The sequence below is a fragment of the Coloeus monedula genome, assembly GCF_965178545.1.
Source record: "Coloeus monedula genome assembly, chromosome: 1".
Lineage (NCBI taxonomy): Eukaryota > Metazoa > Chordata > Aves > Passeriformes > Corvidae > Coloeus > Coloeus monedula.
The window spans coordinates 33,769,528-33,841,616 of NC_138781.1; the positions used below are offsets into that span (position 1 = coordinate 33,769,528).

Sequence of the window (72,089 nt, forward strand, 5' to 3'; positions counted from 1 at the left end):
ATCATCCATGAATAAATGGAGAGCAGAACATAAAATAAGAAACATCATGAAGATGACTTAGATTAGGAAAATTTTGTCCATGCTAGCAAAAACTGGGTACATCAACCAAATTAGGTTATGGACACAGAAGCCCACCCCTGTGAGGAAATCCATCAAGGAGGTTTTGGACAGATCTTCCACTTCAGAACCACAAAATGTGAATATTATGATGATTGGCATCCGGTCTTCCTGATGCAAGCTTTCCTACAAAAATAGGAAGGAAGAAAAGTTCTGTAGGAGCATCATTCACATGTTCGTTGTGCTGCTCATCACAGTCTTCTTAGTAAGGTCTGATGTCTTCCATTTTCCATTCTTTCCTTGGAATATATCTGCACACCATAGCCTTATGAAAGGTGGCTATTCAGTATGACACTGAAGTGGGACAGAAAAAAAAAAAGTCTGGAAAATGAATTAAGGATTGAAATCCTACAAATAAGCAGTTTGGAAGTTTGAAAAGACCCCCAAAAGAAAAAAATTGTTCCCTGGTATAATTGTTTTTCACATTTTTCCCATCAAGAACACTTGCCTTTATAGCCCCTCTTTGCTAAATTTAACTATATCTAATTATGATTTTTTCTTTGTTGGCAAAACTGTGTGGCTTACAGGTAGCACTATTTCACATTTATGCAGAGAAAACCAAGATTTATAAATCTCACTGATATTAATTTTTTAATGCTAGAATATAAGAAAAAATTGATTTCTGAAAAGGAGTTTACACTGGCAATCCTGCAGAGAGCTATTTAATTATGTTAGTCTCATTCTTTCACTTCAGCCTTTTCCCATGCTGGCCATCCTTTCTGAATCCCTTCTTGGACAGGGTGGTTGTTCAGAGCCGCTGTTCAGCACAACACCTGACAGCAATAGCAAAAAAAAGGTGATGTTCAGCCTTTAGGTGCTTTCACCATCCTATCACAAAATTTGCCACTACAGGACAAGCGCCACTTGGAGCCCTGTCTACACCCACGTGGGGTCTCCACTGAACCACCATCGCCAGATGTTTTGTGGAAAAGGCTGATGCAGACACCTCATGTAACATCCCCGTAATTCTCTGTACAATGTTACTATGGTCCAGTAGTTGTTCATGTTGATCTCTACCTGTCTTTGTAGTGTTTTGCTAAGGGCTCTTATCAGATAAAAGTTTCAAGACAAATTAATAATTATTTTCTTTGAGAATTTTTATCCTAGAATTTGCATCATATTTTGATGTATTATGGGAAAAGTTAGCCCACAGATTACAGAAAAAGGCAAAGAAAAGAAAATATTATAGCCTTTTCAGTATTTAGAAATGAAGTAAATATGCATAATGGTATTAAAATTACTTCCCTTTTTCAAAATAGGAGAAGTTGCTCAGATCCTCTGGTGATTCTTACCAGTACTGAGATAAGTAAAGATAATTCGAGCTCTTCAGAAGCAGAAACCCTTACCACTTCTTATTGCAACAGAAAATTAACTCTTTTCCTTACACTCTCATCAGTGGATATTTTCCAAGGCGCTTTCACTTATTGCTCTCAAACAAATTTCGGCACAAAAGAAAAGCCTCAACAGCAAGAGACAAGCACTGTCACAGATAAATTATTTCCTTTAGCTTGCCAAGCTCTTTTTCAGAAGACAGATTCCAAAACCCAGGAATCCAAGGTTCCAGAGTTGTGGCATAAAGTTACCACACTATTACGAAGAAAATATCCAAGTGATGGCACACAACATTAATCCCGTATTTCAAATCCCTCTTGGAACTTAAACATCTAGTCAGTAAGGAAACAAAGAACTTAGATTTCCTGAGAAACCAAGTAAAGCTGAAAATAAACCTTCAGGAGATATTTTATTCACCTTTTAAAAACTAGCTGATGGATTTTATCAATCACAGAATAACAGAATCCTTTAGGTTGGAGAAGACTTCCAAGATCATCAAATTCAAGCTTTGACCTATCAACACCTTGTCAACTAAACCACACCATTAACTCCCGTGTCATTTCTTGTACAACTCTAGGATAATTTTAATTTCTTTGCCCCCTTCTTAACTAAAAGGCTTCTAAAAGACTCCCAGTAAAACCTGTGCTTTTTCAGTCTGAGCAGGATGCGTGCATAGGGCGCAATCTCATCAAGCACATCGGGCGCCTGCAAATGAGGTGTTTCATGTTGCAAACACCAAAGAGCCCAACTCAGTCAAGGTGACGCGAACACGGGACGCTGATCTGATCAGGATGCAGATTTGATCAGGACGCAGGTCACAGGACACCTCCATCCCCGCTCCGCTCCATGGGCGCGGCCCTACGCTCAGCCTCCTCCCGCTCCCAAGCGGCTGAGGCTGACAAACCCTCTGCTCGGGGAAAGCCATTCTGCGCACCGCTGGGTCTCCAGGGCCCGGGCGGGGCGGGGAGCGCGGCCCCGCCCGCCGCCGGTGACGCGCCGGCTTCAGCCGGGTGCTGGCGGCGGCGGGAGCGGCAGCAGCGGCGGGGGTGAGCCGTGGGGCAGCGGCATTGGGAGCGGGATTGGGAGCGGGATTGGGAACGGGGGGTCAGACCCTCCGGACAACCGGGGACCACCGGGGCGGCCGCGGCGGGCCGGCGGGGCGGGCTGCCGGGGCTGTGTCCGTGTGTGGCGCTGGGAGCGCCGGGCGAGGGGTGCGGGCCGCCCTCCCCGGGCTGCGGGGCACCGAGGGGCGCTGCCCGCGCTCGGTGGCATCGGCCGCGCTTCAGGAGCGGCTCGGGAGCCCTGGCCCAGCAGCCAGCCCTGTCGCCGGGCTCCTCCCGGCCCTTTGGAGTGTGTTTTTCCCCCTGATCTTTGGTAGAGGGCTCCGCCGCGGTGACTGCTCTTAGCAATGATTAACGACGGCAGGGAGAAAATTCGGTTTAAGCAACTAGTAATCTTGTTTTGGCCTACTCCTTTTTGTTTTGCTATAGCAAATCCATCGCCTTTGGCAACTGTGATCTGAAGATCACAGGGATGTACAAAAGCTCTGTCTGTATATATACACATGTTATTGTTGTGTATATACATTATATAGCATACAATATACAAATATATAATGGATATCATAGCATGTTTTTGTATTAAATGCATCGTATTCGATGGACTATTCTGTTAGTCAGGAGACTGCCTTCTGTTATTTTTAAATTCTGTGTTATCTAAGTTAAGCAGCATGAGAAATGTTTAGGTACGTATGAAGACAGCCTATGAAAACACAGTATGCAATTAAAACTAACTGATTTATAAACCAAAGGAAGTTCCAGTGACTGAGGGTTGCTGGGTTTGCCTTGGGTCATGTTCTGGAGTTGGGCACAGAGGCATGGGGGCAGCTGCCAGTGCTTTACCTTGAGGCGCCTGTGTTTGCTGCTCATCTCACACTTGCTGGGATCACCCCCCTAGAGACACAGTTGCCATCAGATCAGGACAACTGGCTGGGTGTTCTCACAGTCCTTCAAGGATATGGCAATTCTAAGTAAATATTGCCTAATTCTGCTAGCAGTGTCCAAGGGATAAAGGCAGATGGAAATGTGGAGCCAAGCTCTTGAGGATCAGGGTCTGGCCCACTCGGGTGTGTTTGAGGCTCCCACCTGGCACGTGCCCACATCACATATTTCCCAAGGGAAACTGCAACTGGAGTTTTCATTGCCCATCCTGCTTCTCACATTGACAGAAATGGCTCAAGTGAGGGGAAAGGTTTTCCTATTTGTGCTAGGGACAACTGAAACTGAAAGTAATGCAAGACAGGGCTTGCCTGAATGACACAATACTGGACTTCCTTTAGAAAAGTGGAAATACCAACGTTTTCTTTGTGTAGAAAATGCAAATAATAATTATGCCTGACTCAGCCTAGGGTATTATTTATGATGCTTGCCTTGAAATCCAGAAATCTCTTGCTTATAATGTATATTTTGTGTTGAATCTAATGAGTGTTTACCTTTTAATGAATTTAAAGATCTTGCATTGGTATACCATGGTTGTATTCACAGAAATACTTTACCTTTATTATAGATGATGATGATGAAAATTTTCAATTTTATTAGGAAAATAGTTACATTTAATTATTTTTTATAAAAGGAGGAAAATATTTCAAAAATGTTACTACTAAGGTTTTGTGCTCCTGTAGCATTGCAAAACAGCTGTGGTTTCCCACATTAACTCCTGAAGAACAGCTGTTCTGGAGGTTAGCCAGCCCTAGTGTAGCTGCTTGAGCTAATTCTGTGATCTCTGCATGCCCACAGTGATGAGATGCTTTTAGCATAGGTGCAGCATACAGGTCGCACGAGTGGTGCTCTGCTGTGCCGAGGCTCCGAGTGTCCTGAGACTTCCCTTCCCAAGCACTCTGCCATACTGAGCAAAAACTACTGAGGATTTGGGTCAAACTGAGCAATTCTCAGGCATAAGAGCAAGCGGAGCGTTGAATCAAACCATCAGTTGGCAGACATGAAGTGACCTCTTGGTGGACTATAACCATCGAGGCAGGACTGGTGATGTGACTGATGCAAGGTGTTTTCAGTGCTACCACTGAACAGATGAGGAACAGAACATCATAAGGGTGAAGGCCCTGTTCACAGAAATTTTAGAGCCCTTACTGCCGCTGTTGCTGCACATGGATCTCTTACAGAATAGCTTTTTCCACCCAAAGGCCATGGCAGACATCAGTTTGAACATACCTAGCTAAGCAACTGTAGAGCACCTTTTCTTGATGCCTCCCTCCCTCCTTCCCCTGGCAGCTTATGGCCCCTGCCACAGGGCAGCGTTGCCTTTGGCCTGCTGGGCTGAGCCTGCTGGTCAAGCACGGGCTTCACTGTGGTGTTCCCCTCTGCCCACCCTTCTGCTGGGGAATGAGAGATACTGTCGAGGGTACCAATGCAGAAGTTGGGGCCTTTCTGACCATAAAGGGCTGAATCAGTCTTGTGGCCTCATTTTAGTCAATTTTTGCTCAGTATGTTTCCTAATTGTCATAGTTTCAGGCAACTGCAACCGTCTCTGCTTGTATGATGCAATTTTGTAACTTCTCCATGTGAAAGAAGGAAGCGCTCCTCTGGCAGGTTGATTTAGAAAGCAAATGCAAACAAAAAAACCAAAAGAGCAAAACCCACACTGTGATAAACCACAGAGCAAAAAAGTTGTGAACATTTACTCAGCAGCATGGACTGCTGGGGGTGTTTCTTGCTTTCTGAGAGTAGGTAGGTGGTATAAGACAGGTGACAACTTTGGTGTATCCTATCTCTGCAATGTGTAACACAGATCTTATTTCCATGCATGTACTGTGTACTATGCATAAGGTTTTGGCTTTTGTAAACAGAGAAGTAAAAGAGAACTCAGTAATTTAGGATATTGTGTTTTTTCTTTCTTATTAAACATTTTGCATATTTTTATAATCAAAAAAAAAAAAAGAAACCCTCAGCAACTTTTTTGTTCTTCTGATAAAAATACAAAAAGAAAAGCACAGCTATGTGTCCTACAGGAATTTCCTGACTTCTTGGCAAGATAAGTCTTGGAACAGAGAAGCAAATCATGCATCATGCCTACCGGGAGCTACATGCTCAAGTTTGCTGCATAGTGTTTGGCCCTGGATCTTTGTATCATTGCTTGCTAAATCTCTACACAGATCTTAAGAATAGAAACACCTTTAGTAAGCATTCTTCTTCCCCAGATTGGAGGGAAAAGAACAAACCCAGAAGAATTCTTGATTAGTCTGTTTACAAAACATTCATGTTTTGTATATAGACACTGAAGGACAGGAAGGCAAAAAGAAAAAGCTTGTCATCCCACTTCACTGGTGGCTGCAGGAGTGATCCCTCCACCTACAGAAAGCGGACTGCCATCACGATTTCCTTGTTGGCAGAAGCTCCAACTGAATCACACACTTGGTCAACAGCTCTCTGTACTCCTAAAATCAAGCATCTGTGGGAGGGAAAGAAGAAGCAGAGAGACTGCAAAGACAGCTTAGAGCTGAAACCACTTGCAGCGGCCCTGGCACAGACAAACCCTTGTGGTGGGAGGTGTTGCAGAAGGAGCAGGGTCTCCTGAGCAATCCCTCTGCGCTGCACGCAGGACCAAAGTGCTGCCTGTGCAGCATCCAGCAGTTTGGGCACGGGTCAATTGCCTGATGTGTGTGACTGGTGCCTTTCAAGGTGACTGTCTAGAGGGATCCCAGACACTTGTATGAGGCTGGCACATGACCTACAGTTGATCCACCCTCTTCTTGAGCAGTAGCTGAAGAGTAAGTAGGACACTTTGTGAGCACTCGTGAAGACACTGAACATCTAAGTTTAGCTGTCTGAATCCTACTTGTCCAGATTCCTGTAGACCAGGCAGAACAGTGGGAGTTCTAATGGAACATAATCCAATGATGAAATCACAAATGGTTCTGCAGTTTCCATAGTGTTCCTCCAGGGATCCTCTTTCAACTTGGAGAAATTCAAACCTGTATTTTTCTTCTCAAGGTCTAATTAGTGAAATTTCTTCACAGAACCCTTAAATGTCCTCAGGGCTCCTGGTTTCAGTTTCCTTTCTGGTTTTGTTGGGCCTGTTGTCCACAGAGAAATGAGCCCACACTGTCTGCCAGCTTTGTGCTGTCCATGACTTGCTCCCTGGTGTACTTACTCCTTCAGTACTTAGGTGACAGACATAAAAAACATACATACTACATTGTTGGTTGTTTTCTTTTGTTTTGCTGAAAGTCTGCAGTTAAACAGGGTATGTCCCTGGATTGATGGTGTGCAGGTGTTGCTCAAGGTGTTCACAGCACACCAGCACTGCACGTTGTCCCACTGGCACCTCAGCATGACTTATGTCAAAGTGTCTCCCAGTATGGCAGGTGAATTCATCAATAGACATGAACCTTGCAAAAACCATTACAAAAAACATCACCCTGTCGGCCTGGCCCGAAAGGAAGTCCTTGATTGGATTGAAGGGAGTTTCTCTTTGCTCCAGCACCTTCATGTTACTGGTTGTAGATTGTCACAGAGCTGAGGGGCATGATGCACACCAGTGAGGTCCATTTGTTTGAGAACAAGTAAACCAGCAATGATTTCATAATGGATCTTCTCTCTGGTAACTCTTGTGCACAAAATGAGGAAGCAATTTATCCCCCATGCCTGCTTTTTTGTGGTATGAAGGAATTCCTGTTTCCTGATATTGAAAGGATTTGTGGCTTAAGAAAATTACTATTTCCTTTCCTTTTCTTCTCCAGCAGAAATGTCTAGAAAGATGCACTCACTTACAGCTAAAACTACATTTCAAAGCCAAATGTTCTACTCCTGTAGTAAAGCATCTATTTTACTGTAGAATTGACAATGAGTAATTTACCATGACCTCTGTTTGTGTGCTGCCAACGCATCCTTCAAGTTCCTGCTCCTCCTTTCCTTCAGGGAGGCCCTAACTGCTCACCTACCTTGCTTCTTGTGTACAGCAACAGTCACCAGGTTATAAGTTTTGCCTTCTAATAGTCTCATTGTTTTAATTGTGTAATGGTGATGTGTGGTTTTAAATTAGTCATAACTTTAACTTCTGTTTTAATGAGATCTTCAGTTGTATTCCCAGAGGGGAAGGCTTTGTTTTCCCAGGAGTAATGTGCTTTTCCCAGAAGAAATGAATTTCTACTAATGACATATGAAAAGGTGAGGTGGCAGTGGAGGTGTTGGGGAGTGGTTATGGGGAGAAGAGACATATCTGCAAGTCTCAGGCACTGAAGAACATCTTGATAATGCCAGAGCCTATGACGTGCCAGGCACTCATGTATAAATAGTCACACTGGCACGTAGTGTCATTGCAATCGTGCTTTGAGAACAGCTGAGTCTAACAGCCTTGTCTCTCTTGCACAGCCCAAAGACACCCTCACATGTCTGAAGACATGTGAAATAATGAGACTGGTGTTTAATGGCTGAGACACGAGTTGTTGTGCTCCCCAAGGAATTATGACTACATGGCATTTGTTAGATCAGTCTGGCCACTGGTTGCAGGTATGACTGCTTAGAGTTGGGGAGACAGGAGGGGACATCACTCATTCCAGAAGAGAGAGAGCCCTTTGTCTCCCCCTCTCTGGGTGGATGAAGATGAATCACAGAATATGCCAAGTTGGAAGATCTGTTTGACCTGTGGGCTGGGAAAAAGATGGTGTGTAATACAGTGCTAAACCTTAGAGTAGAAATCCAAGATCCTCTCCCAGCTGAGGTCTTTTTTTTGTGAGCTTTCCGCAGCTGAATCGCTGGGGTTTAATGCAAACCCTGGTAGGTTGGTGTTAATAGTGTTAATGACATTTATTCTCCTTCCTGTTCTCCTGCTAGAACAGTAACACAGACCCTGTCAAGGACAGTACTGTCCTTACAGAGTTCTTTCCGAGTACGTAAAGCACTTTCCTGTATGTAATGTGGTGCAGGATTTGAAACTCACCTATAAAGGGGAATGCATCCTCAGTAGTGGTTGTTTACATCTCTGGTGGCACTAGTGACCTAATTGTGTCAGTTCTGCAGAAAAGTTACAGGCAGTGAGGAGTAGGCTGGATACCTGCAGCGGGGCTTTCCTCTGTGGGCTTTCCAGCTACAGGGGTCTGTGGTAAATGGTACCTTCAGTTCCTGCTTCATCTGGGCTGTTGGTTTCATTGAGGCGCCGTGATTGCAGTTTCCTTCAGCGATCCGCACAGAGCCCTGGGATTGTAATTGTCCCTGCAACATCGCTGTGTTTCTACAAGCCAGTAGAGCCGGAGAGGATCTCTTGGTGGTTATCAGATCCCACCAGCCATGTGAATGACATTTATTATGGATTTAACCGTAGGACCACAAAGTAGCCCTTCAAATACACCCATACATAATGTGTAGGTTTCAACTGCTTTAGTTAAAGTGATCATATAAATTGACACTTTTTCTGTTTAAAGACTGATTTGTGCTTTTTTTTGTCCTGAAGTAAATACATTTAAGTGTACTTGGAATAAGCGTTACTTAACACAAACCAGTTTCATCTTGATGCACTGTTTTCCCATGGGCTTGCCATACAGATCTGTGCATTCTGCTCATTTATGCAGCATCTGCTCTGTGAGTGTGAAATCTTTCTCCTACTGAAGGCAGAAGTTGTTGTTCAGACCACTTAGTGGTCTGCTTGAATTCATTGTTGGAAAAATATCACATGGGTTTGGGCACTGTGAAAGCAAGCTGTGAGCCATACTTGTCCTGCAAGCATTAAATTTTCTACCTTTGCTTCTCTTATGTTGATCTTGAACCAGTGTTTGTTCCAGGCTGACCAGCAACTTCTTTGACTTGGCTGTGATGGCAGAGCAGTCAAGCCCAAGTGCTGCTTTTCTTCTCTCCCTCCCATTTTTGTGTATTTGTTATGCCTCCTGCTGTTCTCTCACGACTTTGGAAAGAAGTTTGCCACGTCACAGATGAGCCTCCTGTGCCAAGAGTTGGACAAAAGCTGATATCAGTCTTTTAAAGTTATGGTGCAGCAGTGGGATGAAAGCAACCAAAATCACATCTTAATGTTCAGTAGGCACAAAACAAATGAGAAGTAGAAAATCCAGGGATATGGATGAATCACTGATTTTCAGCTTGTTTTTCTTACTGGTCAGTCTCATGAAAAGTTTCTCCTGCCAAATGCTGTTTGTTTCTCAGAATTGCTTGCTTTAGTAATAATTAACACTATTTTGAAGCTATTTATTTCCAAAATACTGTTGTCATGCCACTGGCACAGGGTAGCATCTAGAAAGATAACAAAGCCTATTGAACAAGCAAACTGCCCAGTCAAATTCACTGTTAATACGTTCTTAAATGGTTAATTTGATGGTTGATAGACCCAGCCCACCAACTAGTGCAATGTATGGATGCAGCTACACAGACATGACAGCAGTAGGATTTTGTGTCAGTGATGGGCCATCTGATACGTTGTTCAGAGGAAGAGAGCCCTAAGAGTGAATTGCCATAGTGTGAAAGACTGGACATCTGATCCAGCTGCACTGTTGTAATGATCCTTCATGGGCTTGGTCTGCATAAAAGACACAAGAGACACAACAGTTTGCAGAGAGTTGATCAAAATGCTTTGTGGGCACACTGTATTGACTGCAATATTTCCTGTCTTACCCACTGTTTTGAGCTGCAGTTATACAGACTACTTAGGATCCATCTATTTCAAGATGTTACTACTTAACTGTTCATTTTATTTTTGACCGTATCTGTGCTGGGTCTTTCCCAGCCATCTCCCCAGACACATGTCATCAGACTGAGACTTCTAATTTTGTGGCTGTGGCCAAAACTCTCAGTTTTGCTTTACTTTCCTCTCTGGGCCCAAGTCCAAACACTGACACTTCCTGGATTGGAGCAGGTAGCACATCACAAAAATAGATGTTTTGATGGCATAAGGAAATCTGCAGCAGGAAAAAAGCCAAGCTAAAACATGCAGTGCAATTCAAGCAGCAGACAAAAATTGTATCATAAATTAAAAGAGTTTGAAATGAGCAAAAAATGAGTAGTTTCTGGCACGTGAGATTCAAAATGTTCCAGTGGGTGAGTCAGGAAGGGAAGGGTTCCGGTGATGGCAGCCTCTGCATCTGAGAGACAGAGACACAAATGTAGTGATAAGACTGCATGGTATTTGCTGACTTTTGCTCTGCTTACTCAGCAGCAGAGATACGGCTTTCACCAGCCCTTCTTTTCCTGTGATAAGTAAAAGTTAGTTATTACAGAGATACCTTGAGAAAGATACTATTTTTAAGGCAACTTAAAGACTTAATTCCTAACAGAAACATGCATTTTTCAAAGAAAGACATACATTGTCTGAACCTTCCTTCAGAAGCAGCATTTAATATTTTTCTTAGGAATTTAATCTGTGTTCCAAAGTGCTGAGACTTTAGTCTCTCTTTTCAACCCCCATCTTGTTGGTTTCTAGAAGTTACAGCTGTCTGATGTGTTGTTTGTAACTGGCATCATGTGGAAAATACCTCGGGGTGGCTTATCTGTCTGTGTTGGTGTACCTAGTAAGATCTGTGTATGGTTTATGAGTGCACAACGTGTACATCTTCACTCATCACTTCTGCAGCTGAGCGGAACTGTCACTTGCAAAGTACACAGGTGCTATTCAGCAAGTAGTTTAGCCTGGAAATTTCTTGCTGCTTTCCCTTCTCAAAGGTACTTTTAGTGCAGTGGTCTGCCTGTTGTGTGTAAGTATCAGTAAGAAGCCTAGTGCCTGTCCAGTATTTTCCATGTTGAGTACAGCTGAAAAGATGGTTGAATTTGCTGGCCTGCTAAGGTTGCTGTTTCTTCTGAAACTGATTTCTGCTAGCTCAAGGGATCTCAGAAGCTCTCTGCAGCAAGCATGCTTCCTGAAACTTTACTCTGAAGGTCACCAGTGCTTCCCTTCGAAGACTGTCTTATCTCTTTGTCAGCCTTCTGAAAATGTCCTAACAAAACCTGTGATTATTTATGCCACAAAATCATTTTGTGTAGTTTAATCTACTTCTTATGCACCATGAGATTTGGAAAGAGTAGCAAAGGCAGTCTCACATGGCAGTCTCACATGGCAGTTTCCAGGCTGCCTGGAAAACACAGGAGCTGGAGCTGCAGGAACGTTTTGAGTGGTCCCCCGGTTGTCTGCAGAAGTGGTGGCAAGCACTAGCCCTGAGTTACCATGACCAACTCTGCCATGTACTATTCCTTCAGTGACATGACCCACAATTACTGTTCTGTAGTCGTTGCCTAAAAGCCCAAGATGCCAACGTTAGCCTTACCAGTAGTTTCTAATATGAGAAAACCAAAGTAATAGTCGCTCTGAGATCAGCAACCCCCTGAAACTGCAGAATATTCATGAAGTCCTTTGGTTGTGCATATGTCTGCAATTTGAGCCTGAAAAGCAAAAAACAAAACAGACCAACAAAACCACCCGTCCCCCCCGAAAACAAACCAGCCCAACAAAAAAAAAAAGAAAAATGAGAGAATGGGGAAACATATGATGCTCTCTCCTACTCTGAACAGATTTCCTAGTACTTCTTCCTTGTTTACCTTTAGGCTTTTAGAGGTTTCAGAGAGACTTGGTAGGTAAATCATACTGCTGTCCAGCTATATGGTATTAACTTGAAGCAATTCAAAGTGTGGTATAATACCACTGTAATTGGAAATCTGTGACCCACACCTGACACTGTAATCCTTGTGATGTATTTGTTTTGGAGGGTAGAGGGAAATTAACATTTTTCATTAACTCTTTGATTCTCAAGTTCCTCTGAAATGAGTGAAAATTTCTTGTATAGTGTCTTTTTTTTCTTCTGGTAAAACATGTCTTGATATCCAGGAAGATTGCAGGACAAGGGAATGGCTGACTGGGGAGAAATGCTAGTGTAATGGTTGAGGAGAAGCTGTCTTATACCTGGTGGCCATAAACAAGTGTTTAGAAACCAAATGGAATGAAATGCCATAGGAAGGAGTAGTTAACTAAGCATCTTGGCAGCAATGCCTGGGAATTTCAAGTGCAGCCACAAAGGCATGATGTTTGGCAGTGCCTTTCGAGATTGCATTGTGGTTGAAGGGAAGGTGTGTGAGTTCTGTCAGTGGTTTGGGAAGCTCTTGTTCTTTTAAAAGCAGTTTAGACAGTGTGTTTGTTTTTTGCTCAGCAATGAAGTGATTCTGCTCCTACTGTAATACAACGCTGATGAAAGAGGTACCTTGAGTGTGGGAAGTGTGAAGGATTTGCTCAAGGGGTACTTAATTTTGTTGACTTCACTAAGCAGTCTGCGGCCCCCTGACTGTTGTGTAGAGTTTAGATGAAAATGCTGATGTCTTTCATACTCTTTATGCATCTGACCAACAGATCCTTACAGAAATTTGCTGAGGGAGGGTGAGGCAAATAACCATCGGGATAGAAGAAAGGAGGAAAGATGCTCTGTCACCTGCATAGTCTGGAGTTTCAGTCCTCACTATCTGGTTCATGAACAGTGAGGAACAGAAGTGAACTCATCACCCTCATCAGTGCAGTTGGGTTGACCCCAGGTGTTAAGGTGGAACAGGTGAAGTAGAAGGCATTTGCTTATGCTGAGTTTGAGTTATTCCAGATTGACTGAAAGTCCCTGCTTGAGGAACAGCATTTGAATAAGATTTTTCCCATCAACAAGAGCAGTAGTTCTGTGATAGCCATGTACCCGATTGCTGTAAGTGCCAAGCTGCGTTAGGATGCGGTCAGTTTGGCAGCACAGAATGGTACACTTTATATAGGTGGCATACACTCATACATACATAGTTTTCTTTTTTTTTTTCCTTCAAAACTGGGGAATAAGCCCTCAAAATGTTGCCTATTTCTTGTATTCTGAGGTTGCAGAGTAAGTCACACCTATGTCACTGCTGGACTAGAAGACCTTTCCATGGATACATACAGTATATTTGATATTACGATTTCAGGCACTTTTGTTCCATAAACAAATTAACATCGCTTTCTCTCACTTGTTATCCTTTCATTTGAAACCTCTAGTAGTATTTCATCCATGCTTCTGACTAGCTATGAGTTAGTACTAAGTGGGAATTTAGCTCTGTTATTTCCTACTCCCTTGGAACAGCAGTGGCACAGGCATCTCAGGAGATGCTCTTTCTACATCAGTGACTTTCCCTGCCAGTGACTGACCTTTAAGAACTAGTCCGGAACCTGAGGCTTCTGCAAATACAGCAAATGCTTCCCAAAAGAAATTTGCATTATCCTATCCCAAATCTTAGTAATAGTTATGTTTTAGCATGGAATTGAGTTTTTTGTAGGTTTGGGGGTTTTTTGAACACTCCAGATCTTCTCTTATTCTTCCTGTTCCTCCCCCTTCTTTACAAATTCACGTGGATCACTTGCCTTTCAGGATTGTAGCATGGCCAGGTGTACATGGGCACGTTCTTTGATAGTGAACTCCATGTATGGATGCAGCTGAACTTTCTACAGGCTGTAAATGAAAATTACTGTGACTTTTTTTTGAGTCTTAAGGTGAGCAAAACAAAAATGCAGGAAAGTCTTGTAAGCATTTAGCGATTCAATTTTTATCTCTCTCGGTCATATTGAAGCCTTGAATGAAAGTTTCATTTGATACTGATGATGGGAACAACCTTGAAAGCACAGCTGAGGACTTTGCTTGTGACTGGATAGTACTTTCAATCATCACCAAGGTCTAAAAATAAATCACACCTCCCCATTAAAGCCTGAAGGTGGTCATTTAGTTATACGATTAGAAATAACCAAAGGTGGTTGGATGGATGGATGCTTGGATGCATGCATGCATGAGCTGACTACCAGCATTTATCCTTGAGAACAAACACTGGGCACATGGAATGCGTGAGCATTCCCAAAGCAGATAAGGATATTGCATAGGCCACTGCCCAGTATGAGTGAAATCGTAACATTTCAGTGCAGCTAAATACAGCTACTAGTGAGGCAGCCAGGAGGGTTTGCATTTGTTCATGCTGGTCTTAGAGCAAGTGGTTTTTGTCTGTGCTACTGCTTGAGTTTTCATCTTTCAGTTGGGGAACGCTGGGGAGAAATTACTTCCTCCTTTAGCAGCAATCTATCTACATGATAAAAGGGTATTTCCCTAGTAATGTTAGATTATCAGTTTTAATTTAGATTTTAAAATACAAAGTAATCTCTAAAACATGAAATATAATACTTGATATTGTTTATCTGTTGCTCTTAAGAAGAGCACTGCAGTTTATCTGTTTTCCCTAAGAAAAGCACTGCAGTACTTGTGTTTTTTTCCCCCCTCTTCTTCCTGATTCTTTTTTAGGCACAGGAAGTATGGCAATTCATCCTACGTAATCTTTTTGCTTTTGAGTGGTTGTCATTGGCAGTTGTGGAGCTGTTCCCTGGCAGTTTTGTTGGTTATACAATTAAGAACCATCAAAAATATGTACTGCAAGGAGCAGTTGATATAGTAAGGATATGAAACTAAAATAAAAAAGAGGTCTTCAGATTGATAATGGATCAGAAGCAGAACAAAAACGTACTCAAAGCAATGTGGGGGGGTTTTCCCAGTCACAACAGAAAGTGTTTTATCAAAACTACAGATCTACCCGTGGCTTTTTTTGATTCTGTTTCCCAGCACTCATTCATTTCTATCAGAGGACATTTTGTTTAGAGTAAAAGAGACCAAAAGCCTTCTGTTTGTCTTCTGATTGATGGCTGCTCCATCGCTGGTATTTTGGGTAGGTTTTTTTTCAAGATAAAAAGATAACCTCTTAAGCTGAAGTTTCACTGGCTTCACTGTGTGTTCTGCTTCACTGGCTTCATTATGTGTTACAGAAGTCCCCAAATATATATCTTGCTACCAGACAGAGTATTGCATTCAGTATATTTGCAAGTGGCTGCAGCATGACTGGGCAATCTCACGGAAATCAGTGAAAAAAGGCAGCTTTGAGGGGTTTGCATTTCCATTATTGATTTTTTTTTTCCAAATTACTTCATGAAAAACTGATGTATTTTAAATATTTTAGGAAGCTTTTTGGTGTTGAAATATTAATTTTTTGTCATTAAATATTTAAAATTGTGGTGGCTGTTTGGAGTTTAAGCTATTCTTGCTAACCTGCACCAGTATATAACTCGGTCATTAGAAGAACAGATGACAAAATGAAACGTGCTATTTCAGCCTTGTCATTTGCTAGCAGTGTTAGAAATGAGATATTTTGGGCTTGCATAATTTCTCACTTAAATCAGCTTAGAGACAGGAGAGAAACACACTGCAGAATTTGATGAAATAAAGATACATAACTAGGAAAAAAATTTGAATTGCCATCTTGAAAAAAACACAGCAAATTCAATAAGGTCTGAAAGGGGGAAAAATAACATCAAACTATATATAGGTTTACAACTATATTTAATGGGGAGAGACAGCAGAAAGAATCTTCTTCAAATAGCCTGAACCCAACACGGTGTTTTTGTCTGTACTCAGCACTTGTGAGGCTGCACCTCAAGTCCTATGTCCAGTTCTGGGCCCCTCACTTGGAGAAGGACATTGAAGTGCTGGAGCGAGTCCAGAGAAGGGCAATGGAGCTGGGGAAGGGTCTGGAGAGTGAATCCTATGAGGAGAGGCTAAGGGAGCTGTGGTTGTTCAGTCTGGAGAAAAGGAGGCTCAGGGGAGACCTTATTGCTCTCTACAAGTGCCTGAAAGGAGGCTGTAGTGATCAGCCTGTTCTCCCAGGCAACCAGTGACAGGACAAGAGGACTTGGCCTCAAGCTGCACCAGGGGAGGGAGGTTCAGGTTGGACCTCAGGAAGAATTTCTTCACAGAAAGGCTTTTTAAGCATTAGAATGCACTGCCCAGGGAGGTGGTGGAGTCACTTCACCATCCATGGAGAAGTTCAGGAAACAGCTATACGTTAGTGCCATGGTCTAGTGGACAAGGTGGTAGTGAGTCAAAGGTTGGGACTGATGATCTTGGAGGCAACCTAAATGATTATGCAATTCCATGAAAGGTCATGTAATGTGTGCTTGTGCTCTCCTGTGAGGTAAAAGCCGTTTATCTTCCCAAAAGGAAAGTTCCTAATACACTTTTGCACTAACAGCAGTTAGAACCAGTGAGGCAAATTCTCTACCCCCACCTTGCAGAGGTGCTTGACACTGCTGAGCCTGTGCAGCAAGAAATGTCCGAGTGCTCTTCTATAACTTCAGCTCAGAACATACATGCCACTTAAGCATAAATAAATGGAGATAAAAAAAGAAGAAAATTTGAGTGTGTTTTTGATATTCCTGTTTTATCAATACCATTCTAGCTATAGAAAAGAAGTGACAGCCTTATCTTTATGGAGATGGGAGCTATACAATGGCACCCTTTAGGATGAAGTCTTATGTATGGGCATTTTTATTTGGAAAAAGAGTATCCTATTTTGATATAACTGAGCCTATAGAAATTTGACAACAAAGTGTTTGTTCCAAAATAATTTCCTGGTCACAGAAATGTGTGTGTGCTTATCTTTGTGCCCTGTTTTATTTAAATGGGTGGAGTTTGTAATTTGAAGAGGCATCAGGCAGGGTTGGGGTGTTCAGCACTCCTTGGCTGGGCTTGACCTAAATATGTAGTTGTATAATAACAAGAGCAGCTTCAAGCTCTGTATCACTAAACAGGAGGTGGTGTGTGTCTAAGCTGGCAAGTAAATAAAGCTGTCCTGCTCTTCCCATGTGGGTACCTGTCCTGAGCAAACTGTCCAGTTTATTGGACTGCAGACGCAGTTAAAAATTTATTGAGATTTTCAGTGAAAGAGTAGAGTTAAAATGTAAGTTAATGACAGGATGTTTTGATTTGGTCTAATTATACCCTTCCCTACACGGAGGTTTGAAAACCACGGGCACTGTGAAATTTAGCCTGAGTTTTAGCTAGCCTGAAGGATCCAAGCAGTTTGTGTCTCCGGTTCTCTGAGTTTCAGGGAAATGGTTGAGATGGGTATTTGATTCTTTTGACTCCGATGTTTTAAGAGTCTCTGGACCTCAGCTGCAGTCACGGAGACCTGTGCTTGAGCATCTGGGAGTGAGGCATAGGCAGCACTGCCTCGGCTGTGTTTGTGCACTGGGAATGCTGGCAGAGTGGAGCTGTTGGGAGGTGGGTAGGAGGATGAACCCTGAGATGGCTCTTGGAGCAGAGGAGAAAAGCACTGACTTCCAGAGATGGACAGGCATCACCGGACTGTCAAGTATGACAAATATATAGAGCAGGGGACTAGCCCAGTGCTTCTAAAAAGGGATTATTTTTAAAATTAATACATTCTGAGATACAGTTAATGCAAGGATGTTTTCTGCTGTATATGGCACTAACCCTGGCTTTTTCCACTATCTACTAATAAATAACAAAAGTGATAATGACCTTTAAATAACTACTAAATGCCAATCTGATGTCTATTCTGGTTTTTTTTTCAGGTTGATTTTTGTACTACAAACCAGTGAAGATGACGCCAAAACATGAAAAACAGGTAAGTTGTATCTAAGCTTTAACAGAAAAGTATTCAAGTGTGGCAGTTGTGGATTGAATTTCATTAAGGTTCACATGGATCAGGGAAGATTGGTTATATTCTTCATACTTTTAGTTGCCAGGATACAGAATATTCTGGAATGATGCAGTGCCAGTTCCTTCTTTTAAAGTCTGATAGAAGAATCAAATACTCATTCAGACTAAGTGACTGTGCATAAGGGGCTCAGACATTGAGATGGGAGAGAAGGATTTGGATGGAGTCTTCTTTTTATCGGTCTTTAGATATTTTTATAGAACATAATGGTTGGAGCTGGGTCTGAACTCTGATTACCAGCTGCATGGACCACAAGAATCCCACTTGCATGTTCTCTTCTGCTCAGTCCAATGAACATTAAAAGTTTCAACAAATTATTTTGTTCAGCTGTTAGTCTCTTATCAGCCTTACAACTCAGCATACATGGAGTGAAGATGCCAACACCCACAGCATGAAAAGCCCCATGTCTTTTGTGGCTGATCCTTTGACTAACAGGCAACCTGATGGGATACACTATTTTTCTTGGAAGCTTTGTGGAAAATTACGCTTCAGGGGTTATTGACTAATCAGATGTGTAACAGGAGCACAAGCTTATCACCTGATACAGTCCTGAGCACAGACATTTGAATTAAAATGCAGCTGAAATGATTAATACAAATAATCAACCAATGTGAGATTGTTTTTATTCCTCCTTCTTGTGGCAGATTTTCCCCTCACATTAAAAATAGATATTTCCATGTCAGATTTCCTATTTTCCTAGTAGGAGACTTCTGAGAAGGACACATTTTTTGTAGTCAGATTCTGTATAGTCAGGCTTCTGCCTTATCCTTGTCTCTGAGGAATCCATTGCATTTTGCAGAAATATATCCAATGAGAAAAGAGAGAAGGAGAAGAAAAAAGAAAGAGAAAAATGAAAAGAGAAAGATTTCTAGTGTTTGCTTCAGCTGCCTTTATGGGTTATTTTTCCTTTTGAGGCAGATCCAAATGGAACATTTTGTTTTTCTGTGATTGTGTCTGTGTGATCTCAGTGCTGTCCTTTTACTCTGCTGTCAACACTCATGTTCTTTGCATAGATCTGTAACCATGAGGGAGTAGGTGTAATCCAGGTTTGGGTGTCACTTTGGCCATTTTGTCATTTATGTGTGACCCTATCTACTTGGACTGCTCCTGGCCTTGAGGACAGGGTAGCAAAATACCACCAGTGCCATGCTTAAACTGGCTGGTCTAGCCAGGAATTATAAGGCACATCCAGCCAGAGAAACTGTTCTGCAATTCCTGGTTTTTAAGTAGTTATGATGACTTTGGGGCAGATTTGAAGATTCTGAATATTCATGAAGATGTTCAGGCCAGCACGGCTGCTGGGATCGGTATCAAACTATAGCATTAGCAGTTTGGACAGAAAATATCTTGCCTTTGAATTTAGCAGTTTCCAGAGAGAAGGAATAAATGGAGATGCCACATCTTTCAGTAGCTTTCTCTCAAGTATATATTGTTTCCAGTGCAAGAGACCTCCATGCCCAAGCCTGGACACTTTTAAGTGTCAACAGCAAATTTTGGTTTTGAGAGAATTGTTGCACTGAAGTGTTACAGGACACGCATTCTTGAATGCATTGATATAAATGCATGTATTGTGCCCCTCAATTAAAAAAAAAAACCCAACAATACAAGAAAAAAACCAAAACCAAACAAAACTGAAAATACATGTAATGTGGCATAATAGCTAGATCTGCAATTCTGGAAAAACCAAGCAACACTGGGCAGGAGAGGAAGACACCTTGTACACGATTGCAGCTGGCAAAAGTAAAAAGTCCCTGAAACCTTGGCACTCTTTGTACTGAGTTTCCCATGTTGTACAGCTGGACTGCAATACAGTTTCGTGACAAATGATTAAGTTATTCTTCAATTGGTCTGTGGGAGGGAGAGGTCAGCGTCACCTCCCCCAAGTGGACAGTGCATTACTTGAGAATAGACACGTCTATTGAGAGTATCCTCATTTTTATAGATGTGATAATGGATGATGGGGAGGGAGTAGAATACATACAGAGGAGAGAGGCAGTTATTGCTCAGTACTGCTGTAACCTCCTGATTGTTTGTGACTAGGGAATGCAGGATGGACTGAGCATACAGCAGCAATCTCGCAGAGGAATATTCTGCCACCTAACTCTGCTTGAACCATAACAAAGCCTGTATGTGAATATTGGCCTTTACAAGCCTACTTCTCTAGGGTTGCAAAAGCATAAGGCACCTTTTCTGGCAGCAGATCATCATTTATACTGGGCGGTTAGGTCTGCTTTGATTAAATCAATGCCGTTTTCCCAGTGGGTTCTCGTATTCTGGAGAAGTCTTAAAGGTCAAAAGAGAAGGAACAGCCTACATGTGCAATGCCACTGTTTCAGAGCAGCAAAATCTGTAACGGGAATGGGGGTTAACACTTCCTGGATTCAAGAGATGGATAGGGGAAGTAACCCAAAATCTTGAGAAACGCTGTACATTTTTATTTTTCATTTATAGTTGCTTACTGTTTATCTTGCTTCATTCTAAATTCAGTTTTGTCATTTTTTCGGTAAATAAGGAGGGAAAAATAAGGAACAGCCAGTCTTCTGTTGAAATCCTGGTGTTTCAAATCAAAGCTGACAGTGACCGTGTGTGAGGGCTGAAGGTTTTGCTGAGGTGCTCTGCTGTTCTGCAGATAGTTTTTCCTCTTGGCTCAGTTCTTTACTGCTTAGACACTGCCTGCATATACAGCAGGTCTCCCTTCTTCGATAGGTAGAGTCTGAAGGGTTTTAACTTCCTCCATATTGAAGCTCAGTGACTAGTTAATTGCAAGTTAAAAGTGTACAGAAGTTTTCCAATGTGAATCTTGTGGTCTGGAATGATTTGCAAGGTAAGCCATAGCTAACTGGCAGCAAATAGAATAGCAACTTTTGGTCACAATTCTTTCGTATAATAGAGGTTCGAAAGAAGTATTTTACTTCGAAGACTACTTTGATTCTGTAGGAAGGAGAGGGTTATAGAAGGTTATTTGGAAATGGGGTAATTTGGGGAATCTGGACAAAAGGAAGGTCAACAAGAAGCTGATACAGCAGTAGATGAGGGGAAGGAGACTGAGGTCAGGTTATAAGCAGGCTGCCTGAGGTTGTGACTCCTGTGCTACAGCAGTTGAAGGGAAGAGGAGTGCAGTGTCCTGTTTAAAGCATCTTGGCATCATTTCTTTTCTTCCACTTGCAGGACTGATGCATTTAGTGCTCAGCAAAGAAAATATGTTGAGAAGTGATTGCAGCTTTAGAGAAGATTGGGACACAGGGAAAGAGGAATTTGGGGAAGACAAAAACTTTGAACATTAAAAGATGGTACAGTGGATCTGAAAGTATGCCCTATCTATCTATCTGTCTGTGGTAAATATTATAGACAGGAAGGCAGGTGGAGAAAAACAACCAAAAAAATGGTTGCCCTCTCCTGTGTTCAGCACATTGCTGATGATCTTCTCTGGAGCAGAAATAACTTCCTCATATGTCCCACTAGTGTTTTTGTAAAAGTAAAGGCATGACCCTCAGCTGGTAGAAATGATTAAAGCTCTTGTTCATTTGTTCCTCTTGTGTCATGCTGGCTGGGGTTAAAGAGCTGCAGGGGAGAATTGGCCCTCCAGTGCTCCTCAGTGAGGAAGGAAGCATGAGACGTAGCAGGAGCCTTTCAAATGTGCTTTCTTTGGCAAGGTGTTCATGATACTCACTAGAAGGGTAACCACCAATTATACAGAAAGCACCCCTGGGACCAGGAGCCGGGCTAAGGTGACATAAAACCAAAGGCTGTGTCCAGCCATCAGACCAGAGGCTCTCCATCTCTGAAGCAGTAACACCTGAAAATCAGAGAGGAAAATTATTTAATCCAGACCTTGAATGCCTCCCTGCTACGTACAGAGTGCAATGGCTGTTCAGGAAAAAGTGTATCTTGGCCTATCAAGGTTGTTGTTGCTCTCCTGTCAGTCCACTGAAGGTTTGCAGTGGTGATACATGGAAGTGTGTGTCAGGGGAGAAGATTTGGCTGAAGAGTAAGGCTTTTATTTCTGATGTCTTTGGTTTGGGCATGGGAAGACAGATTTTGAGAACTTTCTGGTTCAAGATTTCTTGATTTATGCAAATATGTACTTAAAAAAGCATGTTTTTTACCAGAGACACTGTCATTCCTCCCACAGTCGATTCCTGTACCTGGAGATCTTGTGCAGTGCCTTCCTCTCAGGAGGAATATATCTACAGCTTAAAGTGATACGCTTTTCTTTTAGTCTTTGCCAAGTGGTTGGCTTAGCTTTTGGGGTGAATAGTTTATTTAAGAAACTGGAGTAGGGAAGCCTGTGTATTTGCTCCAGAAGTAGCAGGTATTTAAGCACACTTTTGACCTTTTTATTTTAAAGGAATATTTTCCGTCCTAGTATGAATATACAAATTTGTCAGGATTTTCGCGTGTGGTTTGGTTTTGTTTTTTCTCTACAACAAAATTTTGATCATTAGCTGAGGGTATTCAGAAACATTTCATTCTTCAGTCTCTTCCAATTCCCATTAGTGATGCCCAGTTACATTACAGTAACATCTGCAGGCCCTCTCTCTCGCTCTCTTTTGGGATCCCTCTAAATTATTATATAAATGTAGAAATTACAAGGAAGTAAGCTAGATATGACATCTTCTACAACTAATACTCTATATGATTGTCCCCTCAAAATGAGAAATTATGCTCTGCAGTATAGCTGTGTTGATTCGTTGGGCAGATTGATGGGCAGACTGGAACAGAAATGCCCCAGTGCCACATCTTCAGCTGTACTCTTTGTCAGTGTTGATTACAAATGTGGGAAAAGCCTAAAATACCTGCCTTGTTCTCCTTTACATGTGTGACTTAGAATGTAAGGTTTTCGGTTTGTCGCTACCAAGATCGCATCTCCCATGCATGAAACATGTATGACTTCTCACAGTGTTACTTAATCTGAAATATTCCTTTTCAGCTAGCAGTTTGGCAGGGACTTTCCCAGACATGTGGTGTATCTTAGATGATTCAGTGCTTTTTGCTTCTCCATTTATAGGGTTGCAAAATTCAATAAAACAGCAGTTCAGCTTTTAATCTGACTCAGTAGTTTGTGGAACACCAGAACAATCAAGAGAGTCTTCAAGGCTGTCCTTGTCTTCTGAAATTAATTGCTTGATTTTTATTATGCACTTACAGGAGTTTGTAACTGTCTTGGTGCGAGACCCCAGGATACAGAAAGAAGACTCGTGGCATTCTTACATAGACTATGAGATATTTATTCACGTAAGTATAAAAATATCAGAACAGATTATTTGGGCTCTTATTGCTGTTTCTGTCCAAGCCAGGATTGTCTTTGGGATATAAATGGAATTTCTGCTTCTGGGATGCTGAGGGCTATTATTCTTTTTCAACAATAGGGTTGCAGTGGAACAGGTAAGGTGGGTTTGCCAATGGCCATGTAGTAGGTCTGGCAGAGCTGGGGTTGAACCTTAAGTGTTCACTTGTGCATTCCACAATGTCTTGCAACAGACGATTTTTAGCTTTACTTACCAGCTAGAAGACTGTTACAGTCAGTGATATCTTAACCATTACAGAAGAATGTTCAGGTATTCATGGGAAAACAACTTTCTCTTCAGGTAATTATCTGGTTATTTGTACTTTAAATTCTCCTCAGTTCTTTTTGCCAAGTTATTTGGTTGCTGCAATGTGGTTGTTTTCAGTGTACCTTGACATTCATATTATGCTACTTTAGTGGTCCTTGGATGTGTGAAGTAATTGCATTTGGGTTTATGGTTGTAGTCTACCGTATGTTAATGGGAGTGCACTTGTAATTATGGTGGTTTTGTGCCTTAAATCCGTCCTATATATAATTTTGTTTTGTTGATTGTTCTTTGGTGGATGACATATAGAAGGCGTTACCCTAATTCGCCAAATCTAGATCCAGGGATTTTAACTGCAGTGTAAAATAAAGGTATTTGAGAGCAGCAGTTATATGGTTAATGTTTGGCACAAGACCGAAAGCATTTCCTTCCTGTGTGGAAGAGTTAAGCAGTCAGTGTAGGAGAGCAAGCAGTCAAATGATGACTTATTAAATGTCTGTGTGATAAGTATTTCTCTCCTGTGTGGCAATCAGAGTTGTGAAACTTTCAAGTTTGTAATGTGCTTCAAGTACTGGTTCCAAAGCAATTGCATTTTTCATTTCTGGCAAATAGAAATTCTGTAGATTTGGCAGGGTGGGTGCTGTATTACTGTTTCACAGACCTCAGTGCCTCTGAATAAAAGTGTATTAAGGCTTTCTCAGCAATTGCTAAGTTGAGGAGATGTTGTTTAGATCAAATGTGTCAACTCCAGCCAGCAACTAAGCACCACATAGCTGCTTGCTCACATCCCCCCTGTCCCACCAGCAGGATGGAGGGAAGGGAATTGCAGGGCAGTAAAAGAGAGAAAACTTGTGGGTTGAGATAGGAACAGTTTAATAATCAAAATGTAGTAGTAACATTAATAATAACATTAAACAATAATAATAACAATACTAATAAGAAAAACAGAAAAATAAATAAAACTGTAGAAAGACAAGCGATGCAAATGAAAACATATGCTCAGCGCCAAGTAACCTATGCCGTGGCAGTCCCCAGCCAACCTCCACCCTAGTTTATTTCTGAGTATGATGCCATATGGTATGGAGCATCCCTTTGGTCAGCTGGGATCAGCTGTCCCCCCTGTGTCCCCTCCCAACCCCTTGTGCACCCCCAGCCTGCTCACTGGTGGGGTGGGGTGAGGAGCAGAAAAGGCCTTGGCTGTGTGCAAGCACTGCTTGGCAGTAACAAAAACATCCCTGTGTTACCAACAGTGTTTTCAGCACAGATCCAAGACACAGCCCCAGCCACTGTGAAGAAAATTAACTCTCCCCCAACAAACCCAGCATACAGTGTTACATGATCCAGCACTGGGCATCTCTGAAGCCATTAAGCATCAACTCAGCTTCCTGCCACCACAGTGCCAGGGCTTTTGGAGACCAATCCCTAGGTCAGTCCTCCCACACAGACTTCTCAGTATTGTGTCTGCCTGGATTTTAGGGCAGCTGAGTTCCCCTTCTACCCAGCTCTTAGAGCATTTATCTTCTTAAACTGTGTGGTATCCTGGGTGCTCCTCTATTCCAGAAGGCTGTCATCTTTGTGCTCTCTACAGTCTGCATCTTGTGGCTGGCTGGAGTTATGGCTCCTGGCAGGCAGGGAGGGTAGGGTGGGCTGGACTGCACGCAGTTTTCTAATGGAGTCCTGTCTGGTATGTGGCATTTCATCTAAATGTATGCTCCATGGGAAAATTTGGCAAAAGTATTTAATTTCCACATATTATTTCTCTTTTGATGAATTGTCATTTTCCTAGTGAACAGATAGTGTTCTGTGGGAAAATTTCCAAATGCTGATACTTGGAGAGCAGTCGCATTGGTTTCTTTGATTTGATTTAAGTGGGACTGCGCACAGGAAAAACTCTGTGTAGCTGTTTGCAGGATGGTAACTAGAATAGCTAAAGATGATCCTTTCCCCCTGCAAAGATTGACTTTATCTACTGAAACCTTTTTTTGAGGTCTGTTTTTCCTGTTACTGTAAATTGCACTGTAATCCAAATCTCTTGCTTTTAAAAAGAAAGCAATGAAAAATATTTCCCTGAGAAGCAGTAGCAGCTGTCACCAGTCCTGTCTGAGGTAAAGCGCCATCCTTAACATGAATTGAATTAATGTCAAGCTTTCCATTGGTGTCTCAGGCATCAGTATAACATCTTGGATGTGTTTTTAATACCATGCCTGCACTTCAGCTTAAACTGATTTGCAAAATAATTGTGTTTTATTTCCCAACAGACAAACAGTATATGCTTTACAAGGAAAACATCCTGTGTTAGACGACGCTTTCGAGAATTTGTTTGGCTCCGGCAGAGGCTTCAGAGCAATGCAGTGCTTATGTGAGCAACTTTATATATGGCTATTAAATAATCTGTCAGTCATGGAAGGAAGGATTGTTTCATCTTAATCCGGAGAACTACAGAAATCAGATCTGCAAAGTATCCTGTGTTTCTTACTAGCACAAGTTTATTCTGTACAATGCATTTTATGTGCTTTAGACCCAGAAGAATGTGGTTTGTACTGATAGCCTTTGCTTGGTTAGCCCCCCTCTAATTTGTAAGACTTGGTCTGTATTTTCTTTTGCTATGCAGAGGTAGCAGAAATAACAATCTAGTGTAGGTGCTCGTACCTCCTCTTTGTTCTTCTTTAGTTTGCTTAGGTCTTGCAAGCACCATAAGACACCCAGCCAGACATGGATGCAGGCTTAACAACTGGACCAGAAAAATCAGATTAATTTATTTTCCCTTTTGAGGTGTGTGAGAAGCCCTTCAGTTTCTCAGCTTTGTGTTCCCAAATTGATTTCAAGAGCTTCTGGAACATGACCAATGATTTTCACATGCTTGGGGTTGGCATTTGCTTACTGCATTTTTCTCTGCTGTTTCATGTTTGGTTTTAACTGTGTATTTTTTTCCTATTTATAAAGACAGCTACCTGAACTGCCATCTAAAAATCCCTTTTTCAATATGAACAATCCTCATCACGTGGACCATCGCCGTCAGGGTCTGCAAGAATTCCTGGAAAAGTGAGTACAGCCTATCCTAGAGATGTTGGGATTTTTATGAGGTCATCAATTCCTGGTTTAAAATAGCTCATCTCTGGTACTTGAGAGCCACCGTGTGGTCATCTGTATGTGCTACACGTTTAGCTATATTTCTTACTTGTGCTGTCATAATTCATACACGTGACTTCAGCTCTGTTGGTTATAAGGAGACTTCAGCTGGGGCTTTTCCATTGTGTTTCATTGCACTGATTATAGATAATACGTTTATATTTAAATCACGTTGCAATTGCATACTAAGGTTGGGAGATCTTTCACTGTGATGCTATTTCTAGCTTTCAATAATGAGCTAGATGCTCCTGTACAAAGAAGAAAGCCCCCCCCCCTTTATGTTCATGGAAAATCAGTGTCTTTGTGGGCTAAACTTCTGTGAGCCTGGGAAAATTCTCTAGTGAGATCTCCTAACACAGAGCTTTCCTATAATGCAAATTACTTTGTTTACCAGTCCCACTAATATAAGCAAGCTCTAGCAGCTGTGACCATTTTCAGTGTAGATGCAATCTGTGTAAAATCGTTCATCAGGCTTAGCTAGAGTCTGACCTGCATTACTGTATGAGTTTCAGTACTGCATCCCTGAGTCCCACTGCTGTGACCACTTCACCTTCTGTAGTGGCTGAGCCCCTTTTGGTGTAATTTTCTGCTTTTTTTCTGCCGTTCTTGTAGTGCCCTGGCACTGCTGGTGTGAGAACAGGCTGCTCACAGCTGCTGGGGCAGGAGCTGTGTGTACCTCTGCCGGCTGTTGTTAGCTGCTGCTCGGGGTAAGGGCATGGTGAAACACTGCAAGTAGAGACTATTCATCTTTCCAGTCAGTGTATTATAAGCCTCCCCTAAGAGACAACAAATCATTGGTCCTGAGGTATATTTGTTAGGCTTAGCAGCTGAAGGCAGGGACAGCTAACTGCTGCAGGAATAATATTCTGTATGCAGTTTTATAGGATCTGTGGCCAAAAGGTCAGCCAAAAACTATTGGCTGAAGGCATGTGAGACAGGGAAGAGAAAGCAGAAAAGGATTAGAGTATTTTTGCACCTCAGGAAAGAGAAGCAGTGAAATGGAAGGGCTGTGCTCCTAGAAGCATGTAAGTGATAATGAAAAGTGTGGTAGCTCAGGTTTCTGAGTCTGAGCAGTTCTATCTTAGCTGTGCTGCCCCATGGAGTAGTGCATTTCAAAAAAACGCTCTCATTTTAAAATGGCAAAGAGGCCATTCTGGTAGCAAGATATGGTATATCAGCATCAGAAATGTTTACAAACACTGTCTGCACTTCAAAAGGCAAAACAGAAAGGTAGATTATCTTAAAACACATCCTCATGCTCCAATCTTGTGGATGACTGTAGCTTAAATGGGTACTGACAGTAGACAAGGACAGAATGTGGAGTATTTCACCATGCTGCTGTTAGTCCAGAAGTGGGAAAAGAGGCAACTCAGTTGTAAGGTAATGATTTAAATGTTTGAACTTGAGTGCTAGAAGAGTGTCAGCTTTCTCTCAGCTCTGGGGAGTAGTTGGAAGGAATTTTCAGAGCTTGCGTTGCGAGGTATTGGCCTGGCAGCTTATGTGCTGTACCATTGCCCTCTGCTGGCTGGCCCCGCTGTGCTGCTGCTCACAGAAGGCACCTTCCTATTGGCTCAGCGACGCTGCCATGATGCTTCCCCCCCCATTTTATGACTCTGAGCCAAAGGTTATGATTTTTTTTCTCTGAAATTGAGCATGTGGAACTCCCTAACAAGAATTAATGTATAATAAATATATATACACCTGTGTATAATATACAGGTATAATATACATATGTATGTAAAATATACACATGTATTCTGCATATATGTAAGTTTTATATGTACAATATGTTACGTATATATTGTGTATAATATAAGCACTTGAGTTTACTGAAGCTCTGGGTCTGGATGCTACACATTCTGTGGGGTGGCAATGCCAGATGCAGCAGGACCTTTCTGATACATTAGAAAGGAGGCATAACCGAAAACTGCAAAGCTGAGAGCTCCATTCAGCCCAGCAATGACAGCAGTCACTGTGCACAAGCTCACAGTCCTACTGGTGTTTCTTTGTGGCAGTGGGAAGAAATGGGATTCAAGCCTGCATGGACCTGTCTTGGGAGAGGTTTGCAGGTAACATTTTTAAATGCCCACCTGTGATGCAGGAATCCCAGGTGTTATCAGCATCCAAGACATCTCTGAGGAAAGGATTTAGATCTTTCAGCATCTTGGTTTGTGCCCTGTGCCTGCTGCTGTATGACCAGATTGCTGTAGTGCCTGCCTGTGCAGGAGCTGCATGCCTGAGAAGCAAGGGTTGAGCAGCTGGAGGCTCTCTAGTGCTCAGCTTCTGGCCCTGGGAACACTTCCATATTGCCTGTATGTGGATGGCTACAGAGTTCTCTTGTCCTTCCTCACTTCCCACTCCAGGGTGAGTTAGCACAGGGCATAGTGCATACTTAGAGCCTTTGTGAAGCCTCTCCATGCTGAGCACAGTAGCGTAAGAATTAGGCCAACAGCTGGGAAGTTAAGCACTAGACTTTGGTGAAATCTGGGAACAGGTGTCCCATTTTGATTTGGTTTTACTGCACAAATGCAGGGTAAGATCTACTTGTCTTACAGGTTATTATCTCTGAGTGATGAAGAGCTGTAAAGCTCACTTCTTGTCTGGGCATAATTTAATATTTCAAGAGGCCATTTGCATTAACGGAAGTCAGCTCTAGACCCTTTTCAATTATAAATTACTTTGTAAGAATAAGGAAAATTATGTGTTTTTCCTGCTAAGTATCCTTGTCCTTTGGGGATGCCTGTAAATTTACAGGAAAAGTTTATTCTTAAACTAGAGGTCAAAATTAAAACACTGTGTTGTAATTTTAGCTTTTGGAAGATCCTCTTTGCTTTCATCCCTTTGTAGATGTGTATGTCTAACTTTGGGATTTAGATTGCCTTCACAGAAGACCATTTGGGTTTGCTCATGAGAAAACTAATTAACAAAGCCATTTTGAATGAAGTTGAGTTCAATTGATGACTTTTCTTTTTTTTTTTTTTTTATATTTAATATAGTTGGATCCCAAAAATTTATGTGATTTAGGGAGAAGGATTACTCTTCAATTACTTTTCAGATATGCAGTTTCTGATGGAGTGAAAGACATACTAAGAGTTTTGAGAAAGGAAACGCTTGGATCCACCGGGGATAGAGGGCATCCACAGTGATGCTGCTCCAGAGGGCCATGCATTGGGCTTGCTGGGTGCTGGAGTGAGCAAGCCACCCAAAATTCATCTGCCTAAGGCAGAGCCATTTTCTGAAGGTGTCTGGTGTTTTGCCCCTTTGTTCCCACCTCCTTGCCTTTCCCACTGCAGTCCCACAGGCAGCAGCTGGTGCAGGGTCAGAGGTCTCTTCTGGAGGTGTCTCCACTGGGTGCTGTCTCGGGGATGTGGAAGCTGGGAGACTGGCTCCAAAAGGGATGGATGCCAGCTTGCCCCTGCCAGGGGCTCAGGCAGGAGCATCAGCAGTTGTAGGGCAGGTGGAACCACCTTGGGCAAGTGGCCAAGGAGTGGCAGGTTGGCTCTCTCCAGTGGAGCCTTGCTGGTATTTCCTATCAGGTGAGGGAATAATGTGCAGCAGGCACGTGTCACTTAATCATCTCCTAACCGCATGCATTATCACATACCCAACAGTTGCTTCACAGTTGCTTGATATCAGTAACATTTCCTCCCTTATAAAAAGTGAAGGAGGAAACACAGTCAGCTTTTTTAAAGAGGAAACTGGGGCTTTGTTTGGTGTGGGCTGGGGCTGAGGGGCTGGATGCTCAATAGAGGGCACCACAGCACAGGCTGTCATCCCCCGCCTCTCAGCTCCTTGGGTTTTTCCCTTGCTCTCGTGATCTGATGTGAACGGGCAGAGTAAATTTGTCGAAAACAAAATCGGAGTGTTAACCTTCCACACACATTCAAGTGTGCATCTGTCATTGTATTAGGTTACAGTAGATACAGGAAATCTTTAGTTAGGATTAAGTTGTACTGCTCAGCCATATGTTGTTTTCCTCCAGCAGAACAGTGTATAATATACCTAATAAAATCATGTTGAAGAAAACCAGATTTTGGACTTTGTCCAAATAAGAAAAAACACGTTTTGTCTTTTGTAAATATTTTTGCCATAACACAGGAAAAGAGAAATATTCCTCATATAGTATCCAGCATTTCCTCAAAAATGACATTATTTCTTCTGGTTGTGAAGTGATGATTTTCAGCCTTGCTTCTTTAAAGGTCTAGAGATCACAAGCATTTACTGAAAGCTTACAAACAAGGATTCACGTGGCTGTAAATAAAAAATTATTATCTCTAATTCTAGTGTAGAGCCTTATCCTGCAGCCCCCTTAATCACATAAGTAGTCATTGTGCATGTGAGCAATCTGGCCAAGAGGAGTGAGATCTCTGACAAGTAATGACTACTGATGGGATCAAGACTTGCAGGGTTTAGCCTTTCCTTCTTCTTCCAGGCGTGCATAGAAGGTCTGTTGTTCTCTTAAATGTGCTCAGTCAGTTTATAGGAATTATTACCGTGAGCCGTGACTCTTCCATTAGCGCAGTGGCAGCGAGTGCTGATTTACATCACTGTAACCACAGCCCTGCCTGGCACTGGCTGCAGTGAAAGTGTTGAAGAAGCACTGGGAGTGCTGTTGGTTGTGTCGAGACTGCGCACGCGTCCAGTCTCTGCGAAGACATCAGAGTAGTAATGTTGTGACACTCCTCCCTTCCTCTTGCCTTTTTCATTTGTAAGCGGTGGTTTGTAATTTTTATTTTTAAGTCCTTGAAGCCAGGTCTACTTTTTAAATGTACAACCCTTCACACAGTGAGACCCCAGGACAGTGAAAGCCCCAGAGAGCAACTGCTATACCAGCACTTAATACTACTAGTACCATCTGGTGACAAATGTATGGGTATTCCCTTGAAGAAAGAGTATTTTGAACAGGAAAGCATAACACCTATGGGTAGTGCAGAATTTATTTTTCAGTTTGATTGCTTGAAGCGTGCAATTAAAAAGCAGTCTGACCTGTTGGTTCAGAGGGGCCAGGAAAAGCAGGAGTTATTTTTAATTAAGAGAAAACAAATTCTTTAAGGGTACGGCCAGGTAAAAGGTGTTTGTATATTTGATTTCAGAATGGTTTTAAATGACTTGCAAAATGCACTGAGTGTTTGGTCTCAATGTGAACACATAGTGAACACACACACACAATATATGAGTATATGAGTGTGGGTATGATTAGCTTTATGAACATCTTTCCATTTCTGCACCTTGGTTTCTCTTCACTCCCTTCACCTCCAGATGGCACTATGAAGCAGAAAAGAAAATTACTGTGAAATAATGAGTCCAATGTAAAGTAAAATTGGAAATTGAATTATAGCTGCAGAAAAAGGACAGTAGCCTTGAGGTCCTGATCAGTCTGTACTCTTATCACTTTTGTTTGCTGTTCCATGTGTTAGGTTACTGCCGAGTTAATAACAGTGCTTTAGCAGTTCAAGGCTTAGCAGAATTGTACTGGACATGAAATAAAGCTAAAATGAATTTGTGTCCAATATCATTGACATTAGTGCTCATTACTTCTCTGGTGTAATGCCTCAAACCATCTAAAATCAATTTTAAAGATTACCCGTTATTTTATAAAGAAAATAAAATACATTTCAAACAGCAACAGAGCTGTAAGTGTAGTGTAATCTCATGAACAGTTAGTTACTCGTGTTTTCACTGGTTGGCAGGAAACTTTTGAAGGTGCAGCAAGAGGAAAATTTGTGAAACTAAATGCCATTCACAGAATTTAATGACTTGGCTTTTTGCTGTGTTACTTGGCATTAGACACGCAAATATTAGAATTGCAGAAATGTGCATCCCCTCATTGTGCCTGGAAAAAACTGTAACTGTAGTTACTCTACAGGAAACTCCAGCACATTAGTTTTCTTTTATTTTTCTTTTCTTTTTTTTTTTTTTCTTTTTAAGAGAAGTAGAAGGAGAATATTTACTCCCCCGAATGCATAAACTATAAAAGCGGATTTATTGTCTGGAATGATACTTCTACTTTTTGTTGCAATGTTTGTCTTTGTTTGGAATGTGGGTGTATCAAGAGTCAAGGCCGAAATCCTCTTTTAGTGACTGCTGAATGATGGCTTTTCAAACTGTAATCATGAAGCTGTTGCTGTCAAGGTGTGTGGACCTGTAAATTCTGTTTTGAATCATTTTTACACAGTCTTTGCTGGCCTTTACACTATAAAGAACTTTTCCTGTCTATTAATACATTACACCATTGATTTTACAGATGTCTATTTGCTATTAAAACTGCGAGAATTTGGACTGCATTAAAAAGGCTTTCCCTAGGTATGAAAGTGTGCTTATTTCAAACTTCAGCAGAATCTGGTCTTTCTGAGACTCAATTTCACCTGCACCTGGTAGATCATTAGGGTTGTTGGAGACATTTCCTCATTGGAAGGTGTCAGAGTTGGAGTTTAGTGGTTGAGACTGTGTGTGTGTTCACCTAGGCAAGTGAAATGGGCACGCGCACAAGTATCTCGTGGTTTCATGTGGAGATCTCTTACTACTTGTTTTAATTTGTCAGATTTTTATAGGCTTGAATGAAGCCAGAAATCCTTTTGTGTGTTTATTAAATGTTATTGTAATGTTGGCTGCTTTAGAGAACAGTTTTCAGAATGTATTTGTGTTTAAAACATTACAGTCCAAACACACCATTAATCTTATTCAAGAGAAGGAGCTAATCAGTTACACTTTTCATTTTAGTCAGAGTACGTTTAAAATGCAGTATTTCTTTCTTCTCTTACTAGTTCTTACATTAATGTCATCTCTTGTTTCCTGTTGCACATCAATGACTTTTTTTTGGTAAAAACTGTAACCTAAATGGGTATAAATAGGTAAATATTGACTCTGAGTAGCATTAAAGATATTTAAATAATTTTCTGTGGAGCATTCTTTGGCATGGTCATAGCTTCTGATGTCTTTATTACATGAGTAAAATGACACACACAAATTTAAAAAGTTTCTTGTTAATCATTCTAGGATTTGCATAGTAAAGAATTTCTTCTTTAAAGAAATGTTGAAGAAAAGTTGCATATCTTTTCTTTAAATATAGTGATGATGATCCTCAATTCTCAGGCCTTGAAAAAGTCTCTCTACAACTTTCTGTGTTACTGGAATGTATTGTATTTTGTTTACTGTCATGTGTTTTAAGTAAATACTCAGTGCTAAGTTTATTTGGAGACTTAATTTAAAATCTATATGAACCAAATTTTAAAAGTGGGTTTTGAAAATAATAGCAGGAATTAAATAAAATTTAAGAGTCTCTGAAAACTATCTGCATGTAAATTAAAATCAGTGTTTGGTATTAACATTTTCATTCTAGCTCAAATATGTGCATATTTTTAACAGTGTAAATAATTTTGGGTAGTGTTGGCTCAGTTGTTAACAGGTATTCCAAAGTCCTGATGTTGCATGTGCATGAAGTCTGTTCTGCCTACTCACTGTCCCTCTACACACTTCTTTATTCCACCAAACAAATCGGTGACTTGTAATTTTTATAAAAGTTTGGCTATTAAAAAAAAAAGACCAAATTTTTGTAAGAGTATATGCCTCCAACTGCCTAAAAATCATTAATTGATCCATGTGGTAATAGCAGATGGTTAAATGGAAGAAATGTCCTTGAAGTTATTCTAATAGCAGATGTGCCTAACTATTAGCTTCATGTTTTTACTCACCTAAAATTCCAAATAATGTAATAAGAAAGTAACACGCACCTAATCATTTTAATATGTTCATTGCCTTCTGTTACTGATTTAGGATTCATCTGAAAACTTTAAAAGCAGGACATCGTTTAGAATTTGTTCTGGGAAAACACTTTAGAATGTGCGTGTGTGTGTGCAGGTTATATATAAGCATTTGCCTTTTTTTTCTTTTTCCAGGATCCTACAACATGCGTTACTGCTTTCAGATAGTAGGCTTCACCTCTTCTTACAGACTCAGCTAAGCCCAGAAGATATGGAGGCCTGTGTGTCTGGACAGACCAAATACTCTGTTGCTGATGCGATTCACAGTTTCGCCTCTCTGAACAGACGTTTTCCTATAGAAGATGAAGAGAGAAAAAAAGGAAAAAACGATGCAGACTCTGATTCAGAGAGGTGATTTCCGTATATCCTTACTTTCTGAGATTATATATCCATACATACACATGCACATGCTTCACTTTTTTGTTGATGTAATACTAAGATAATGAAAAAATTAATTGACTGAGATTTTATTGAGCTGTGACAGCTCATCATAGAAGTCTTCACACACACCTCCACACTGAATTAATGAATGCAGTAGAAATTCAATTATCTGCATTCTGATTATGTGAATTTCATTTAGTCAGACTTGAATTATTCGCGTTTAAATTATCTTGCTAAAAAAATATCCAACTGCACTCCAAATGGCTAATTAAAAGTCCAAATTTCCTGTCTCTCTTTGTGACTGGAGATAATTAAAGTTCTCCTCTGTTACTCAGGCTTTGAGTGTGTTGTGAAAACCAATTTCCTCCTTTTATTTTTTTTTTTTTCCTCCCCCCCTCTCCCCTTTTCTGCAGTTCATCCTCCGGGCTCGGACCTAGTGATGACAGCATTTCATGTGGATGTAAAGCAAGCCCAGCTTCTGAAGAATCATGAAAAATCCTTCCTGTATTGCTATCTTTAAGGACAGTACAGAGCAGTTTCTGCTTTGTTTACTGGTTACGTGTACCTCACAAACAGGGCTGTCTGGTAATGTGTACCTAAAAGACCCATCATTAATGCAACCATATGTCCTTACAAAATATTGAAAACAGACCTCAATACTATCTTTTTGGTGATTTTTTTTTTTTTTAATGTATCTTGATGCAGGTCTACATGCTACCTATTTATGTGTTTGTGACTATTAAAATCTTAGTATTGGGTAAGTAATGCTCTTCGGACATACGTGGCAGTTAAAATATTTCCGTCAGTGGGTGCACGTCTCGGATTTGAAAAATAAAGCTAACTTAATTCCTCATCTTAAAAGTTGGTATATCATATCAAACATATTCAAAGCATCTTTTAGTAATTTGCATCAGAGAAGTTTCATCTTTAGCAGTCATTTGACATTGGTGATGAAATTACACACCCCACCAAGGTACTCACTTTTTAAAGTAGCTCAGCAACATCAGCAAAACAGCATTCATACAAACTGTATGCTGCTGACAATTTGAGATATAAATACATCTTCCTCTGGTCCTTCTGTAATGTTTATGGAAAGACTGGTTTTATCATGCCTAAGTACTGAAGGCAAAAATTCTTGAGCATGGTTGCTTAGAAGTTTAGAAATATAAATAAAAATTACATAATTTCTAGGCTTGCTGGAGATTCTCAGCTCGCAGGGAATTATGGATACTCATTCCCAGTGCAAATCCTGGATGAGGTCCATCGAAACTAATGGCTGAATTTTGCATTGAGCTCGCTAGGGCCAGGATTTCACCCAACATCTTTAACTTTAGGCATCTATAATTGAAGATGCTGGTAGAGGTGTTTTAGTTCAGCAGCTGAAATGGGCAGTATCTCCCTCTCTGAGATTATGATAATCACACAGCTCTAACACCCTGCATGGATGTGGCCCTCTCCACTCTCTGTGAGTAACAGGAGCTGCTGATTTCTTTGTGGCTGTAGTTAACACGTTGGAATATTGACTTTTTCACAAACAAAAGGCAGGCTTGAACACAACTTCTTAACCACCAACACTTATTTTGATTAAACGTCAGTTTTGCTCTTTATTGTTCACAGCAGCTGCGTAGTGTCTTGTCCCAGATTCTGTCAAAGGAATATGTTTCACTGTGGTGTTGTATTTATATTTGACATTTAACTGCTATTAAAAAGAGCTAGGGGGTCTGATCACCCTAGCAAAGCTCTCATTAACTTCAGTGCAGTAGTTACCGGCCTAGAAATGGATATACATACATGCCTTTTTTATTTTTTTTTTCCTTTTTAAAGAATTCTGTGGTTACTTTCAAAGAAGGAGCATTTAAAACCTGTGAATTACAGAAACAATAGATTATTAAATAGCTAGTAAGGGGTAGCATAAACATGTGTGGGCATGCTTTTTTAAAGCATCCAGCTGGGAATGTGTAATTTTAGAAACAGGTTTTATTAGCGTGAGAATAACATCTCTTAGGTAACTACTTTAAGCCACTGTATTTTGTTGATGGTAGCACTTTGTAAGATAAATATCCATGTTTCTTTTTGCTCGGTCTTACTGCATTGCACAAATGTATCTATTCACCATCTCAGCTTGTGTGTGAGTTAGCAGCAACGCTATTTTTAATGTAAAAGTGATAACTTTTAATTAAAGCAACAAGTTATCACTAAAAGTAGCTTAAAAAATAGCTGTTATTGCCAGGGAGAGATTTGGATTACTTGATTTTTTTTTTCTTTTTTTTTTTTTAAGATGGCACATTACAAAAAAATTTGTTTAGCAAATTTATTTAAAAGATGGGAAAGATATAAAACCAAAAACTGGAATAATGTTGAGAAGGGTATTAATGTTTTTATTTAACACAATGTAGGTTTTTCTTTTGCTTTAAAAGACTGAGCTGAACTCTTGAAGCACTTTACAGTTCTGGCTTACTAACACATCCTCAGTACCTGACAAAAATTATAGAAACACAAGGTTTGGAGAGCGTTTGTTGCTGATTTTACTTTTTAATTCTAGGAGCTTATCAGTATACCAGCGAGTGTTTTCCAAATGAAGATGTTTCTGAAATAAATATCTGTTTTCTAATAGCTCTATTGTTGTTCTCTTACTTTCTTCGGCATCCTGTTAAAAAAAAATGTAAGACTACTGTATCTTTCTTCTCAGCTTTGACAGAAATTTGTTCAAATATTTATCTTTTGAATGTTGTTTGTGTAGCTAGTGTTACTGGAATTTTTCTTAGTAATGGGGGAGGGAAAGTACTCCATGCTGTCTAGTATGTCTCCTTCCTGTATCAGCTGTATATAACCACATATGAAGGCTTTAAGGCATTTTGTTTCATTGGAACATTAAATGTAACTGTTACAAGTGTAAATGCTAAAAAAAATTAATTTTAATGTCTTTTGTTACTTTAATGATTTGGTAATTTTTCAACACTTACGACATATAATTTGATCAGTTGATCGCGGCTATTTTGATTCTCATTTTTTAGTTTTGAATAATGCTGACATTTCCTGCTAGCTTCTTTTTAAAAACAGTATAATACCTAATTTATAAATTAGAAGCAGTAATCAGATTACATTATATCTAATTGCAATAATTCTGCGTTCAAAAGCTTTTCTTCATCTTTTGCTTATAACTTTATATCCTCATTTTTATGATGATTTCTTAAAAGCTTTTAAGTAATTAAATAAAACAAGTTACTACTTTCTAGCTCTAGTTTAAACCTGACAGTAAGGTTTCCTTTATTTCAATATCAATATCCTAATCACTTCATGACTTATCATGTGTAATTTACTCTTCAGTTATTTTTGTAATGTGTCTATATATATATATATAAAAATATATGTATACATATATGTAGTGTATATGTATGTGTAGATATATACACAATGTGTATACATACACAATCTGTTGTGTTTGGGTTTTCACTTCTTTAAATTTTCTTCAAAAAACATAGCAAAGGAACTCCAGAAAGATGGTGTATTTGGAATGAAAATTGATGTTTACATCACAGTGTATTTCTATAAGCACTGAGGAAAATTTATACTCTAAATCCCACACTGTAGAACAGTACAAACTTCGGTGTCCATGTCTTTTTTTGACAAGTGACATACTGAATTTGTTTTCCAGATGAATATTTAAATTTTATGTAATTGCTATGAACTATTAAAACAAAAAGTGTTTGTGACTTGCTTTGTTATACACGGTATGGGTAGGAAGAAGAAACCTTGCATGGCCCTGTGTCGTTTCCCTGTAATTGCAGGACTAGGCGCAGGGCTAAGGATCGGAGGCTTTACCTTTCTTCCCTATCTTTTGCAAGGTTGCAAAAATGTAAATGATAATTTCCAGTCTCAGGCTGATTCTTTTCACAAAAGGCCTAAACGCTTTAGGAAAGACACAATTATTCTCCGCTTCGTGTTAAAAATGCGCTAAAACGGGTTAAGTCGCTTCTTTGCCTTCTGGAACAAAACCTCCTTAGAAATTAATTCAAGTGGCCTTGTAAAACAGAAATCGAACTGTGCCCTTTGGGCTCGCTGCTGACTTGCGGGGCGTCCGTGGATGCTCCGCACCCGCGGTGTGGGTGCGTGTGCGCCCGCAGGAGCGGTCCCGCAGGCGGGCAGCGGCAGCGCCGGCAGCCCGCGGGGCTCCGCCGCCGGTACGAGCGGCGAGCGCGGGGGAGGATTTAAAAAAGGGGGAGAGGGGGGAAAAAAGAACAAAACAACGAACGGAGGAAAAAAGGAAAAAGGAAGGCAGCATCCCAGATCGCGCTCCCCGCTGCGCCCTGGCCCGGCCCTTCCTCGCGCCCTGCCCTGCCTTGCCCCGGGGCCGCGGAGCGGAGCGAGAGCCTTACCTGGGGCCGCCGCGCTCTCCGCCCCGCTCCGCCCCGCGCCCGGCGGCCGCTCCGCTCCGCCCCGCGCCCGCTACTCAGGGAGCGGGGCGGCCCAGCCTTCATCCGGTAACTCGTGGCAACCGCAGCCCTTGGCAACGGCGGAGGGGGAGCCGGGGCGGGGGCAGGCGGCCGCCAGCGCTGCCGCAGCGCTCCCTCCCTCTCTCCCTCCCTCTTTCGCTGCCACCCCCGCGGAAGGAGGCGGCCGCGCCCGCCCGGCTCCGCACCCCACAGCCGGGCGCCAGGGGGCGCTGCGCGCCAGCGGGAGGCGCCGCCGGGCGGGGCGGGGCCGGGGCGGGGCGGGAGCGGCCCCGTGCCGGGAGCGCGCTCCGCGGGCGCGGCTCTCCGCGGGGGCGGCCCAGCGTTTTTTGGTTGTTTGTGGGTTTTCCTGGTCGCCACCGGCTCCCCCATCCCTGAGCCCCTCCGCAGCCGCGCAGCTCTCAACCGGGCGAAACAGGAGGGCGCCCACCGCGCTGGGGATGGGCACCGCCGGTGTCGGGGGGGCTGCACCTGCCGCCCCACAGGGAAGCCCCCGCCGCCCCCCCCGCATTGGCCCCCACGGCTCCGCCGTAGTTAGAAAATACATGTTACTGTTAATTAATTAATTAATATTTTTATACAAAAACAGTTAGGGCCCAGCGCAGAGCCCAGGCGTGACATTTGCCGGCCTCGGTGGCAGGCAGGCTGCTCTTAAATGGAGGCCTTTCTGCGGAACAGCAAGATCCAAAAGGCCTGGTGTCACCCAGTTATGTAGGACACAATCTCGCCTGAAAATGCACAATGAATCGGGAAGGATTTATGTAATTAATTGACCAGTCTTAACCTGTTATCGTGATGTAAGGAATTTGGAACTCATTAATTTGGCCCCTGACAGATTTCATATTAGAGCTGGCAAATATGGATTGAGCCTCTTATTCTTGTAGCAGCTGGAATTTCCATGACAGTGAGGATTAGTGAAGAAGACCTATTGCTCAAGTCAAACTGCCTCTTTTGTAATCAGCAGCCCTGCTCTGCATTAAAGGGGTAATGGGAAAGAGAAAAAAAAAAAAAATAAACACAGAGAGGGAAAAAAAAGATAAATTTATTCATGTTTGGAGCAGAGCAAGGGAGGGAGAAGAGGGATATATCCTGGACAGCAGAGACACCAGAGTGGGGTTTTCCCAGCTCTGCGGCAATGAAAATGCCACAAAGGCAGCCCTGGGGTGATAGAAAGGGAAAGTGCCTGGAGGACAGGTCTGTACCATCACCATGGGCCTTGTTGTCTCTCGGGCCCACCTTCAGATGGACCCTCCCAGGAGCTACGGAGCACTTGGGGCCTCAGTGTCAGAGGTTCTGGGAACGGGGTCTGGGCTGCCAAGAGCTGAAGGGACTTAAGAAAAGAAGGGTTTGAGTCATGATCCTGGGGAAGGCAGGACTGGGAGGTACCTGTCTTTCAGCCTGTACTGTGACACCCTCCCCTATGGGGAAAAGGATGCTCAGGGTGGGTGAGAGCTAGGTGCAAGGACAAGGACAGGCCTCCATGCAGCCATGGCAAGGATGACTGCACATGATATGCCTCAGCTTCCCCAGTACAAAGAAAAAAGTTAGAAAAGTCCTTTTGTCTGCTGGTTTGCGACAACCTCTCTGTTTTGTTTTTCGTGGTTCCTGGCTGGGGAGTGCCCTCATCCCATTATCATTTCTTGGCATTGATGTGGTTGCAATAACATTGAGTGCAGTCTGTATGGAAACAGTTTCGGAGCTTACATTTTCTCTCCTGGCAACCTGTTAATGACTGCCCTGGTAGTGAATACAGTTGTTAGCAATGACATTAAAAGGTTTTCATGAGGCGTCGTCATATTTCTACATGCTAAGTGTTTACCTATCCTTGTGATAAATGCCATGCAGAGATGGAGGAGTGTTTTTCCTTTTCTCATTTTTCCCTTGCTTTATGCCATTTGGCAGTTGATCATTTCCCCTTCACAATTGCTTAGGTCCACCATTTGCTGCTGTGAGGAGAAGTGAAAAGTCATAAAACAGGAGTATGGACGGTAAAACCACAATTATTTGCAAAGACTGGAAAGTCAGATGCAGATTAAAAAACACAGATAATAAGGCCAATGTGCCTCTAATCCTCTGGGTATCTTTGACCGTATACATATTGGCCTTGATGTCCATCACTGCGTTGGGATAATTAATGAATCCTGGCACTACAAGGTGAGTATTCAGTTCTAAATTTGGGCCAGTAATCTGGATCATAGCTTTGATCTCCTTGATGTAAAAAACCAAACCAAACCAACAAAAAACCCCCAACAAACCAAAACAAATAAAAGACCCCCAGACCAATGGATTAGCAATTTGATTGTTCTCCTTCAAAGAATGTATTTTGTCTTACTGTCTCCTGATATGTTAAAAAATCTTCACACATGTCAACTATCTCACTCTTTTCCCAAAGGTAGGGAATAATTTATCTTTTATGACGATATACCCAACTCAACCATTGTCTCACTCAGTGAGACACTCACTTATCTTTGCTTTTCCAATGATCAGGAGCAGCAAACCACCCAGGTACTGCTGCAGATATAGGTTTTGCTCAAATGTTGCTCTTGTTAAAATGTTGATCAGGCACAGCTAATTTCCATGTTAAATGTGCCAGCATATGTCTGAGTTTAGAATTATTTCAAACAGCAATAAAAAAACATTTTAAAGTTTAAATGGATACGGTAATTACAAGTATTTTCACGTTCTCTGATTTCTTCCCATGGTTATATTTAAAATATGCGTGAGTGGTAGAACTTTCCTGTGATACCCATGATTTTGAATGCTTGCAAAATTACTTCTCGTGTTTGCTCCTTTTTTGGTTTTTTTTGCTTGTAGGTAAGAAAACAGTCATCAGATGAGATGTATATTTTTGTCAGATTCTTACACTGTTTTTATTCTTTGATGGTTAATCAGAAAGCAGGGAAAAAATTTTACAGAAAAAAGCCCCACAGTTAAGCCTTCTGAAAAAAAATATATTTGCTTCAGATATTTTGTAAGTTACAGCAATACCAGAGGACTGTTTTAGTTTTGTGCAAATACTAAATGAAAATTTCACAGTAAAAGTGGTTAAGACGTATCAGTCACTGATTCAGTTAAAGTCAATGGTAAAAACTTTGTGCTGCTTGTGCTGGGGGTTAAAAAATTCTGTTTTCTGAATGGCACTGAGATTAAAAATGACATTCTTGTTGGAACCAATAGGTGGCCTTTTTGAATGCGCTGTAGTAAATTTTTTCCTGAAAACAGAAAAAGATTTGCTTTGAAGTAGAGAATGTCTTAAAACAGTCATTTTCAAATACACAGATTTTTTGTTTGTTTCTGAAAGACAGTAGAGAGATTCTTTTATGGATTTATTTCCTATTTTTGGTGTACTTATGTTAAGTCATGAGTCTTCATAGGCTTATAGAATGGGTTGGGTTGGAAGGGACATTAAAGTTCCAAACCCCCTGCCATGGGTAGGGACACCTCCCACTAGACCAGGTTGCTCAAAGCCCCTTCCAGCCTGGCCTTGAAAGCTCCCAGGGATGGGTTGTCAACAGCTTCTCTGGTCAACCTGTTCCAGTGTTTCACCAACCTCACAGTAAAGAATTATACCTAATTATACCTTATACCTAATCTTAATCCACCCTCTTTAAGTTTAAAGCCATTTCCTTTGTCCTAAGTGATCAATAATAGTGATGATAAAGTGGACTACAAAGTCTATCCTTTCTTTTTTCATGTTCATGCTTTCAAAATGCCATATATTTCCAGTTTCTAAGACCTCTCATAAGTTCTTATTTCCTGTTACTTCACAGTTAATGAAAATGGTTTCAAAAGAACAGTATCTCCTTGTGCTTCAGAAAGGGAGTACTTGTGATTTTTCTGAAGTCACTCCTCTGAGCCAAGCTCAGAAATCTTGATTTTTTTTTTTAAATTTCCTATATAAGCAATACATTCTTAAAAGGTTTCTGCAAGGAAAAGGCAGTCAGCCGCTATAGGTGGCCAAGCCTCTTAAAAGCCTGGGTCAGATGAGGGTGTCAAAAACCTGAAAATGCAGCCCTGAGTTCTTCATAACACTCCTCACTTAGGCTGGATGGGGTATTTTAGCAGCTCATTCTCTGACCTATGCATTTCTGGACACATGATTATTTTTTGGAGTTGGTTGGCTTATTCTTAATTTTGGGCTTGTGTTTTTATCCCTGAGTGGGGATAAAAACAGCCACTGTAGGGCTGAGAGCTGGGCAGGTCTCCTAGGAGAGAGGCACCACCCTATTCCCGTCTTCTCCTTTCAGTCAACTTTCAGCATTTGCTGCTGGCCCCTGTCCAAGGGCAGATTCAGAGTCACAGGACTGCGGTTTGACCCAGTTCTTACTTTTCTTGAAGGCAATGGCTGTCAGGTACTAACACAGAACTTGGTCTGGACCCAGCACTCATCCCATGAAATTGGGCTTTAGTTAGAATCCTCAGTGTGGGACAGGAGTTCACCCACCATGTTCAGGGTTCCTGTGTTCCCATTTGTGTCTGCACAACACTTTTTACTTTTGATGGTCATTTGAGGGCTTTGTGTGTTGAATTATGAGACTGAGGCACTAAAATTGTGGGGAGAGCTTTTCTTAGAAGCTGATACTGACCTAGGGATTTTGGTTCCTAAACAAATTTAGTTGCTCTTCCTTGAAGAAGCCCATCACTCCCCTCATGTACAAGAGCCTTGGAAGACCTGGTCCTAGGATAGAAATGGAACCATATGAATATCCACCTTGGGACATTCTTGTAGCCCCAAGAAATAACTTTGTTGGAAGAGTAACCTGTTTATATAAGATTGCATCTTAATTTTTTGCCAAGAAATGCCCTCTAAGTGCTGCTTATATGAATCTTCTATTTTATTACTGTTTCCTGCTCTCTAAAAGGCTCAAGACTCTTGCTGCATCTAATGATCTGAGGCATTGGGAGAGGAGGTAAGATATGAGTGTCTGTCCGTAAAAATGCTGCCAATTTGGTCACACACAAAAACAAGTCTGAAAGCAAGTTCAGCTCCTGGATAGTTTGAGTTTTGCTGGGAAATCAATGTCCACCTTGGCTCTAGAGTCTACACATCATGGGCTGGATATAGGAAGTTAATAATTTGTCTGTGTTTATGATAAAGCTTTCCTGTCCAGAGTCTCAAAGTCTTTTGCGATTAGGAATTAATTCAGCCTTACAATAAACAGGATCTACTGTTTTACAGCTGAGGAAACTGAGGAACAGTGAGGTGGCCACAATGATGTACAGGGCATGTCTCTCAGATGAGGGAGGAACAGTGTTCCTCCTGTTGCTGGGCTCCACTGGATTACCTGCTGGGAGGGACAAAGTGCCACGCTCCTTGTGAACATCTCACCCCAGCTATCAGCACAAAGCACTCCAAAGAGGTAGCAGAGGGGTCCCAGTTTTTGATGTTTGACTTGAAACACCCGAAAGGGATTTGCTTTTTGCTTCCCAGCACTGTGCACTCTGGCACTTAGAAAGCAAACTCCCTCTGGCGTTTATTGCATTTGAAAATTTTGGGCTTATTATCTTTTGGGTTGCAACATTCATAACAGAGACTTATGTCTATTTTGGGAAAAGAGACTTACTCTTCTCACTAATCATAAAAACAGGAGGTGAGAAGAGAGAGGTAATTAGGGTACCTTGTTTAGCTTGGTTAAATAAGCAGTACTGACGGGATTTTCTCTGAGGGACACTTGCAGAAATGCTGCGGTCTTGTTGATATTAGATGGTGTTATCATTGGAACTGGACTGAAGGAAGCAGAGCTGATGTTGACTAAAAAGTATAGGAAAGATTGATTTTGGCCAGATCTTTCAGTCTTTGCTCATTCATCCATGACACTAGTTATTAAAACAATTTGGGACTGCTAGCATGAGTAAAGACCGTCGGTGTTAAGTGAGGACTGCAAATTTCTTTTTCCAAAGTTGTCTTGCCTGTTCAGCTGATTTCAGCAGACCTCTGCTCCATGTGAGTTTATTTTACTGGTGGGATGTATGACCTGGTCTTTCATAAATAAGAACAATTCTCAAAAATTGACATAAAATGCAAGCATTATAGGTGAATATAACTTTCTAGATTACAACAACCCATTTAATTAAATCCAAGCAGAATATTTAATGTTCGTATTTTGCTTTCTGACCAGATCTTTTTTCTTGGAGTGGTGACAGAGACACTTCACCAGAAGTCTCTGCAAGTTTATCCTTAATTCTGTATTGTTTGTAGAAAGTGATGATGACTTCTGAGCAGGAGATGAAGACTGTGCCAAGGACAGGGCATTGTGCTGTTCCTGGAGCTTTCCTGGCTCTTCCCTCCCACTTTGTTCCTTACTAATCACAATGGCTTCCTACAACACATATATCAGGGCAGGCCACTGCCTGTAAATATGAGAGTTTTTGTCCTTTCCAAAAGCCAGGAGTACAATGTTATCTTTCCTCTTTCCCACAGAAGAGAGCTGTTAGGAAATTCCTTGGTTTAGTTTGTTCCTCCTTGTTCCTGGATGATGTTGGAGCCATTGTAAAAAGATGAGGCTTATGTTTCCTTCTGAAGATGGCGAACTCATTGATGCTTTGGATTGATGAGCTGAATGTTCCCTAATGCATTGCATCCTGTAAGAAGAGTATTCTGGGCTACTTCAGGGCTTAGAAGTCCACAAGGAATTTGGCTGGTCTGAGAACTGAGTACTTGGTGTTTTTCTGGGTGAAACAAAAGGAAGCAGAGATCTGAATGTTAAATTTAGTGAAACATGATTTGGGGGGAGAGATCATGACAGTGGTGGTGATGTGCTTGCACTAATTCATAACCATCGATGTCAGCACCCCCTGAAATTTCTTTGAAGACAGGACCCAAATTCCCCTGTGGGAACAACTCAAGAAGGAGACTTTGAAGATTTGTCTTTGTAAAGTGAATTGCTGCTCCTAAAGAAAGTTCCTGTGGCAGTTTCTCAGTTTCTCTGTTTGCCAGAGCAGGGAGGACATGAAGGGGCCCCTGGCTAAAGCTCTTCTGACCCAACAAGGGCTGTGAGTGGTGTCAGGGATGTCAGCAGTAGGAGAGTCTCTCTCTCTTGCTCATTCCCCATTTTTTCATGTGGTTTTGCCCTACCTACATTTCCCCCCAGAAAATGGTGCTTTCGAGCCTGCTGAGAAATGTGTGCTGACCTCTGCCACCTGAATGCATGATGGTGTGCAGCTCCCCTGATAGATCTGCGAAGTTCAAGCTTCCCTCTCAGTTATGCAGCTATTAATACTGTGCACATGCAGAAACTCCACAGACAGATAAAAGATTTTACTTCTCACCAGTCACAGATTAAAAACCAAACCATCCTCACTTACAGAAGTCATCCCCTGGGGTCAGAAGAACCATTTGTGTTAGCAAGAGAGGTGAGACCTCCCAAGATGTGCCAAAATGATCCTGAGATGAAATTGCTCCACTCTTCCCGGGAGGGCTCATAGCATCTTGCAGGGTCGGCTCCATAAATTGTATGTTCTTCAGGGCAAGGACCTTGCCCTCCAATTTGTCTGGGAAGAATGTGTTCGGTGTGCCATACCACAAATAATAAATAACTACTTTGGCTGCTGGCTGGGCTTGGGATTATGAGTCAATTCTCCCTCCTGATTCATTTCTTGTTCTGAGATACCAGCAATGCAATTTTACTGGAGTATGTCAGTGCTGGTCTTAGTCCCCTGTTCTTCCCTTGCTCACAGTAAGGCAACTGTCATCTCCTGTCTGCAGCATACTTTACAGCACTGAGGAAGAATATTAATAAGATTTCCAAAAGGCTTGCTGCCACTTTTGGTGGAAAGGTTTTCTGCAAAGAATATGCAGCAAAACTCCCAGGAGACAGACAGAGAAAACCCTCCCACTGAGAAGAGCTGGTGTCATCCAATTTCATTGTCTCTGTGTCACTGTAACACCCCTGTGACTCTGACACACTGCTCTGTGCTGCCCTAGCTTGTGCAGTTCAATGTAATTTCCTTGGTTGAACATCTTTATTTTAGAATTGTAACAAGGTATTAACTAGTTTCCCTATGCCTAACTGTTGGCTGTTTGCTGTTTAAGTAACAGTCTCTTTCCTGTTCAGGTCAGCTGGATTTTTGCTTTTACCATTTGATTTTGCATCACATTAAAAAAAAAAAAATAAACAACTTTATATGCCATATTTCCATGCAGGTTAAGGGTTCAGGTTGCCAACAGTTCACGTGACAAGGAAACCAGAAATACCCCTCGTCAGTGAGTAACAAACACATGTAGCCCAGCAGTAAAGAAAAGAAGGACATAGACAGAGAGAAGCCCAATATTAGCTGATGAGGCCTGAAGTTTAGTAGATGGGATTCTTCTGGGGGAGCTGGCAGAAGTCGGTGTTACTATGAAATTGCTAGGAGTGCCCTCTGGAAAGCAGTGGGCAGCCCTGTTGTGGTTTCTGAGCTGTATCTCACTTGCTGCCATTGCACCTAAGCTGGTGCCAGAAGGTCCTGAGTGTGGCCACCCCTTCCCTGCTCCGACAGGACACTCTGTGGTCCCACTGCCCCTTGCCAGGGGATACCTTCCTCTCCATGAGCAGCTCTGGCACGGTCCAGCTCTACCAGAGGCACCTTGTCAGGGTGTGCCTGCTATCAGCAGCTATCAGGCTGCCTTTTCCAGGTCTGCTCCTGAGAACACCCCTTAAATGCAATCTGGGCATCCTCAGTAAGCCTGTGGACATAAGCAGGGCTACTTTCTAAATTAAGGGATAAAGTGCAAAGAAAGAAGGCTTTTAATGTAGAAAACCCCTTAATGTTAAGTCTTTGAAGAGCTCCCATTAGATGCTGGCAATCTCAAGCCAGTCCAGCAGCTGCATTTGCAGGCTTGACCTTTGTTATTTTTATCTTCTTTGGGTTCAGGGAGACAACTCTTAAATGGAATTAGGAGTGAGCTGTGAGCTGGCTCTGTATTTTTAAGCAGATGTTCATCTGCTTGACCAACAGATTTCTGTACTTTTTATTGCTCATTTATGCATCACGTAGATATATTTATATAGTAAACAATCGTAATACTTTAGAAAGTTTGACTAATATATCAGTTGCATCATCCAGACATAAATTTTTATATGGAACAGTGATATTGCTTTGTGTATTCAAATAATATATCCCTAACTACTGCGTAAGGCACACTGAGGTTTTGTTTCATTTTGTTTTCAGATTGAAACCAGGAAGCTAATGTACATGAGTTGGCCTGTTCTGAATCTTTGTCATCTTAGACAGCCCTGCTTATTGCCAGCTCATTTCACAGAGATCTATTTCAAATCAACTCATAAATTATTAATAGTACATGTGTAGGTCAGAGAGATGCTAACCCTGACAATCACACCCTAATATTCTCTCTTTAGCATCAGAAATAAGAAAGGAGATGTGAATAATCAATATTCAACAACTATGGTACATCTTATACAGATATGGTATATGCACTTAGAAAAAAAAAAGCCCACATCTTTGCAAAACCTGTCAGGCTGGCATTAATCTTGCATGATGAATAATGTGGCAATCTATGAATTTTTAACACCTTTAAAATGATAAAATTGTGGAATGTGATATCCAAAAGTAAATTTGTTCAAATTGGAGAATATTTTTGATCAAATTGAGATATTGAATAATGTGTAGAGAAATATTTAAACATCAATTTAAATTGCACAGCAGGCAAGACAGTTTGTACGGGTTTGTGACTGGGAGCAGCTTTCCGTCACAAATAATTCGCCTGCAGATTTAATTATAACTCAAAGCTTAAGCAGTAACTCTTCTGAGAAGAGCCCTAACTCTGGAGGCCCTGAGCAGTTCCCGGGACTGTCTGGCAGCGCAGGAAAGGCCACATAGTTCCTTGCCTTGCCCGGTTCCTGCTGTGCAATGCCCTCTACAGAAAGCCCCACCAAACCCGGAGCAGGACACTTCCAGAGGGGATGTAACACAGCAACAGAAAGGGGCAGGAGCAGAATTGCACCTTTTATTTGCAGCAGGGCTTCCCAATGAGCAGGATCAGGCCCTGGCTCAGCTGATTGTGCTTGGTGGGAGAGGGTAAATTCGGGTTTTCAGTCTGGAAAAAAATGAACTGCTAATAAATAGAAAATAATGGGATGGATGCTGTCCTGCTTGAAGTTCAGTACAAATTTTTTGTTGACATTCATGGGGACAGGATGAGACTTTACATTTGAAGTCACCTCCCTCTGACAAACTGTCTGGCAAGCACTAAACCAAAATGCTTCATTTAGAAACTGTCAAAAGGGAATTACTAACCTTTTATACTTATTAAAATTGCTATATGTGCTCCTGTAAAGGGACTAGAGAGCAGCTGGACATTTTAATTTTCACTCTATGCAAAAAAAAAAATGACACTCAAGAACCTTATGTATTTTTTTAAATACTTCTAATAAAAGCATTTTATTTTATTTCATATTTATTGAACAAAAAATAAAATGTGTTTGTTTCCCCGGATTTGAGGAGAATTAACATGTATCTGATTGTTAATATTTGATCCTTCTTTAATTATTTATGGTATCAAGGAATGAATCTGTCAAGTAAATAATGAAATGCGTACATGCAGCATATGTAATTAGGTTAGGTGCATAAATCCAAAGTGTTCACTTTATAGTTGTCAGTGCAAAATTTATTAATAATGAGAAATGCTAAGTGAAGAAAATTCCTAACAGTCTACTCATTAGTGTAGGTTAGAGCGGTTGCTGAAAAGGAAAGTTATCATTCCTCTCTTACTGTATTTCATCATTTCAGAATGTTAGTAAATCGTTACATATTTTCCTCATCTCTGTTTTAAATGTGTAATAGGAGCAGTCTTTAAGTTGTGCTGGGAAAATGCACTTTGTCGTCACTCTGGAAACAGACGGCTTTATGTAGTTTAAAGCCAATGTTATAGCCCAGTTTTGCTTTCCTTAGGACACAGGAGTTCCCAAGTGTTTAAAAGGGATGAACTTCGCTGTATTTATCCCCTGGAATTTTAGAACTGAGGGTGATGAATGAGTGCTTACGCACAAGCACAAATATGACTGTGTATTTGTCAGGGAGGTAGGACACAGGCAGCACAAAATGGTGGGTGATGCAGTCTGTGTTTGCTCGTGTTGTGTGTCATGTCCTGCCTTAGCAGAAGTCACACAGACACAATCTTCACACAATGCATGTCTGCCTAGCACACACATGTATTAGAAAAGCTCAGCTTTTAGGGGTCCAAGTTTGTAGCCAGGTATAACAACCACAAGACCACCTATTTCGCGTGGAGTGGTGCATCTGAGTACTTCTTGGGCCATGTGTGAGTTGGTCCACATGAACACAAACCTTAATGCATTGCCAAGGGCAGTGACCTGAGCAAGGAACTGTGTGGCTGTGCCTGGACCCAGGAGTATACAAGCCAGCTAATAGGCTTTAAGAGTGGGGCTATGTCCCATGTTTCTCTTATCACCCCTTCATCTTAGCTTGCTATCAAGTTGTTTTTGCTTTTTGCAAATTAAGGGAAAAATGGTTCTAGTTAATAAAAAACAAAACAAAATTAATCTGTGAGTTTATGCCTTCTGGGGTCTGAGAAAAATGTGTGAGAGAAATGAAACACCTGTTTGAGACAGAGAATTGTCATTGTGAGACCACAAAAAATCTTTCTCAATCCCAAAAGGTATTTTTCAGAGCTCCCTCTCTGAAAGAATATTTGATTGCTAAATGCATATTTAAAACAATATTTCAGTATCATTTTGAAGCTTATCATTATCACAAGCACTTCATGGGCTAATTCTCTATATCCAAGGATAGGCATTCACCCCAGCTCACTTTTGCTGTGGAAAATTAGATATCTAGTCTGAATTAGTCATCTGGGTTCCCTTTGCAGTCATTGAGATTCAACCCAGCCTGAAACTGGTGCTCGAGGCTAAGCCTAAGTTACAGGAGGTGAATCACTCTCTGGAGACACCAGCTCTCTTCTTGGGATGCAGAAAGCTGATACTGGGAGCCTAACTTTTAGTCTGCTAAATGAGATGAGCTGAATCCCGCATTATGCAGCTGGATCTGACTTCTACTGGGGATCTTTAAGGAAAGGTCATCAAGTTATGACCCTAAGGTAGCTGAAGCTCTGGGAGACTGACCACACAACCATAGCAAAATGCTTATGCTGGCTGTGCCTTATTTTTCCAAAACATTAAAATAAAGAGGACTGGATTTGCTGATCAGCAGAGGCTGACCTAAGTCTGGGCTATCACTGAGAGCCCCCAGCCTGAAGCTGCATAGCTGCATCCACATCCCTCACTTCTGCTGGCCTCAGCATCCACACAGCGCAGCAGGCAGCTGCTTTGAGAGCTGATTTGGCTGAGCACAAGTCTTTGGGGGGTGTTGCAGTGTAAGTTTTCATTTTTAGAGATCTAGCTGACCATGCAGCCCCACAGTCACTAGTGCTGGCACAAGGGAGAAAGATGGAAAGGCAGTGATTGCCAATGTTGTGAGGTGGCACTGCAAAATCAAACAGATTGTGAAATTGAACCCAGAGCAAAAGGATGCTGACAGCCATTCATTAAATTTTGTATCACGCTGTTAGATTTTAATCACAACATTTTGGATCAGAATCACAAATCCTCTTATCTGCCGTAAGAACTTCTTTCAAGCTTAACATTTTTATGCTCCATGTAGGATGCAACAATATTCATCTTTGCTAGTCAAGCTTAGAAATGCATTAAACTGTCCAACCAGAAAATCAGGAACAGGCATTTAGTGATGCAAAATGGTCATTCTGCAACCGAATGCCTAAGGGACAGATCAGTCATCACAGACTCCCACTTCTGCCTGAAAAGACCAATTAGGTGACTCTGTCTATTCAACTATCAATACAGGATTGTTCCCAACAGTATATTCCCCTGTGCTTTATCCACTCTGATTTTAAATTACTCAAGTGCCAAGACTTCTATCACTTCCCTGGGGTGACCATTGCACAATCGAAGGCCTCACTGTGAGGAAATGTTTCCTGATATTCTGCCACAATTTTCCTATGCTTAGACTCATGCATTTTTACCTAGTTACATGGTCTTGAACAGCTCTGCCTTCTTTTATAGCCACATTATTGCAAAACATAATGACAGTTACCACCCCCCACTTTTTTTTGGTATAATGATTCCTAGGCAGTAAACACATAAAGGAAAAGTCAATTATTTCAATCACTGGTTATCATTATTGGTAGTGTGCCAGTGCTGAGGTGCCCTGGTCATTCTGCACTGAAAAAAGTTACTCCAAGAGGAAGAGTTTTCTGCACACATCCTTTGAGGAAGAATGATAAAGGCTAAACAAAAGTAAGTCTAGGAAAATGCCCCACCAACTTCAGTTGTTATGTACTACTGTGGAAAGAGGAGTTTGCTACTCACACACAAGAGTCCCCTAACAACAAATAATTAGGATAAAGCTCCTCACAAGAAGAGCTTAAGGCTTACATTGTATTTCCAGGTTTCAGCAGGGAGGTAAATGTTAGAGCCCAGTGGGTTGTGACTCGTTCAAGCAAGAGGCAGCAGAACTGTGCCACAACCCAGTGCTCTCAGGTGCCCTTGCTCGAGAAAATAAGGCTTGGATGCATCTTGTATAGCAGGAAAAGACTTATCTCCAAATATCTTGGGCAAATGAATGGCAGACCTCCTCCTAAATAGTCTCTTCATACTCAGTAAAGGGGCAATAATATTGTATTCCTGCTCCTTTTGTCTGTACCAATGCCACCCTGAATTTTGGGTCAGGTGTATTCAGAATGAGCTTTCCCAAAGTTGTTGCAGGACCTTTCGACCTGCTTTAGGTAGGATTTATTTCTGAATTTTTCCCCCGCACAGTGAGTGTTGTATAGTCAAACTGTTCATCTGTTTTATCAGACAAGCAGAACTGGAAGTCTGATATCTTTTAAAAAAAGATACAGCTCTCTGATTAACTGAAGAGTAATAGCATGAAATTCTAGTCTCCAATAAGTAACATATTGATGCTTATGTCTAATTTAATCAGCATCAGAGGGGACAGGGGTGCCCATTCCTTCACCATCAGTTATACAGCAGTTCAAGGTGATAAATCCTATCTGCAGAATGATATTCCGTCGACATTTCTATAATATTAATTAGATCACTGTGTCAGGCTGTAGGAAATTTGCTTAACATTCATTAGAAATTTCTTATAGATATCCCTCCCTCCTTCTCCCCTCGCTTTCTTTCTTCTGTGACTGACAGATGAGGTCAAGCCAGAGACAGCCCCCCTTCTCTCCCCGTGCCTGAAGAGCCAGGTCACCGGACTCCATAATGCATGGGGAGTGGGAGGGGAGGATTATGCCTTGAAGAGATATCCTATTAAATTGGACAAAAGCTTGTCTGCCTCCAGGCTCCATTGCCAGGTCTTTTCAGCCTGCAGCCAGCACGCAGAACGCAGGCGAGTGTACAACGCAAAAGCCATTTGCATTACCCTGCAGTCATTTTTATATGTGGAGGTAATGAAGTTGTCAGCGGAGCCTCGAGTGTGGCAGAGCCTGATATTCAAATAGACCTGCCAGCTCTCCCCTCTCCTCACCACCGCCCTCTGCTCCCCGCTCTCCCCCCATCCCCACAGCTGATCTACTGACTCCCTGGATTACTGCTTCACTGGTTCCCTGGCTCTGACTGTGCTTGCACTCTTGCCCCTGTCAAGCGCTTTTGTTTCCAAGTCAGGGAGCAGCAGCCTCAGCCTGGCTGCACACCGCTGCCCATGCTCCCACACACGCCTGCAGTGCCCATGCATGTGGGGTGTCATGGGCTGACTGAAGCTCAAGCCTGCAGCAGTAGTCCTGACAAGCTTGCAGGGAAAGCTCTTAAGACACTACATTAATCCCAGGCTGAATGCCTGGGGCACTTTGTTGAGGTCAAACAGAAGAGAAAGGTTTTGCATTCCTGTAGATTTTTGAAGTGAGGTGGCATGTTCGTGCTTGGTGTGCCCACCATGCCCTTTTGCTGTGGAGCAGCAGAACGTGGTGCAAATTGTGCATGCAGCTGGGAGAGAGGCAGAAACCAAGTGGTTCCCAGCACTCGTGTTCACCAGTATCCAGGGGATGCTGGCAAAGGGCATTAGAGAAATACCTTGTCCTCATAAAAGGAACCACAGGATCATAAATAACAAGGCAGTCAGAACTGGCCTTTGGTAAATTTTACGTCCATTTTAGGAGGAAAAGAATTTTAAAATTCCCTGTGGCAAAGCTGCCTGGTAAGCAAAAGGTCTGGATCAACCCCATTAGCCTTGGAAACTAGCTTTTACTAAATATGGGGCTAGGCTGTCAGCTGGTGTTAATTGGTGCAAACCTACTGAAGTCAATGGAATGACAGTGATTTATACCAGGATGAAGACTTGGGGGATGGATACTTAACAGGAAGGCTGTCTTTTCTCCATTTTCAATAACTGGACCCACTTGTGGTCACAAATCATAGCTTCTAGGCTTGATGGGCAGATGTCACTAGGTAGATAGGCATCTGCAGGTTGTCAAATACACATTGCAAAACGGAAAACCATTAAAAAAATTCATCGCCCTGGTAAATATTTAGCTGCCTCAATAGTCTCATTTTTGGATCAGCAACTCATTTATTATTTGCAGAAAAGGATACTTTCTGTGCTCTTATGAAAATGATCAATGATCCTTTAGCACAGAAGGCCCCTGGGATTAATTTATTTTGTAAGCAGTGTGCTAAAAAGACTGGCTCAAGCATTTTTTAAAAACTTACAGGAGGGTCAAAACCACAAAGGTTTCAGCAGCAGCATTTTTTGGCCTTTGTTCTTACACTGAGATCTTGAAAGATTCCCTAGAACCCCAGCAAGCTACAAATTTTCATGGCATGATACATCATTGTGCCAGTGGAATTCATATGCCTTCAGGAGCTCCTTTTGGAGAACCCGAAATTTATTTAAGAAAGTGAACTTTATGTTTACAGTACAACAGTTAACCTACGAGAATTTCCCAAATACAGGGCTACTCTAAATGCGCCAACCTGCAGATTAAAGGCTCCCTGAGTATAAATTGGCATGATGCACTGTAAATGATTCACAAATGGAGGAGTCCCTAAGTGTGCATTGACTCGCTACACCATAACGTCTCCTACAGAGATTTTACAGCATCGTATGCCAATGATCCATGGATTAAGGGCTCCCTAAGTGCACATTGACACGATAGACTGGAGCTGTTTTGGTCTATCGTGTCAATGATCCAGTGATAATGACGGTGTCTTGTGCAGATCCACTGAGACCAGAGTTGTTGTGGTTCCTAACGGAAAAGCCAAAATTGTCCCACTTAAGTCATATTGACTATTTTGGGTGCTACAGGAACATGGACAAAGTTTTCCCAGTGTTCTCCTCCTTCATATCAGTTGAGGAATGTCTTCAGTGGTGCAGTTCTGTAGTCTGGGTGGCTTCTGTTTGTGTATGTACATGCATATGCAGGTTCATATGAAAAAACGTGGACAAGTGCAGTCTTATACATTTTATACGCATAAATCTTTCTTCACAGAGAGGCAGACTCACACGAAAATTTTGTCACTGTCATTGAGCGTACCAAGGCTCAAACTGAGGGAGAGTCATTCTAGTAGATACAGATCGACTTCGTATGTAAAAGAGCATAGTTCTCCCTACTATAGAGTAGGATGGGGAGGGGAAATGAGGACCCAAACCTGAATATTACCTAGTTATTCTGCTTACTTGCATCTAAGAAAATGCCTCTCCAACATTTGTAAACCTCCCCTTGAACAAATGGGAAAATTGGAAAGTAACAAGTTTAATGTGGTAAACCTGTGACCACAGTGCAACTATGACCAAAATACTGCCTAATATGTCTCAAACCCAACAGCAATGATTTGACACGTTGAAAATAATATTGTCTAGTCCTTGTGCTGTTTCTGTGGAGACAGGAGAGAAGAAGTGAGGAAGACACAGACAGGTAAGAAGAGAGTGTTAGCAAGTGTTTATCATCCAGAAATTGTCTGGCATTTGCAGCATCCTGGGTCAACATTTTCACCTTCAGATACTCAATCTTTAGAATTGCTAGGGTGGAGGAAAAGTTAAGATATCAAAAAATCGGGTCGCAAATGAAAAAACAGGAGAGGCAGAGTGAAAAACATTTAAAAAAACAATTTTGGAGGAAACAAAAATATAAAATTTTAAACATACAATTAAAACTGGAGTTCCATCAACCTCCACAGAGCTATCTCAGAAGAAACTCATAATATTCTGAATACATTTAATTGAAAAAAGGGAGAAAGTCTTTGACTGTGATTACAATATAAACAAATACATTATACATTGACAATGACAACTGGATCCTTTGATGAAAGACTGCTTATAGGTGCGTTATATTGGCTTTTCAGGTCCACTGACATTCATTATAAAAATTTCCTTTATAATATACCATCTTCTGAAATGTTTAAATTCCTTGACTCCTGACAGTCAGGAGAAAAAGTACATATTAAGAATACTAAGACCATTTCCATCTTCTGCATAATTTTACCTTCACAGAAAGTGAAGTCTGACCTCCATTTTATCTTCAGAGGTAAAATACATGCTACTGAAAAAACTGAGAAAAAACTCTTAAAGAAAACTGAGAAACGTCCAGGGATCATCACTGATGTTTGGTAGCTGGAATCTCAAATAGCTTTTACTGTTTATATTCCTGAAATCACAAATTTCATGAAGTTTACCATTTAAAGAAAGACATCACTTTATTTATAGCATACATACAACTACTTTAATCGTGTTTAAGAGGATGAATTACTTTATTTTGTAATGTATGAAGTAAAAGTTTCCCTTCCCAGGATATTGCTAGTTGATTTTCAGGTGTGAACTACTCTAGTCTACCCATTCCTAGAAGTTCCCTTTCCATGAAGTTCTGACAATTTTTGATGACTGGTGTGGATTTTAAGAAACAGAAATTATCCCAAACATTCAGCTTGTTAATGGTTCATTTCAAGAAATGCAAGACAAAAAAAGGTTATAAGCAGTTGTCCAACCAACTTCTCTCTCTGACATAGAAAGTAAACTGGTAGATGTTATTTAGTGCTAAGGTAGTGACAACTGTGACCCCAGCTTGGACAGCAAAGTACAGATGCAGTAGGAATTCAGGGTATTGGGTGATCTGTTTTGGGCTCCAGGCTGGCACTCCACACAGTTTGCAGAAGGCAGAAGTAAAGGGGACACTTCCTAAAGAAGTACTGGGAATACAGAAGAATTGCATAGTCTTCGAAAATGGAAATATGTCTTTGGAAATGTTCTTCATAACACCTATCTTTGACTTCTTCACACAGAGGCTTCAGAAGCTCATCTCAGCTTATAATTGATTATGCCTGTGTTCAGAGATCCCAGATGCTGGGGTGATGTTCTTGTTTAAGGAGAAACCGTGGGACTTGATTCCAGGTGAGGCAAATCATGACTTTATTTCTAATGCAAACATGCCTAGCACACTGTGTATGTATATATACTGTGGATTCGCCCATTTAGATAATTATAAAGACTTTTTCTGCTCAAGAACATTCCTTTCACAAATCTTAGCTCCATTTTCAACCAATCTTCCTCTTGACTCCTTTGCCTGTAAATACAGGCATCATGAAATTGCAGTATCAAAAAGAAAAATAAACAATGCCCACAGTATTTAGTATTTTAAAAGTAATTGTATAATTGTTTTGATAAGCTAACCAGAATGAGCTTCTTGCATATGTTGCTCTGAGGCACTTTTGCCAGTCCCTGGTGTATATAGAAATGAGGTAAGAATCTCACCCAAGCTGACTGAACTACAAGGAGTCATTATAATTATGTTCAGTGGGGCTGGGGTAAAGCATAACAAATGGTAGCTGTTTCTGTTAAGAAAGGTGAAGAGTGTAGGCAGAAGGAAGACATACTTCTAAATTTCTATTTTCTCCCCAGGCATATAAATATTTTCATATTTTTAGCTGTGGATAGTTAGGTGTGCTCTGTCTACCTGTACAGGTAAAGCCACCCAACAGTAGTGCATGTGCAGGATAAAACATTCAATGCTGACCACACACTTTAAGTTCTTTGGGCTTTTACTTGGGATGAACTCTAGCCTGACCCCCATGATTGAACACCTACTAGCAGCTAGAGTGTATCAGGTACACTCCTGGAGCTCATCTTCTGGTTTGTTTTCCTCCAAAATTAATTTTCGTGGTCCAAGACTGTTTTGCATCATGACCCAATATGAAGTAATTGGGGACAGTCAGGAGAGTTTTGCTTTTTCTTCTACAGTCCCCTGCGAAAACCTGAAATGCTGCCAATGATGAGCCCTTTAAGTGTCATTCAGCCCTCTTCCAGCTGAATCTCAACATAAGCTCCAGTATTTTATCTCAGTGTAGTGCACAGTCTGTGTTGCTCAGCACAGCCCTCAGCTATTACAGCTCGCAGAATACCAGCACCTGCAAACCACCAGCTCTGCACACCTGGGTGCATGATACACTTGCAAACCCCTCTGGTTATGGCATCCCTCCGACCTACTTGCTTTCCACATCAATCTGCCATGGCCCTTACCTTCTGCCATAGGCCAGAGAGTTTATTTGCAGTAAGAGATCTATGAATACACACACAAAATTTTACAGCAAATTCCTTTTTTTCTGAAAATGTTCCATGCAGAGATGCTTGGTATGCTTTCAGTAGCACTATGTAATGTCTGAACAAGGCTGAACCTGTCCTCATCAGTAGCCATGGGATACCCTGGGGACAGCCACTGTCTATCTCTTGCCGAGGTTGCTCCTACATATGCTGCACACTTCAGCCAATTTGAGAGAGAATACTGCTTTTCTTTGCAATATTAATGGGAAGTGATGCAGAAGTGTAAAACCTAATGTGGATCTGGTGCAGCCCATTCAGAAGTTGAAAGGCTGGAATAATAACTATATTATCTCTCCTTGAGAAACCTAACCAATGCCAGTTGCTACCGTGCTCAAAATCATGCTGCAAACTAGAGCCCCAGCTCTCAAGCTGTTAAAGAATGAAAGAATATGGCCACAGTCCTGATATATGTGGAGGAATTGAAAGTTCAAATAGGAAATAGATGGAGAAATGAAGGGAAAATGAAAAGTTCTTGGTTGATTTCAGCTTGGCAATCAGGATATTAATGGATCTGAGAGAGTCAGGTCAGGGAAGGATCTGAGGCTCATTTTTCTACAGGAGTGAGGAAGAAGAAAGGGAAAAGATTGGGCACTAAGGAAAGAAAGCAAGAAATCCATCTGTGCCTCAGAAGTGTTGGGTTTGGTTTTTTTTCCTCAAATGGTAAGACCCACTTTTCATTGGGTGTCTGGAAAGAAGAGCTCCCCAGGGTCTGGGGACACCTTCTGATGCACTCTGGGATAAAGCTGCATGAGATTTATATGAAGATGGATGGGGTGAAACTCAGTTATCAAAACATGGTTGCCTCCTTCCATTGGAGATGTCCTTAGCCACTTCAGGGGTCTGTTCAGGCTGGGTGGAGTGACACAGGATCTGTGGGAGACCCATGCCCATCTGTGGAGGCAGCTGAAGCCTATCCCAGCTGTCGAAGGGCATCTCAAGTGACATCAGCCCCCTTGTCTAGGTAATAGATTCAATCCCATAAGAAATGCACATCTTGTTGCAAAACTAGTGCTTTGCATGTGCAATTTATTGCTGTCCTGAGAACCTTTAAGCCCTGTGCACATGCCTGAAAGAAATATACCCTGAAAAATATCCTTCTTTTTTTTTTTTTTTAAACTTCCAGATTTTGACATTTGTACCCTTAGTATTTAATTTTGAGATGAAAGGAACCTGGCTTCTTTATACAGATGAAAACTACACTAAACTTTTCCTCTATGAAAGATCTTTCAAACATTAGCTGAATAATTTTTGTCCATTTGACCATCTGAATAATTGCTTTAGAATGCCCTCTCCTGTACTGCTTTGCTAGCAGTCAGACTTCTGCAATAAAATATTATGTTCAAAATATATTTTAGAAGAAAGGTATATAATCCTATTAATGGATTTCTTTAAATTCTCTATATGTGTTTTGCAATGAAATAAGCATATCTGTAGCAATATCTAAAGTTCTGCTTCAGGATTTATGCACTCTTAATGGATGGAGATTATTTCTTTGGATAATATAAATATCCCAAAGATTTAATGAAGCCATAAAGACATTCATTAGACTTCTGTAATTAGAATTATAGCTACAAAGGCTTCAGAGTGCTAAATATACATGCAGTATTTAATTTTTTTCAATTTTTCAGTAAACAGCTTTTGTCCAGGGGAAGAACTCAGAGCTGTGGAGGAGGAATTCACCTCCAAACTGATGAGAGGGCCCTGAGTGTCACCTCCTCTCAAACTGGGCAAATAGCCCATGAAACTACATTTTTGGAGACCAGCTCCTCCAGACAACAGCAACCTTCCAAGGTCCTCTCTTTGAGGGCTGCTGTGGAGCATGCCTCAACTAAATGTCGCCTCCAGCTTGCGACAAAGGCTCAGATAGATCCCTCATTTCTCAGCCTGTTGTTTTCGTCATGTCACACGAGGATCACAGATATGTTTTGGAAATTGCTTGGAGGCCTTGCACAAGTGTGTGTGTAAATGTTGGGGCCGAATCTGGCCCTGACTTTTCACGGTAAGTGGAGCAAGGTAATACTTTTTAATGTCGCAAATCCAGTAATTCCTCCAATTCTGGGTTTGCTCAGGCCACTTCACTCTCATGCAAATGTTTTCTCTGTTTTCTATGCAAAGAACAGCAATGACACAGAGCACAGTGATGACGTCTTGGAATCCAATCAGAAAACCTGCATAAAGATGAAAGGTCTTACCAACAAGAAGTGAGCTTGCTAAACTACACCTTTCAATGAATTCAGACAAAACTGAAAAATGTTGTTGATATCAGATCCTTAGGCTGATTACTGAAGCGTTCGATTTTTCAGCATGTCAATTCATCACTGTCTACCTGGTTATATTTAACACTTTCTCCTGTTTCCATCCTGCCTGCTGAGATAGGCAATCTCTGTCACACAGTATCTGCTTCACCAGAAGGTCAATAGACCATTGTGGAGGCTCGTGAGTCCTGTTCCCAAGTCACCTTGATCGTCTTCACAATATTGCTGACGGCAGGTGGAGCTTCCATGTCTTGTGGCATCTAAAATATTAATGAGATTACAGCTTCCATCCTTCAAACTGTTCAGTGCTTCCTTTTTGGTGCTTTGGAGTTGTGCATCCAGTCCATGGAATGCAAAACCTCCACACCGATGGTTGCTGGCCTGTGCTGGTATTGCCAAAATTGGTTACACTGGTGTTCATTTTATTTGAGAAAGTGCCACTTTGCATTTTAAGCTAGCCATAAGTTCAAATTTTTTGTGGAAGATAATAAGCTTTGGATAACTCAATGTGGAGCTGAGAGGTTTGGATGTACATACAGAGTTTATGTTTGGTTACAGTTTATTAGTCCTGGCCAGATTATGCAAAATATACAAAAGGAAATGGTGGGTCACAACTTCCATGTACATTAGCCTGCTTTTGGGATTATTTGGGAGGAGTTCTTAGGCTTCCTCAACTCAAGTCTGACAGAGGCTACCTGTGGTACCAGAACTGTGGTGTGAGACTGATGAGGATTAAACAACCTTCTCTTCTGCTATTTCATTGTCAGCAAGGGGACAGAGCAGCTGCACAACCTGTTAGGTTGCCTCCCTGTTTCTGTCAGACTATCCCTCATTATGTACCTGGATCCCAGATGTATATATAATGTATATACAGCATGTATAATGAATATACACCTCTTAAGATCATCTTGTAAATCAATGGTTGACTGATTAAAAGTCATTTATTGTTAGAACTTGCTGATAGTGTAGCACAAAGTGGCTTTCCTGGTTTCTTGAACAGGGATTCTTTTTCCAGTATGAGTCCTAAACCAAACTCTGGATCTGGAACATTCTAGATGTTAGGGAAATCACTTTTTGGCATTTGGTTTCTCCCCTTTGTAAAATGATAATCACACAACTTGCATAGTTTTGTAAAGAGCTTTGAGATCTATGGGTGAGACACAGTATAGGCATTCTAAGCATGATTTATTTCCTTGCTGGGCCTATCCCTAAGTGGCTCATTGAAGAGACAACATTTATAAATATGCATAGCTTCCTGGTATAGAATTTTTCCTATTCTTTTCAGAATATACAGGCTAAGCTGTTATTATTCACTTTTCCATTTTTAGAATCAACGATTAAATTGCACCACACTGCTGTGTTGTAGCAATTAAAATAACTACTCTCTATTTGGCAGTCCTTTAATGGGAAATGAAATTCACTTTTAGGCATATATCATGGTAATACATATATCATATGGTATACAATTTAGATCATTTTCGAGCACAGTAGCAGGATTAGTTCTTATTCCCTACCTAACCATCATTACAAGCATCAATTTTGTTAATTAAGAATTTTAAACCCTGTGAATTTATAGTACAATTATGTTTTACTTCATAAGTAGGTCTTTACCCCTCTACAACTATTAACAAAATGTCCACTTGTATTATTTGCTGGTGGTTTCAAAGGCTTATGAAATTTTTGATGAAGATTTACCCTTCTAAACTAAGCTTTGCTCACTGTGTGTCAGCTGTTTGTCAGCAAAACGTAACAGTGAAGACTCTTGACTTAAATCTTTTTTTTTTTAAAGAAAAGCCAATTCATCAGGTAAGAAAGACTGCTGCTCGCACTCTCAAGTCCTGCCAAAGACAAATGGCTGTAAAAATTTAAAATCAATCATTAACAGATTAGCTGTTGGTCCAAAGTAAATAGCAATCAGCTTATTAGGCATCAGGCGGAGTGAGATAAAGGGGAAGAGTTATTGAAAATGAGGATGTTTGCTGGGGCTGTGCTGATGGAGCAGAACAGGGAAAGGCTGTTTCTTTGTTGCTCTAATTACAAATGGAAAATAACCTACAGTGCTGAACAAGTTGAGCTCCCTAGCTGAATTGAATGGAGCATAGTGCTTATGTTCTACGTCATGGCTTGATTTATCTTGATTATCAGTAGTTTGCACTACTTCTTCCCTCCCCAAAAGGCTGTGTTTGGCATTCTCTTATATTGAAATAAATGCAATTTTTGGCTCTGCAAAGAATGGGATGTTGTGGGAAGAGTTGCCACAAGAGAAATGCCCTTCTCATCCAAAAATATAATTTCCATAGAGGAAATTCCTCTCATATGATGGAATTTTGTTTGTGACAGGGTTTCATTATGGTTGAGTGACAGATTGCTGGTGACTAAATCACAGCAGGCTTTGTGCCATGGTTGTATTCGGACACCATGAAATTCTGCAGAGCAGATAAATTCAGAAAAAGGCGGATGTTGTAAGAGGAAACAGAGAGAAAGAAGGAATGGAGCGTCAAAAAGGCTGGGAAAACAGAAACAATAGAAGGTGGGTAGGAAGCAAAGCTGAGGGGAAAGAAGACAAACAATAGCTGAGAGTAAAATGACATAAGGAAGCAGAAAACTCAAAGAGAAGTAGGAAATAGAAGGAAATGGCTACAAGTTAAACTCAATGACAAAAGCTCCCTTTCATCATATAAACACTGAAGTGTTTACATAGAGAGAAACTGACCATTAGAATGATTTACTGGGAGTGGGGGCCATTTTCCCATGGCTGAGCATGTGAAATCCAGAATAAGATGTTTTTCTAACAAAATAGGATACCAGAGAATTTTGTGTTCAATGTTTTGAGCGCAGTGAATTGAAAGGTCTGCTTGTGAAAAAATCTGGAAATGGCACCTTTCTATTAATGATGTGATTCCATATGTTATACTTGTGGACCCTCAGAAAGTATCTGACTGAAGGTAACCTCAGAAAAATTGCTGCTCACCAGCCTGGTGTAAGCTGTAGTCCCTTGTACCCTGGGCATGAGGTTACACACTGCTGCCTCCTCCCTGGCATCCACGCTGTGTGACTGACCTCTGCCTCTTGACTGCATGGGTGCAATGCAGTGTTAGTGCCAGCTTCAGTCCCTGTCAGCTAAACTGGCAGCACCTCAGCCAGCTTCATTTGAGCAGCTGCCCCTTCATCCAAGCCCCAGTACAGTTTTACCTTTCCCAGTTACACGTCTGGGGCCACTGCTCAGTCCTGGAAAAGGGGAGGCATCTGCTAAACCATGCTGGCACTGGGATGGTTTCTTGCCCTAGTGCAGAGCTGTAGCACTACAACAGCACATCCTCAGCCAGAGCACAGTACAGAGACCAGACACAAAAAAGTGGGGATCTTTTCTGCAGAAAAAGATAATAAGACCAGATTAGTAAGCTTCCATATGATCTTACTTCTTTTTACTTAGGAAAATATATGTAGGGCCTGACATAAGAAAAACTATTCTGGTATTCTTTAAAATTTTCCATTAAATAGCTGTGGAAAAACAGGAGTGGGGTATTTCCTTTCCACCTTTTATATTTATGGTTTTTGCTTTTTACCCTACTTCTCATGTATCAAAAACCAAAGGGTCTATCTTCTGTTCATTTTCTGCTGCTTTTGCTTTCATTTGCTGTCAATGATACCCAAGCAAAATTCATAACATTACATAAATATTATTTCAACAGAAAGAAAAAAGTGAAAAGTCTCAGAAATACACATCCTAACAATTATTTACCAATGTTTCCACAGAGAAGACCAGTCATCTGAAATGACAAAGTAGCAGAGGCCTCTTTTCCACATGCTGAAATGGCTGAATAAGTTACACAGAACAAAAATGACTTTTCTGCCTGCAATTCATGGAGTCCTGGGACAGCAGCCCACACCTGGGGGCGACAGTGCTGTGGCAGTCTGTCACCCTTGAGCTGTTTCTCCATGCACCAAGGAGCAGACGGGTGGTGCTGCTTTCTGTCTACTGCAAGAATTGTTTCAATTATTTTCAATGGACAGAAGGCCAGTGTGGGGAGAGTATGGGGACACTGGTGCAATGCCACAGACTTTGATCCTTCCAGGAAAAAGAGCAAATTGACTTGTGGTAGAAAGTGTGGTATTGCAAATATAGAGGGAGGGACATTTTCCAGTGTCATCTTCAGCCTAAAAGGGGGCTCCATGCATATTACTCAAGTGAAAGGAGACTGTAGTGTTGTCTAGGGGTTGCATATGTCAAGATAGATTCTAGTCTTCTTCCTTCTCCTACGTATCAGTGTCCTCCAGTCTGCTGGAAGCTGTGCAGTGAATTTCGTGCGTTTGCAAAATTTATCTCCCTGAAGAAAATTGCCAGGTTTGTGCTCAATTGCTTGTAAGAACAGATCAAAAGCAGAAGAAGTGTGGAAGGCTGACGGATAGCCAGTCACTGGGATGCCCTACAGAAAATTGAAGAAGGCAGCTGCAGGACTGGCTCTTAATAACAGAGAAAGACTAGAAGTAGTTGACATAAGGACTGTAAAGAAACAGCTACACTGGTGACATATATTATACAAGGACTGCCTTACTTATTTTTCCACCCACATACTCCTTTTACACAATTTTTGCTTCTTTTAATTAAGTGTTTCAAGAGAAAATAATGGGATCTTAAAGTCTCCTGTATTTTGGAAAAGGTAGTAGTAAATTGTGTGGTTTTGACCTTTTCAGCTTTTTGTAATTTGATTGGCTGTCTGTTCCTCTCCCTCCACTATTTACAGCTGCAGTGAACTGTGCAGAAGGGGTAGGATGGCTAGCCAGCTGAAATACAGAATATTTAAGAGGTTAAAATGCTGCAACATACTGGTGCCTTCCACAGAGTATATGGGCATTATAAATTTTGCTGTGTTGATCACATAAAGGATTGAGAAATTAAATGACTTCATGAATCATTTTTTGTGGGACAACAAATGTGACCAAAATGGGGAAAAATTGCATCACTCTGACCCCAGATCTGGGAAGCATATTTTTTTTGTGTTTATTATGTTTGCTGCAATAATAGATGAAGACCCCTCCTGAAGAACAGGATAATTTTAGCAGGTGTTGGGTATCGATGAGTGACACAAAGAAATCCTGCCCCAGAAAGCCTGCAATCAAAGCATCTTGAATCCATTCAACAGGTGACTAAATAGAGGTGGTGACCTTCTTAGGAATAAATATTTCTTTTTTAGCATACCAGAGGGAGATCTTAAGGAAAACACGGTATACTTTGAAAGTAATTCCTTAGCAGATGGAGATAGTAATACAGAAAACACTATTAGCCGTGTAATGAGTCCAGAGAGCATCTGAGGGGCAATGCCAAATAATTTGGTACCCAGGCAGTGTGCTGAGGAGATTGACAGGAATGTAGCAGGACATCAATAGAATCTCAGATGAGGATGACAGCTGAGACACTAATAACTAAAAGAAATAAAATCTTCAGGATTTGGTACTTCCCTTTGTCATTGATAATGAGTTTGGTAAACAGCAATCAGTTCTATGAAAGCTTTTCTCAGTGGAAAAGGCTGCTTAGGGCAAATCTGAAGAAAGGCTTAGAAAAAAAAAAGAAAAGGCAGCAAAGCCAAGCTTTGCTGCCAAAAAAAAAAAAAAAAACAACAACAAACATCTGCAAAAATGTGTATTTTGTGTGCAAGACAAATCTAAAAAGCGATAGCAAAGAAGCATGGGGTCTCATAAACTCCAGCAAGAAACTTTCTGGCACTGTGAGCACTGTTAAGGTAGATCAGCAGTAGCTGGACCTCTGCATTGAGGCTGGAGGATTAAGGCTGAGTCTCATCTCCCTGCCCTGACCCCACACATGTCCGCACATGGCTGAGCAGAGCAGAGCAGGTGGAACACCACAGGAGCACCGTAGGTGATCGAGTGGGAACCAGATACAGGCAGAAAGAAGTGATGAATCAACTGGGGTTGCAGACACAATTCAGAATTGTGAAAAATTTGCCCAGCTCCTCCATGCTCTTGAATAAGATGAAACTTTTGACTACCAAGTTGTAGCTCTGGCTTAAAGTCAGAAGTGTAAGGAAAAAGTCTGTTACCATACTGAGATACGTCTTCAGAAGGAAATGGCAGTATTGCTTTTGACCCATCATTTGAAACACACTGATGATCTTGAGGGATTTATTTTTTGTGGTCATTAAAACTGAATGTTTTCATTGATTCGGATAGCTTCTTTCGGGAGGAGCTGCAGCTGCCGGGACAAACAAGCCTCCATTCTGCTGTGCTGATCCCTCTGGGAGCCAGGAGTGATTGACAAGGGGCTCTGGTTAGGGCAGACTCTAACCCCAAGGTACAGGAACTGGTGTGTGCATTTCAGTGAGACCAGCCTTTGCAGCATGAGCCAGGGGGATTTTCCTTCTTTCCACGAGCATCAAGAGGCAGAGAAAAGTGTTTCCAGCCTGTGATGACAGGACATGCAGAGACAGCCCGTGAAGTTAGTCCCAGCCTTCTCCTGCTGTCCAAGGTGGCCTCTATCCCACCCTCCTTAGGCTGTCCTCAGAAGCAGCGGCAGGAAATCCATGCAGGAAATGGGGGACCTCTGGAGTTAGCTGGAACATACATTGCTTGAGGGACAGGAGGTCCAGAACAGACAGTGTCACCTCCAAAATCACTGAGGAGTGGAGATGGGTCGGACATGCTGTGGGACTTGTGCCCAGGCATCCTTGGATGTATCTGTATGCAATCTCCTGATGCCTCACCCCTCCTGCTGTGGAAGGGGGTGTCCTTCCCAAACATTACAGCTGACTCAAAGGCTCAGGGACTTCACCAGCCCAGGCACCCAGCTGCTTGCCTCCTCCTCCCCCATCCACACCACAGCTGCTCTGGGACAGCCTGCTGCATTTACCCTGCTGTTCAGGGAAGACAGAGTGGAGGCAGACTGCAAGGTTTTGAAGGTGCTGAGCTCTGAGGTCAGCTGCTGGGCATGGTGGTACCTTGGTTTGCCTCAAAGGCTGAGGGAGGGTGATGTCCTCTTGCTAAGTGGCTGAAGCTGAGGAGCCCTCGCCTCTTCCCCCCCTTGGTTCTACAACCAGCCCATCCTCATAAAAGATATCAATATGAGAATATACATATAATACCTGGTTAGATGGAGATATAATTTATTGAAGCCATTGTTTAGGCCCCTTGGGTGGCACTACAATTGCCCGGCCATGAGACAGGCTGTCTGTCAGCTCACGAGGAGGGAGAGTCTCCCCTGGAGGTGGTGGTGGCCTTTGGCAGGCTGGAGACCCAGACAGAGACCATCCATGGGCGAAAGGGGGAAGTCTCTTCATGAGGTAGAGCTGGAGGTGGGCAAAGGCAGCGGCTGAGTCTGGGAGGGCACAGCCCTACGCCCAGAGGGCACTGACGGCCCCCACCCACAGCGCCGGGCTGCTTCATTTTCATCCGCTGATCAGATATATTTACTTCTCGGGTATTTCCCTAACCAGAATTGACTGCACTATAATTGCCTATTTCTTTGGTCCATTGGCTGTTAACCTTGAAGCGCGTCGGGCGGAGGCAGGGAGGCCCTCCCTGTCAGGCCTGACCCCGGCCCGCGCCGTGGGCTGCCATGACAACCGCGACAGATGTCACCCATGCCGCCCGCGCCCCCCGGATGGGGAAAATCGATCTTGCGACGGCGCCGCCGTGCACAGCCACCGACCTGCCAAGGGTTCCCGGCTCAATCATTTGTTTCATCTAGCGAGGAGAGGAAAACATAAAAGAAATGAAATGAATTTGACCTCTGTCTTTTGAGTGACTCCGGCGCTGTGCTGAATCCTAGCAAGCGCCTCTTATGAATTTGAAAAAATTACATTAGGAATAACATTTTGAAGTGAAATGACTCTTGTAATGTCAACCCTCCAGAAACATGTTATTTCAAATGTCAGATACCTACCAATCGTTTGCTATTTTCTGCATGTGTCCGGAGGTTATCTTCACCTCGGATGCATTTCAGATGAATTATTTTAAAGAAACTACCTGTGAAGTACACAAGAAAGTATTGCCTGGTTTTTTTCACTGCCCCAGTGAGGAGACCTTCTTTGTGGCTGCATAGAGCATCTCCATGATGAGAAGATGGTAAACAATGCCCTGAACTGACAATATCTCTCCTTTATTAAAACTGTGCCAGAGGGTAAGGACTTTCCCAGTCTGGAGCAGCGTTTCCTGAAATGGTGGCAGGTACACCAGTGAAGGCAGAGGATCCCAGGGGCACAAGAAAGGGGCCCCCCCAACCCCTCTGAGGGTTTTCTTGCTGCATATACAAATTATTTAATGACCAAACTCTACAGCTCTGTGCTAACAATTGCTAATGCGTCAGTGTCATCCCAGCGATGTTACACGTGTCCAACAAATAGGGAAAAACCCAAACCCCACGAGGCTTGGTTCATGCCTACCACTGGATGGACCTTCTGGCAAATTTAAGAGGCAGCCCATCACAAATCTGTAGAGATGGAGAAATCTCTAAGATAACCTTGTCCTTAAAAAAAAAGAGGAAAACAGCACGCCACTGAAGGTGATTATAGTAAAAAGGATGTCTTAAGATTTTGAATGCGATACGTCTGTCTCTCTTATGTGGGATATTTTATTGCATTTTTGCCCTCAAGTGAAGCTGACGGGAGCCAGGCTTGCAATTTAAATCAATAAGAACCCTTTACCATGGCCATAAAATACTTGGTTAAACCTTTGAAGTGGCCACAGTTGAATGCGCAGTGAACACAGCATAAATGTTCCTTGAGATGTATTGTGTTAGACCACTGCTAAAGTGGCGTTCTGAGGAAGCAATGCCTGAGCACCTTCTGGGGGCAGGGCAGAGCTGTTTGTCTTCTCTGGGGCACTGGGGGGTTGCTGTAAGCCAGTGCCCATAACATGCTGCCCCTCACTGCAGATGTCCAGACTTGGCCCTCCCAGCTCGATGGGTTTCCTGGGGTGGGGAGTCAGGTTTGAAAATCCCATAATGTGTTATTCTACCTCTCAGCAATGGCTGAGGAAACAGGAGGCAACCATGGCTGGATCAGCAGTGTTTCCAGGGCCAGATCCTTGATTATGTAAATCAGCATTGTTGCACTGAGGAGCAGGTTTGAATGACCCCAGCTGAGGCGTAGTCTGTACAGGATGAACAGTGACTGCATGAATGTATGTCTGTCTAGCTTTTGGCATGTGCATGCAGGAATGCATCTCACAGATACCCAGGTAAAAGCCTGTGTAATAGCAGAAAGCCCTCCATGAATGTCATGAAGCATTTCACCATTTAATATTTAATACTTAATACTCACAGTAAGGATATCCAAAATAAAGGTTGGCAAATAAAGCAGTAGGAAAACATAGAAAGTTCAAATCTGTGTCCTGACTTTGCAGTTGTTTATGACAAGTCCTTGGGATTCTTTAAGGAGAAATCTGTTTTTTCTCCATTTATAAAGAAGCTTTTCATTTAAAGAAACCAAGGACCAAGCACTACTTTATTATTGGACAAATCACACTGCTAAAGCCTCTGGCCCAGTGGCAGGGGAGAAGTGCATAGGGTAGACTGGCTCTTCCAGCCACAAAGGGAATATGTTCAGAAGCAGCATGAAGTGCACACACTAGTTAGAGCACTGCATGCCCCCTGGGTGTAGGTCCCTGTCTGTAGAGAGGGTTCTGCCCTGTGGGTACACCCTCAGGCTGCCAAAACTTGCTCAGTTTGGGACAAACAGTCCAGCTGGTTGTGCTGTTTGTTCTGTTTTATTCCCTTCAGTGAGAGCTGGATCCAGTCCAGGGAGGTTCAGCTCCTCAGCAAATATGCTAGGATGGCAAAGACAGTCTTCCTTTCTGTCCTGTACATTGAGAGTTTGGCCTTAAGCTACTCTCAGTGTACCTTAGTATTACAGAGGTAGCAGCAGCATGTGTAGAAATGCTGTGTGCTCAGCAGATTGTAGGAACGTGGGCTTAAAAAAGCTTCAGTATGTATTGTCTGCAGCAAATGTTATTTGTAACAGATCCTATGTCTAGTAGGTGTGAGTCTATTTAATGGTTTTTTAAATATATAAAAATTAGGTTCACCACATTTACAGGTGCTGATTAGGTTTGGAACTTGACTGTGCAACATTTTTTCTTTTTTATAACCCATTTGTCAGGAACATGGGTATTCCTGCAACCCCAGGAGCGTGTCAGAATTGTCACGCGTATATTCACTGCCAAACATGACCTTCCGTGTCAGTTTGTGTAAGCACTGCTTCATACACCCACATTGTAAAACACAGATTATTCACATTCATTTGTTCATATAGATGCCATATGTTTCTTTTTGCACTGACAAACATCATATATTGTTGTTCCACAGTATTCTGATCTAAAAATAGCTGAAATAAGTGATTGCTGTTGTGCTTCACTGAGAAGTTTTGCTCAGATCTGAGTAGTTTTCTCCAGTGAACTTCATTGGCTTCTCTTGCCTTTACTCAGGTTATGTCCTTCTACTCCTTTTAGCCAACCCAGTGTCCTGACAACAAGGCCCATGAATCATGCTTCATTGTCTCTTGCCCTGGATGAATTCAGCAGCAACATGCCCTTGGGTGCAAATGAGGGAAGTAAAACCTGCAAATTACCTAGAAAGACTTAAAACTATTTCTGCTGTTCTAGACAATATCACCAAGGGCATATTGCAGCTGAAAGTCCAAACCCACGTGGCCTATGAGGATAGACTATACGATGGGGAAATAACCAGTGAAGAAGGATGAAATGTGATTTGTTTCACTGTATTACATCCGACAGTATGTATTTGTCCTACCTCACATCTTGCTTACTAGTTAGGCAGAATTAGTTTGGATATGTGATTGTGGATTAAAAAAAAACCTCTTCCTATTTCATCCCATTGCTGGAGACTCCCCATGACTGAACACAGACACCTGAGAAATTTTCCAGAAAAATATACATCCTGACTTGCGCCAAGTTTATCTGTTTATATTTCTCTCTCATCTTATTCCTATTTTTCCTTGGACTAGACTGGTAATGAAAG

General features: G+C 41.8%; 1 protein-coding gene across 1 annotated transcript; it reads left to right on the forward strand.

Annotated features, from left to right (window-relative positions):
- Positions 1 to 2,449: 2,449 nt before the first annotated feature.
- SNX10 (sorting nexin 10) lies at positions 2,450 to 37,429 on the forward strand. The gene is made up of 7 exons (XM_082296015.1): positions 2,450 to 2,495; positions 17,857 to 17,909; positions 23,151 to 23,237; positions 25,813 to 25,913; positions 26,498 to 26,596; positions 34,579 to 34,794; positions 35,238 to 37,429. Exons 2-7 carry the CDS (start codon positions 17,886 to 17,888, stop codon positions 35,314 to 35,316), a joined length of 606 nt encoding a protein of 201 aa, XP_082152141.1. The 5' UTR covers positions 2,450 to 2,495; positions 17,857 to 17,885; the 3' UTR covers positions 35,317 to 37,429.
- The last annotated feature ends 34,660 nt before the right edge of the window (positions 37,430 to 72,089 follow it).

Coding starts and splice junctions, on each gene's coding strand:
- SNX10 (XM_082296015.1), top strand. CDS start 17,886: ATGACGCCAAAACATGAAAAACAG. Junction 25,914..26,497: donor CAGAGCAATGCAGTGCTTAT/GTGAGCAACTTT, acceptor CTATTTATAAAG/ACAGCTACCTGAACTGCCAT. Junction 26,597..34,578: donor CTGCAAGAATTCCTGGAAAA/GTGAGTACAGCC, acceptor TTCTTTTTCCAG/GATCCTACAACATGCGTTAC.